This window comes from Tamandua tetradactyla, chromosome 9, assembly GCF_023851605.1.
Source record: "Tamandua tetradactyla isolate mTamTet1 chromosome 9, mTamTet1.pri, whole genome shotgun sequence".
Taxonomy (NCBI): domain Eukaryota; kingdom Metazoa; phylum Chordata; class Mammalia; order Pilosa; family Myrmecophagidae; genus Tamandua; species Tamandua tetradactyla.
The window spans coordinates 12,809,773-12,881,644 of record NC_135335.1 but is presented as its reverse complement, the minus strand read 5'-3'; the positions used below and the strand labels follow the sequence as shown (position 1 = coordinate 12,881,644).

General features: G+C 44.3%; 1 protein-coding gene across 1 annotated transcript; it reads left to right on the top strand.

The window, feature by feature from the left end:
* The first annotated feature begins 15,550 nt into the window (after positions 1-15,550).
* INCENP (inner centromere protein) lies at positions 15,551-54,021 on the top strand. Its single transcript, XM_077116002.1, has 19 exons — positions 15,551-15,890; positions 18,217-18,370; positions 19,249-19,362; positions 21,281-22,068; positions 28,421-28,472; positions 29,310-29,367; positions 29,495-29,606; positions 30,761-30,812; positions 31,240-31,363; positions 31,438-31,572; positions 32,101-32,112; positions 38,786-38,895; positions 38,977-39,097; positions 39,425-39,547; positions 40,443-40,630; positions 40,912-40,990; positions 41,182-41,286; positions 50,585-50,735; positions 51,962-54,021. The coding sequence occupies exons 2-19, from the start codon at positions 18,231-18,233 to the stop codon at positions 52,174-52,176; spliced, it is 2,679 nt and encodes an 892-aa protein (XP_076972117.1). The 5' UTR covers positions 15,551-15,890; positions 18,217-18,230; the 3' UTR covers positions 52,177-54,021.
* Positions 54,022-71,872: the final 17,851 nt, after the last annotated feature.

Below are 71,872 nucleotides of genomic sequence, written 5' to 3'. Positions count from 1 at the left end.
TTTAATTATTAGCCCACCATGGCCTGAGATGTATCCTGGTATTATATTAAACTATACAGAGTCACAAGGTCTCATTCTCGTTCTGGAATCTAGGAGTTTGGATTGTTTAAATGAGCTACCCAGAGAAGCTGATCAAGATTATATGTTACAGAAAATTTAGGTTCTAATCACAATAAACTTCTCTGTCTGTGGCCTCATACAGTAGCTGAAGGTCTAGAGAACATACACTGTCATATTTTACTCTACATTCTAATTTACCTTAGATCCAGCCAGATTGGTTTTGTTTTAAACTCTAATTAAAGCTTCATCTCTTTTTTGTTTACTTTAACTGTTATTATATATAGCCATGCTAATTTTCTGGGCTGCAGCACTCCATTTCTGGGTCTTAAGTGTCACAGAGTTATTCAAAGTTCAAGGAAAGTACCAGCTGATACACATATAGCTCAGTGTCTCAAAACCTGAAAATATATTTGCAACTTCAGACTAAATGTGGCTACTATAAGGGTCTACAATCTAGGCTCCCATTTTGTTATAAGGATTTTCTCAGACAGACCTTATCATATATGTTCTTTTTGTCTCTGACTTATGATTCACAACACATGTTCCCCAAGGTTTATTTGGTTTGCTGCATGTCTCTCGACATCCTTCCATTTTGTAGCTTCATCATATTCATCATATAAATGTATCACTATTCACCATTCTCATTCTCAGTCATTGTACCTTTTGGCTCCTCCATCTGTTGAGCATCATGGATGATGTCCAAAATAACCAAACCATATCTTACAGTGTCCTCACTTGTTGTACAATCAGAGCATTCTCAATTTTAGACAGTTTTCATTGGCCCATAACAACAAATAACTAATAAACACAGCGTTTTTATTTCCAAATCAAAACTATCTCTTATCACTTGTCCCTCCCTCTTCCAATTAGTTGCCTGTGGTGGTGCTGTGATGCTGTCGATGTCTTCCTTTTAACTACTGGCCATAGCATGCATTTTTAGTTTTCCTTCCTATATCCCTCTACTATGGACTATTGAACCATTGAAATAGTTCATGTAAGAACTTGTTTATATGCTCTTATGCAAACTTCAGGTAGACCTTGCTACCTAACGTAACCTGCCAACCCCCACCCAGGACCACTCCATCCAATCATAAAGAACACCTAGGGCAATTTATATGTGTCCACAAGGGCTCCAGGCACTAGAATAAGTTGCCAGAAACCTCCAACCTCCAGATGGGTCCCTGGTCCAGATAAGTCCTGAAACCTAGCCCAGCCTCTCCAGAATATCAGATAGTTCCATCTCACTACCCCATATTAGTGACAGACCTTTTTAATATAAAAAATGTAGAATTGGACGGGGGCGGGGCCAAGATGGCGGCTTAGTAAGGTACGTGCGTCTTAGTTCCTCCTCCAAAGCAACTACTAGGTGAACTGAAACAGTGCAGAACAGCTCTCGGGGCTACTGCAGGGAATGGACACACAGCGTACCCGAGTCTGCACTGGCTAGTCTGACTGCAAGACTTGGCTGCGTTGAGATCCCGAGCGGCGCGCGATTTCCCAAGCAGCGGCAGCTGTGGTGGCCAGAGCTACTCCCTCCCTCCTTCCCGGGTCGGCTGAGAGTCTCGGAGAGGCAAGTTTCCAAGCTGAGGCGGCCAGTACCCCTTTTTGCGGGCGGCTTCCTGGTCCGGCTACGATTCTCGGATCAGAGGGCTATCCAAGCCATGGTGGCCCTCCTCCGCGGGTGGCTTCCTGGTCCAGTGGGGAATTCCCCAGGCCCGCTGCGGCCAGCGACCAGCCACAGGGTCCCCTCAAGCCATGGCGGCTGACGCCCCCACCACGCGCGGCCCCCCCGAACCAACGGAGAGAATTGGATTGGAAATCCCCAAGCTGCGGAGATCAGTGACCAGGGGGATCCCTTCCAAACACATGAGACAAACGTGTGCCACGAGCGCCACCTATTGGGCAGGATAAGAAAAACAGAAACCAGAGATTTCACAGAAAAATCTTACAACCTTGTTGGGTCCGACACCCAGGGAAATCTGACTAAATGCCCAGACACCAGCAGCAGAAGATAATGGTCCACGCTCAGAAGATTGAGAATATGGCCCAGTCAAAGGAACAAACCAATAGTTCAAATGAGATACAAGAGCTGAGACAACTAATGCTAAATATACGAACAGAAATGGAAAACCTCTTCAAAAATGAAATCAATAAACTGAGGGAGGACATGGGCTGAACATAAAGAAGAAATAGAAAAACTGAAAAAACAAATCACAGAACTTATGGAAGTGAAGGATAAAGTAGAAAAGATGGAAAAAACAATGGATACCTACAATGATAGATTTAAAGAGACAGAAGATAGAATTAGTGATTTGGAGGATGGAACAGCTGAATTCCAAAAAGAAACAGAAACTATCCGGAAAAGAATGGAAAAATTCGAACAGGGTATCAGGGAACTCAAGGACAATATGAACCGCACAAATATACGTGTTGTGGGTGTCCCAGAAGGAGAAGAGAAGGGAAAAGGAGGAGAAAAACTAATGGAAGAAATTATCACTGAAAATTTCCCAACTCTTATGAAAGACCTAAAATTACAGATCCAAGAAGTGCAGCGCACCCCAAAGAGATTAGACCCAAATAGGCGTTCTCCAAGACACTTACTAGTTAGAATGTCAGAGGTCAAAGAGAAAGAGAGGATCTTGAAAGCAGCAAGAGAAAACCAATCCATCACATACAAGGGAAACCCAATAAGACTATGTGTAGATTTCTCAGCAGAAACCATGGAAGCTAGAAGACAGTGGGATGATATATTTAAGTTACTAAAAGAGAAAAACTGCCAACCAAGACTCCTATATCCAGCAAAATTGTCCTTCAAAAATGAGGGAGAAATTAAAACATTCTCAGACAAAAAGTCACTGAGAGAACTTGTGACCAAGAGACCAGCTCTGCAAGAAATACTAAAGGGAGCACTAGAGTCAGATACAAAAAGACAGAAGAGAGAGGTATGGAGAAGAGTGTAGAAAGAAGGAAAATCAGATATGATATATACAATACAAAAGGCAAAATGTTAGAGGAAAATATTATCCAAACAGTAATAACACTAAATGTTAATGGACTGAATTCCCTAATCAAAAGACATAGATTGGCAGAATGGATTAAAAAACAGGATCCTTCTATATGCTGTCTACAGGAAACACATCTCAGACCCAAAGATAAACATAGGTTGAAAGTGAAAGGTTGGGAAAAGATATTTCATGCAAATAACAACCAGAAAAGAGCAGGAGTGGCTATACTAATATCCAACAAATTAACTTCAAATGTAAAACAGTTAAAAGAGACAAAGAAGGACACTATCTACTAATAAAAGGAACAATTAAACAAGAAGACATAACAATCATAAATATTTATGCACCGAACCAGAATGCCCCAAAATACGTGAGGAATACACTGCAAACACTGAAAAGACAAATAGACTCATATACCATAATAGTTGGAGACTTCAATTCACCACTCTCATCAATGGGCAGAACATCTAGACAGAGGATCAATAAAGAAATAGAGAATCTGAATATTATTATAAATGAGCTAGACTTAACAGACATGTATAGGACATTACATCCCACAACAGCAGAATACACCTTTTCTCAAGTGCTCATGGATCATTCTCAAAGATAGACCATATGCAAAGCAAGTCTTAACAAATTTAAAAAGATTGAAATCATACACAACACTTTCTCGGATCATAAAGGAATGAAGTTGGAAATCAATAATAGGTGGAATGCCAGAAAATTCACAAATACGTGGAGGCTCAACAACACACTCCTAAACAACGAGTGGGTCAAAGAAGAAATTGCTAGAGAAATTAGCAAATACCTCGAGGCAAATGAAAATGAAAACACAACATATCAAAACTTATGGGGTGCAGCAAAGGCAGTGCTAAGAGGGAAATTTATTGCCCTAAATGCCTATATCAGAAAAGAAGAAAAGGCAAAAATGCAGGAATTAACTGTCCACTTGGAAGAACTGGAGAAAGAACAGCAAACTAATCCCAAAGCAAGCAAAAGGAAAGAAATAACAAAGATTAGAGCAGAAATAAATGAAATTGAAGACATGAAAACAATAGAGAAAATCAATAAGGCCAGAAGTTGGTTCTATGAGAAAATCAATAAGATTGATGGGCCCTTATCAAGATTGACAAAAAGAAGAAGAGAGAGGATGCAAATAAATAAGATCAGAAATGGAAGAGAAGACATAACTACTGACCTCACAGAAATAAAGGAGGTAATAACAGGATACTATGAACAACTTTACGCTAATAAATACAACAATTTAGAGGAAATGGACGGGTTCCTGGAAAGACATGAACAACCAACTTTGACTCAAGAAGAAATAGATGACCTCAACAAACCAATCACAAGTAAAGAAATTGAATTAGTCATTCAAAAGCTTCCTAAAAAGAAAAGTCCAGGACCAGACGGCTTCACATGTGAATTCTATCAAACATTCCAGAAAGAATTAGTACCAACTCTCCTCAAACTCTTCAAAAAAATCGAAGTGGAGGGAAAACAGCCTAATTCATTCTATGAAGCCAACATCACCCTCATACCAAAACCAGGCAAAGATATTACAAAAAAAGAAAACTACAGGCCAATCTCTCTAATGAATATAGATGCAAAAATCCTCAATAAAATTCTAGCAAATCATATCCAACAACACATTAAAAGAATTATACATCATGACCAAGTAGGATTCATCCCAGGTATGCAAGGATGGTTCAACATAAGAAAATCAATTAATGTAATACACCATATCAACAAATCAAAGCAGAAAAATCACATGATCATCTCAATTGATGCAGAGAAGGCATTTGACAAGATTCAACATCCTTTCCTGTTGAAAACACTTCAAAGGATAGGAATACAAGGGAACTTCCTTAAAATGATAGAGGGAATATATGAAAAACCCACAGCTAATATCATCCTCAATGGGGAAAAATTGAAAACTTTCCCCCTAAGATCAGGAACAAGACAAGGATGTCCACTATCACCACTATTATTCAACATTGTGTTGGAGGTTCTAGCCAGAGCAATTAGACAAGAAAAAGAAATACAAGGCATCAAAATTGGAAAAGAAGAAGTAAAACTATCACTGTTTGCAGACGATATGATACTATACGTCGAAAACCCGGAAAAATCCACAACAAAACTACTAGAGCTAATAAATGAGTACAGCAAAGTAGCAGGTTACAAGATCAACATTCAAAAATCTGTAGCATTTCTATACACTAGCAATGAACAAGTGGAGGGGGAAATCAAGAAACCAATCCCATTTACAATTGCAACTAAAAGAATAAAATACCTAGGAATAAATTTAACTAAGGAGACAAAAAACCTATATAAAGAAAACTACAGGGCGGGCCGCGGTGGCTCAGCGGGCAAAGTGCTTGCCTGCTATGCCGGAGGACCTCGGTTCGATTCCCGGCCCCAGCCCATGTAACAAAAACGGAGAAACAGAATACAATAAAACAAGAAAATGTTTAAAGATGTTTCCCTTTCTTCCTTCCTTCCTTCTCTCTGTCTTTAAAAAAAAAAAAAAAAAAAAAAAAAAAAAAAAAGAAAACTACAAAAAACTGCTAAAAGAAATCACAGAAGACCTAAATAGATGGAAGGGCATACCATGTTCATGGATTGGAAGACTAAATATAGTTAAGATGTCAATCCTACCTAAATTGATTTACAGATTCAATGCAATACCAATCAAAATCCCAACAACTTATTTTTCAGAAATAGAAAAACCAATAAGCAAATTTATCTGGAAGGGCAGGGTGCCCCGAATTGCTAAAAACATCTTGAGGAAAAAAAACGAAGCTGGAGGTCTCGTGCTGCCTGACTTTAAGGCATATTATGAAGCCACAGTGGTCAAAACAGCATGGTATTGGCATAAAGATAGATATATCGACCAATGGAATCGAATAGAGTGCTCAGATATAGACCCTCTCATCTATGGACATTTGATCTTTGATAAGGCAGTCAAGCCAACTCACCTGGGACAGAACAGTCTCTTCAATAAATGGTGCCTAGAGAACTGGATATCCATATGCAAAAGAATGAAAGAAGACCCATATCTCACACCCTACACAAAAGTTAACTCAAAATGGATCAAAGATCTAAACATTAGGTCTAAGACCATAAAACAGTTAGAGGAAAATGTAGGGAGATATCTTATGAATCTTACAATTGGAGGCAGTTTTATGGACCTTAAACCTAAAGCAAGAGCACCGAAGAAGGAAATAAATAAATGGGAACTCCTCAAAATTTAACACTTTTGTGCATCAAAGAACTTCATCAAGAAAGTAGAAAGACAGCTTACACAATAGGAAACAATATTTGGAAACGACATATCAGATAAAGGCCTAGTATCCAGAATTTATAATGAGATTGTTCAACTCAACAACAAAAAGACAGCCAACCCAATTACAAAATGGGGAAAAGACTTGAATAGACACCTCTCAGAGGAGGAAATACAAATGGCCAAAAGGCACATGAAGAGATGCTCAATGTCCCTGGCCATTAGAGAAATGCAAATCAAAACCACAATGAGATATCATCTCACACCCACCAGAATGGCCATTATCAACAAAACAGAAAATGACAAGTGCTGGAGAGGATGCGGAGAAAGAGGCACACTTATCCACTGTTGGTGGGAATGTCAAATGGTGCAACCACTGTGGAAGGCAGTTTGGCGGTTCCTCAAAAAGCTGAATATAGAATTGCCATACGACCCAGCAATACCATTGCTAGGTATCTACTCAAAGGACTTAAGGGCAAAGACACAAACGGACATTTGCACACCAATGTTTATAGCAGCGTTATTTACAATTGCAAAGAGATGGAAACAGCCAAAATGTCCATCAACAGACGAGTGGCTAAACAAACTGTGGTATATACATACGATGGAATATTATGCAGCTTTAAGACAGGATAAACTTATGAAGCATGTAATAACATGGATGGACCTAGAGAACATTATGCTGAATGAGTCTAGCCAAAAACTAAAAGACAAATACTGTATGGTCCCAATGATGTGAATCTGAATCGACATTCGAGAATAAACTTGGAATATGTCATTGGTAACAGAGTTCAGCAGGAGTTAGAAACAGGGTAAGATAATGGGTAATTGGAGCTGATGGGATACAGACTGTGCAACAGGACTAGATACAAAAACTCAAAAATGGACAGCACAATAATACCTAATTGTAAAGTAATCATGTTAAAACACTGAATGAAGCTGCATCCTAGCTATAGGTTTTTGTTTTGTTTTGTTTTGTTCTTACTATTATTACTTTTATTTTTTTTCTCTATATTAACATTCTATATCCTTTTCGGTTGTATTGCTAGTTCTTCTAAACCAATGCAAATGTACTAAGAAACGATGATCATGCATCTATGTGATGATGTTAAGAATTACTGATTGCATATGTAGAATGGTATGATTTCTAAATGTTGGGTTAATTTCTTTTTTTCCTTTAATTAATTAAAAAAAAATGTAGAATTGCCATAGCCCAAACAACCCCAATGAGAGGTATGGAAAGATCAAAGGTGATGGTAGAATTATACATAGAAGATAGGACTTAACAAATGAACATGAATGCTGAATCATTAAATTGATAACTCTTTTAGTCTCCAATATTTAATAGCAGCTAGAAGTAAAAACCTAAAATTGTGAAATTATAACCCACGTCAAAGTCTGAAATATGTTCTACAACTGATAGTGGTGCCATGCTTGGAAATTTATAGCTTTTTTGTATATATGTTATTGTTCAAAACAAACAAAAAAAAAAGAAGGAAAAACAAGTCAATTGTGATGGTAAAAAAGTATTTAAGCCCACTAGCCTCCTGTATTCTGGAGCAGCTAGAAGGAAAAATATGAGAGGATCATATGGTAGCCCATGACAAACTGTGGGATCTGTCCTGTAACCACTTTTGAAGAGTGCTTTGAAAACTATTGCTTTTCTATTTCTTTGCTTTGTACATATGTTATACTAGACAATAAAAAAGTTATAAAAAAAGAACTTATTTATAAAAGTAAATTTAATCAGTGGGATACATGGCACTATACATCCCTTTTCAATCATATTCACCTTCAAGATGGCAATGTTACTTATAAACCCACTAATTAGTTACTGTCACTTCTGTCCATTCCCTTGCATTTAGATACAGCCTCATTGTGTAGCCTTTCCTCCATCTCTAGCTTTTGTGTACCTCTAGGTCTGCTATATTCTACAGTGTAGCCTCTGAGATGACCTTTATCATAGTCATAATAGTTAAATCATAGAGTACCTGGCCATTTGTGTCTGACTTATTTCACTCAGCATTATGTCATCAAAGTTCATCCATGTTGTCATATACTTCAGGAACTCCTTTCGTCTTACTGCTGCATAATATTCCATTGGATGCTGTTCTAGTTTGCCAGCTGCTGGAATGCAATATACCAAAAATAGAATGGCTTTTAAAAAGGGGAATTTAATAAGTTGCTAGTTTACAGTCCTAAGGCCGAGAAAATGTCCTATTAAAACAAGTCTATAGAAATGTCCAATTAAAGGCATCCAGGAAAAGATACCTTGATTCAAAAAGGCTGACGCGATGTTCAACGTTTCTCTCTCAGCTGGAAGGGCACATGGCAAACATGGCAGCATCTGCTGGCTTTCATGTGGCTCTACCAAAAGGGACTTTCTCTAAAATGTTTCCTCTTTTAAAGGACTCCAGCAAGCAACACCACCTTCAGTGAGTGGAGACACACCTCCATGGAAATCATCTAATCAAAAGTTACCACCCACAATTGGGTGGGTCACATCTTCATGGAAACAACCAAAATGCTCCCACCCAGCAATATTGAATGAGGATCCAAGGGTGTGGCTTTTCTGGGGTCCACCACAGATTCAGACCAGCACAGACCCATACACAGAAAATGATAAGAGATTGCTAAAAGAGATCACAGAAGACCTAAATAAATGGAAGGGCATATAGTGTTCACGGATTGGAAGACTAAATATAGTTAAGATGTCGATTCTACCTAAATTGATTTATAGATTCAATGCAATACCAATTAAAATCCCAAAAACTTACTTTGCAGAAATAGAAAACCAATAACCAAATTTGTTTGGAAGGGCAGGTGTTCTAGTTTGCTAGTTGCTGGAATGCAATATAACCAGAAACAGAATGGCTTTTAAAAGCGGGAATTTAATGAGCTGCTAGTTTACAGTTCTAAGACCGAGATGATGTCAATTACAACAAGTCGATAGAAATGTCCAATCAAAGGCATCCAGGGAAAGATACCTCGGTTCAAGAAAGCCAATGAAGTTCAGGGTTTCTCTTAGTGAGAAGGCACATGGTGAACACAGTCACAGTTTCTCTTTCAGCTGGAAGGGCACATGGTGAACATGGCGTCATCTACTAGCTTTCTCTCTTGGCTTCCTGTTTCATGCAGCTCCCCGGGAGGCGTTTTCCTTCTTCATCTCCAAAGGTCGCTGGCCCATGAACTCTCTGCTTCTGTGGTGCTGCAGCATTCTCTGTTCTCTCTCAATCTCTTTCATTCTCCAAAATGTTTCCTATTTTATAGGACTTCAGCAACTAATCAAGACCCATTCAAATAGGTGGAGACATGTCGTCACCTAATCCAGTCTAACAACCACTCTTGATTGGGTTACATATCCAGGGAGATGATCTAATTACAGATTCAAACATACAATATTGAATAGGGATTATTCTGCCTTTATGAAATGGGATTTTGATTAAAGCATGGCTTTTCTAGGGGACATACATCCTTTCAAACCAGCACAGCATCTTTCTCTGGATGCTTTAATTTGAACATTTTTATGTCCTTAGAACTGGAAACTTATAACTTAATAAACTCCCTTTATAAAAGACAACCTATTTTGGGGAATAGAATAATGTAATTCTGAATAAAAACTTAGTAGGACTCCAACTTAGAAATACAAGCCTGAATTATTAGTCAATTCTACATTTTTAAATTAGAATCACAATGCTAAACTATTACTCAAACAGGCTGATTTCTCTTAGACATTTCTAATTTTTGTATTAATTATATACAATTTATTTTCAAACACATTAAGAATAATGTTATTGGGATGTTGACTGCATTCTTGTCTGTAAGGTTGATGAGTAAACCAAACCCGCAGGCTGTAAAAGCCACTCCCTAACCTAAGGAAGGAGTGGTTATGTAGTCCACATTCCTGAGACTCAGATTACAAATTACTCAATTTTTCCCTCTGGTCATGAAAGCCTGCAATTCCCTAGTCAAGTGACAAAAATGGTTTAAACAAGCCCAGGTGAACATGAATGCAATTCTAGCTTTGCCACTTTGCTGGAACTTGCACTCTTGCTCAGGGCTGTTCTTGGCTCAGCAGTTGGGGCGAAGCCTTAATGATGTCTGGAATCCTTCTGCGCTCAAAGTTGTACTTTGACTGCAGATTCTGTCCCAGAGGCACTCATAGTCATGATATTGCAAGCAGCCTTCATTTGGAGAAATACCTCCCTTACCAAGGGTAGAAGAAAAAAGACTTTCGAGAGATAAAAGGGGAAATGGAGAGCTTCAAGGGAGTCCATTTCATATCCTGCTGGATATGTGGCATCTTTCTTATGTTTGATCTTCTTAAGAATGTTCCATTTAATCAGCTACTTCTCTTTTCCCTGTGCCCCTTTTATAATTGTCCTTCTTCCTCTTAACTGAGAAAGGCAAACTTAATCTATCTGGAAATTTTCTAAAGTGTATTGCCCTGAGTGGAAAAATCTCTGGGGTGACAATCAAAGCAACAATTTTAAATATTGAGGTTGATGTTGATAAAGTGAATGACTAATGACAGGGCAATATATCCTTTTACTGTGTGATTATTTGATTTTTCCAAAGAATAACACAGAAGCCTTTAGTTATTTTGCTTACAAATTTTTTTTACCCAATCTTAGTCAATAGGTTGAGTCAAATGACAAAGGGAAAAACAGATTTGATAAGTGGGAGGGGAGGGAAGAAGAAAAATATGCAGCCAACCTAGTACCAGAGAATACTGTTTCCACATTTTTGAGTAAATGATTATCTGGTAGGTAGTAGAGAGGTTGGTTCTTGCACAGGCCACTGAATGTATCAAAGCAAACAGTTTCAGTCATTTTTGTATTCTCCAGAATCATGTAAAATAGTAATTGAAGTGATGACTCAATCCAGAAGAAAAATTCACATCTTAAAGCTTTATGGTCACAAGAAAAAAAAAAGTACAATTTATATACATATTTTTTAGCACAGAAAATTATGATAGGTTAATCAAAGTCAAAATTAAACATATTACATTAGGATAATTATGTGGGGAAGTTGGAATGTAAATATGAGTTCAAGGAGATAAAGGATGAATGTAAACAATGGTTTATTGTTCCAGAACAGCTTGTTCATGTTTTTATTTTTTTAATTGATGAAAGTGGGTATCAGATTGCTATGGTATTTTGATTCCATTGAATATGTTTAAAAGATGCAAAATTTTCTTTTAGGATGTCAAAACCTACAACACACTGAAAATTACCTCCTTTGCAATCACTTAAATGAGGAGAAAAATTTAGAGGCCAAATGAAAAAAAGTGTATCTAGGTGTATTAGTCAGGATTCTCTAGAAAAACAGAACCAACAAGATACGTTCGTAAATGAGAGATTTTTTTTAAGTGTCTTATGCAACCGTGAGGATGCAAAGGTCCAAAATTTGTAGGGAAGGCTGGGAGGGTGGCAACTTCGATGAAGGGTCTTGATGAACTCCACAGGAGAGGCTGGCTGGCTGAAAAAACTGAAAATTCTCTCTTTTCCCTTAGAAGTCTAAAACTGATGGATCAGATCCAACTGACTGGATTCTCTCATTTGTGAAAGGCACACCCTTAGTTGATCTGTAGACATGATCAGTCACAGATGCGCAAGCAATTGACCGATGATTTGATAAACCAGCCTTCTAGTTTATCAACCTGCCATGAAATATTCTTGCAGTAACAGTTGGGCCAGCACTTACCTGACCAGACAACTGAGTACCAGCAACTGGCCAAGTTGACACGTGAAGCCAACCATCACACTAGGCTTTACAATCTTCTTACTGGATGCTAGAGCAAAAATATTTGAAGGCTATTGGTGTAGATGTCTGGATTTCCTTCCTCTTTACTCCAGAGACCTACAGCTGCAAATTTCCTCCTTTGGGCACATATAAAGATGGTTCCCTGATCTTTTAGGAAATCCACATTTCAGGCCCACTCTTTAAATGACCTCTGGTACCAAAGGGTTGCAGCACCCCTCAAGAAGAGTGTGTCTTCAATATTTTCAGGTAGAAAATTCCATCACAGATTATCTCTGCTAATCTATACCCGTAGCAATTCTATCTCACTGTCGCAAATCCATCTCTAACATCCTAATGCTCTCTATAAACTTGTTATTATGATATATAACATATATATGAAAAAGCAATAAATTTCCAAGTACATTTTAACTTGTAGTTATAGAACAGATTTTAAAGTCTGGTATGGGTTACAGTTCCATGATTTTTCATTTTTTTCTTCTAGCAGCTCCAAGACACTGGAGACCAAAGAAATATCAATGTAATGATTCAGCAGTCCTACTCACTTGTTAAATCCATCTCTGTTATACCCTTTCTTCTCTTTAAATAACATATGTACATTATAGCAATAAATTTCAAAGTTGTAGAACAGATTTCAGAGTCTGGTATGGGTTACAATTTCAGTTTTAGGATTTTATTTCCAGTTGCTCTAAGGTACTGGAGGCTAATAGAAATATCAGTATAATGATTCAGCACTCATACTCATTTGTTAAACCCGACCTTCTCTGTATAACTCCACCATCACCTTTGATCTTTCTCTCTCTCTTTAGGGGTATTTGGGCTATGGCCATTCTATCTTTTTCATGTTGGAAGGGGCTGTTGATAACATAGGACAGGGGGATGGAACTAGTTGATGTTCTGGAGAGGCTGGCCCTCTTAGTTTAAGTACTTATCAGGTCCAGGGACCCATTTGGAGGTTGTCGGTTTTGGAGAGTTACCCTAGTGCATGGAACCTCTGTAGAATCTTGTATAATGCCCTAGGTGTCCTTTAGGATTGGTGGGAATGGTTTTGGTTGGGGTTTGGGAAGTTATGATAGGGAGCAATGTCTAACTAAAGCATGTGTAAGAGTGACCTCCAGTGTAGCCTCTAGACTCTATTTGAACTCTCTCAGCCGCTGATACCTAATTTGTTACAATTCTTTTCCCCTTTTTGGTCAGGATGGCACTGTTGATCCCACAGTGCCAGGGCCGGGGTCATCCTTGGGAGTCATCTCCCACACCGCCAGGAGACTTTCACCCCTGGATGTCATGTCCCAGGTAAAGGAGGGGGGACAATGGTTTCACTTGCAGAGTTGGGCTGAGAGACAGTGAGGCCACATCTGAGCAACAAAAGAGGTCTTCAGGATGTGACTCTTCAGCGTATCTATATGTAGGCTAAGCTTCTCCGCTATGTACATATGCTTCCCAAGAGCAAACCTCACTCAAGATGCAGGGCTTGGCCTATTGAATTGGCTGTCCTTAATGTTTGGTACAGTATCCAGGGTTTCCCCGCTTAATATCCTAATATTTTTATTTTTATTATTATTATTATTTGCATGAGCAGGCACTGGGAATTGAACCTGGATCTGCAGCATGGCAGGTGACAATTCTGTCTGCTGAGCCACCGTGGCCCACCCTATCCTAATGTTTTTTTTTTTTATCCTAATATTTTAATGCCATAAACATAGTCCACTAGACTGTAAACGGCATGAGGGCAGACTCACATCTGCTAGGCTCACTGCCACGTCCCCAGTCCAGTGTCCGGAACACAGTGGACACTCAAAAAGCTACTGAAAAAGAATTAAAAGCAACAGCTGATTTCGTAGGGGAAGCTGTCAGTTTTTGGACACTCAGAGTTGTCATGTGTGTCATTCAGGTAAAAACTAAGGGTTTAATCTAATAACCCATACTTTAGAGGATAGCCTTTCTGCTATTTGAAGTCAGCTAAATAATCTCTTTCCTCTACATATCCCGGTCCATTAAATAATTCTTCCTAAGGAATTGCGAGGAGCGCTGTTTTATGCACTGTAGGGTGTTTAGCAGCATCCCCGGTCTCTACTCATTAGATGCTAGCGCCCCATCCCACCAAAAATGCCCCCCAACAACCAAAGCTATAGGCTGAGCCCCCAGTCTTGGAGTTTGTTCATTTGAAACTTAACCCCACAAAGGATAGGTCAAGCCTACTTAAAATTTAGGCCTAAGAATCATCCCCAAGAGAGCCTCTTTTGTTGCTCTGATGTGGCCTCTCTCTTGAGCCAACACAATGAGCAATCTCACCACCCTTCCCCTCTCTGCGTGGGACATGACTCCCAGGGGTGTGGACCTTCCTGGCAACGTGGGACAGAGATCTTGGAATGAGCTGAGACTCAGCATCAAGGGATTGAGAAAAACCCTAGAATGAGCTGAGACTTAGCATCAAGGGATTGAGAAAACCTTCTTGACCAAAAGGGGGAAGAGGGAAATGAGACAAAGTGTCAATGGCTGAGAGATTCCAACTAGAGTCCAGAGGTTATCCTGGAGGTTATTCTTATGCATCAAGTAGATATCATCTTGTTATTCAAGATGTAATGGAGAGGCTGGAGGGAACTGCCTGAAAATGTAGAGCTGTGTTCCAGTAGCCATGTTTCTTGAGGATGATTGAATAATGATACAGCTGTCACAATGTGACTGTGTGATTGTGAAAACCCTGTGTCTGTTGCTCCTTTTATCTACCTTGTTAACAAACGAGTAGAACATACGGGATAAAAATAAATATTAGGGGGAACAAATGATAAAACAAATTTAGTTTGAAATGCTAGTGATCAGTGAAAGTGAGGGGTAAGGGGTATGGTAGGTATAATCTTTTTTTTTCTTTCTTTCCTGTGTTTGTTTTATTTTTTTCTATTGTCTTTGTATTCCTTTTTCTGAATTAATGCAAATGTTCTAAGAAATGATGAATATGCAACTAAGTGATGATATTGTGAATTACTGATTATGTATGTTGATAATTTATTTTGTTTTTTAATTTTTAAATTAATAAATAAATTTAAAAAAAATGCCCCCAAACAAACAAAATCACTCCCGGTGGATAATCCCTGCCATAAGGAAGGATCCGGGGCCCACGTAATTGTTGCCCAAGAGATGAAGGCTCAGCATAAATACAAAACCACAAACTCTGGTGCGATTTGCAGAGGGTTTTCTTTTTATTTCCTCTCAAAAGTAGCCGAGGTCGGAAGGATGTCACGTCGGATGCTGAAAGCTAGACCCGGGAGAAAAGAAGCACAGGCTGCCAAGGTGAGCGCTCCGAGCACCACTGAGACCTCCAGTGCGTCTCCGGCGTCGCGTGGAGCCTTCGCAGTGCATGCTGGGGCTTGTAGTTCTCGTCGTGCGAACCCTGCGCGCGCCTCCGCAAACGCGACTTCCTGTCGCGCGCGCCCGGCGGCGCTCCCGGAAGCCCGGGCAGATTAAAGTTTCAACGCTTCCTCTCCCCGCCTCTTGGTCCCGCAGATGGACAACCCAAACCTCCAATAGATGACCTCAATGACACTCCCTGCTTCATGATTGGCTTAGAGGTTTGTCGTCCCCTAGGCAAACCTGCTGGGGATTGGCCGAGCCCTCGGTTTGAAAATCGTAGATTTCGCCCGCGCTGCCCGGCCCCATTGCTTCCTCTGAGGCTTGAGTCCTGGAGGCCGATTGCCGAGCGGGTCTGGTCCGGCCGGGACTCGGCTAGGAGACCGCTGGACTTAGATCGAAGCAGCACTTCAAAGACACGGTGCAGTCCAGTGAGTGCGCGCGGCCGGCCGGCGGGGGTTGGGGGTAGGGAGGTGGGTTTGTTAATCCTCCCGCCAGCTCCGGGGGTCGGGGGCGTGACTCCCGGCCCCCGCCCCTTGCGGCCTGGGAACCTAGGGTCACCTCTTCCAAGGTGCGATGTGACTTGATTTGGTTCCTCGGCCTGAGCCGAACCCCACTCCTCCCCACCCCTTCCACCAAGTTCCGAGAGGATATCCCCGGCTTCCCCCCTCCTCCTCCACCGCGGCTGAGCAGGATTTTAAACTAGACCATTGTTTCCAGAGACTATTGCTGCTCTTTATCTTGTCAATCCCCATGCGCGTTCCTGGTCAGCGGTTCGGTTCCATCTAGCCACCGTGTCCTCCTCGTGGGGGTGCCGAGAGGCCAGACTTGGCGTCTGTCTTTCAGAAGCTGACATCTAGGAGGCGGTGTAGCCAATGGTTAAGATTAAGCACAATTTAAACCCAGGCTCCACCCCTGACTTGCCGGGTGATTTTGACTTAACTTCTCTTTGCCTCAGTTTCCCCATCTCTACGTGGGCATCCTCGAGATCGTCGAGAGCATTAAATGACGTGATGCCCGGCCTGGGCTTGGAATAGGACTAAGTAAATGGGAGAAGCTGTTATGACTTTAACAATTAGCTAGTTGTTGCCTTTTTGTAGCTCCTCTGCGAAACTTTCTTTGATTTTGGCCTCCTTAAACAGCTTTCTCTTTCCTGGATTTGAAATGGGATCCTGCATTTTGCCAGAGCTGTGCTCTGGGAGCAGGAGAGCTGAAGGGAACAGGAGGGTTGGCAGGGGAAAGGCCCTTGCCTATGACCATAGCTGGTTCAGAGGTGAAGTCTCTGCCCGAAGCATTTGTGATTCTGCCCATTACCAGACCCCCCTGCCCCCCCGATTTGTGCTTACCTTGGCACCTAGGAGCAGGGGCTTTGGACATGGAAAGTGCACCCTAACCTGTTCCAAATGAGCTCATTTGGTGTCTGTGTGTGTGTGTGTGTGTGTGTGTGTGTGTCAGGAGGTGGGGTTAATACTTGTTATTTCTAAGAGCAGAGCTGATAGATAAATTAATTCACTCAATAATCCTTTCCTGGGCTCTGGGCTTTCAGTGAGAGCAAGATAGAGAAGGGCTTTGCCCTTGAGAAGCAAGTGCTTAGTGGGCAGAGACAGGCAGTAAGCAAACAGATACATAGTATCCCAAGTGCCATGCAGAGAATTGAAATAGAGGGATGTGATCATAGCTGGGGCTACTTAAGATTGGTGGTCAGGTCCTCCAGTAGGTGCTAAGATCCATTCAAGGAACAAGAGCAAAGTAAATGAGGGGAGATGCCCCTGGGAGGTCATGCCGGAGGAAGTCTCATGATCATGAGCTGCAGCCGGCCTCCTGTTAAGCTTTGTGTAGGACCACGGCTCCTTCCAGGAGCTCCTGTCTTAGGTGGAAAGATGAGCTCTATATGGTTCTGCTCAGTTTTGAAAGACTCTATCAGGGTGGTAAGTCATTGTCATGGTGTGACATATGTAGCCCGTTATCATCTAATGACAGTTCACCCCTTTATTTGTTGTTTCATTCATTCACCCTCTTGGGGTATTTCTTGAGGCCCTGTTATGACTGTAATAGAATGCTTTTACCTTGCCTGGGGCTGCTGGGTGATACTTTTATAACCAAGTCGTATGAGGTTAAGAGAGAACTGTTTTCATCTTTCCCTTGCCCCATATTTGTAGGCAAGTTTTCTAGGGCATTTCAACTCAGGGGAAAGGGTTGTGGGGGGGTCTTTGGAGCGAGCATGCCTCTGAACCTACCTTTCTTCCTGACTCCTTTTTGAAATGCAGAACTCCTTCTGTTCACTGTTCTCATAAAGAGGCAGTTGGGTTTAATGTTCTTTGACCTCATGCCTGGGGTCGGGTTATGTGTTCATGCAGGATGGCTGTGCCTTAGCCCTTAGACCAGTGAGTTCATAGGAGAGTAAAGGCAGGCCTGTGTTTAGGCAGGTGGAGAGACCTCCTGTGGTAGCTGCTGTTTCCCCCTGGTCCGAGAAGGCAGTTGGCAGTGCCCTGTCACCGTAAAGCCCTAGAGAAGGCCATTTGTAAGAGGGCCTGTTGGTAGGAGAACTGGTAGAGAAGGGTGGACTTAAGGGGGACATCTGTGCTGTGGTTTGTGTGTCTGCGTGCGTATGGCAGCAATAGCTGAAAAGCGTGTGAGTCAAGAAGGACCCTTCTTTTTGCAAAAGTGAGGCTAGTGGATCACAGTTGGAATTCTGCATCTGAAGGAGGCTCCGGCTCCCCAGCTCTGAGCTCCTGTGCCTCTTGTCCCTGCCATCAGCAGACAGAGCCGCTATGGGGACGACAGCCCCAGGTCCCATCCACCTGCTGGAACTGTGTGACCAGAAGCTCATGGAGTTCCTCTGTAATGTGGACAACAAGGACTTGGTCTGGCTCCAGGAGATTGAAGAGGAGGCGGAACGCATGTTCACCAGGTGAGGCAGGTGGGCACCAAGGGCCGTCTGTGCTGCTACTGCCGTTGGGACCCCAGCAGCCTGCCAGAGTCCCTCCTGAGAGCCCAGTGGGCCAGGGGCCTGACCGGTATAAAGGGAAGAGGAAGGAGTGGTCAGGCCCCTTGCTTGGCGGACAGCGGTCTCTGAGGATGAGGACGTGAACTCCTCTCAGTGGAGGGCAAACAGGCGACTCTCCTTACCTAAGCCCCTGGCGGCCACGGGAAGGAGTACACGTGTCCTGTTTTTGCCTTCCTCCTGGCAACCTCCAACCCAGCCTCTTTGCTGGACTTTTCCTGCAGACTCCTACTATTGGCTTCTTCCTCTGGCTGGGGTCCCAGCTCTCACCTGAGGGGAGACTAGAGTGGGGACTGGAGTGAGTAGGATGTAAGTGGCGTGGAGGGAGATGAGGAGATTCTGAGTCTCTCTCTCCTCACTTCCTTTCTGCTACCATCAGCAGCACCTTGTATCCCCAAAAGGAATCCTGCCATTGCAGGCCTCTTATTGGGATCCACCTTCCCCTTTTGGGATTTCCCTCAGGCCCGCTGCCCTATCCCACCAGGTCCTCGGGAGAGGCTGTGTCCTGAGCTTTCTTGATCCTTTTGTTGTGGTTCTGTGGTTTGGGCTGGGCCCCAGGTATAGGGCTGGTGGAGGCTTGCCTGAGAACCTTGCTCCCCAGGTTTGACTTCAGGAGGATGCCCTGAATGCCAGGCAGATGACTTGTAATGTGCCTTCTGGGAGCTTGCTGGTTGCCCCAGTGTAGCTTGTCACTGCCAGGAAACTGGAATGGGGGAGGAGGGCAGACTGGATGGGAGAAGGGCCAGCAGTTCTATCAGCTGTGTCACTGTCCTTGTACCAAACAGAGAATTCAGCAAAGAGCCCGAATTGATGCCCAAAACGCCTTCGCAGAAGAACCGACGGAAGAAAAGACGGGTTTCTTATGCTCAGGATGAAAACAGAGACCCCGTCAGGAAAAGGTAGGTGGGGCCAAAGGCCATTACAAGCCAGGAGAGCCGGAGAGGTGTTGGTCAGCTCAGAGCAGGGAAGTGGTCTGTGAAGGCTCAGTGTCCACTGGGTGAGTTTGATTCTGCAGGTGTTAACTGGGAGTCTGCTATCAGGGAGTAGCCTCTTTCTGCAGATGTGGTGGTAATAGAGGTGGTGGTGGTGGAGGTCACAGTGGTAGAGGTGGTGGTGGTAGAGGTGGTGGTGGTGGAGGTCACAGTGGTAGAGGTGGTGGTGGTGGAGGTGATGGTGGTGGAGGTCACAGTGGTAGAGGTGGTGGTGGTGGAGGTGATGGTGGTGGAGGTCACAGTGGTAGAGGTGGTGGTGGAGGTGATGGTGGTGGAGGTCACAGTGGTAGAGGTGGTGGTGGTAGAGGTGGTGGTGGTGGAGGTCACAGTGGTAGAGGTGGTGGTGGTGGAGGTCACAGTGGTGGTGGAGATGGTGGTAGAGGTGGTAGTGGAGGTGATGGTGGTGGAGGTCACGGTGGTAGAGGTGGTGGTGGTGGAGGTGATGGTGGTGGAGGTCACAGTGGTAGAGGTGGTGGTGGTGGAGGTCACAGTGGTAGAGGTGGTGGTGGTGGAGGTGATGGTGGTGGAGGTCACAGTGGTAGAGGTGGTGGTGGTGGAGGTGATGGTGGTGGAGGTCACAGTGGTAGAGGTGGTGGTGGAGGTGATGGTGGTGGAGGTCACAGTGGTAGAGGTGGTGGTGGTAGAGGTGGTGGTGGTGGAGGTCACAGGGGTAGAGGTGGTGGTGGTGGAGGTCACAGTGGTGGTGGAGATGGTGGTAGAGGTGGTAGTGGAGGTGATGGTGGTGGAGGTCACGGTGGTAGAGGTGGTGGTGGTAGAGGTGATGGTGGTGGAGGTCACAGTGGTAGAGGTAGTAGTGGTGCTGGAGGTGGTGGTGGTAGAGGAGGTGGTGATGGTAGAGGTGGTGGTGGTAGTAGAGGCAGTGTTGAAGGTAGAGGTCAAGGTGATGGTAGAGGTGATGTGATGGTGATGGTAGAGATGGTAATGGTGGTGGTGGTAGAGGCAGTGATGGAGGTGATGGTGGAGGTGGTACTGGTGGTGGTGATATTATGTGAGTCACGATGAGGGGCAGGATGCTGGCTGGGAAATCAGAAGCATGACCCATGACCATGGAGTCCCAGTGTGGCTGTAGTGTTTGTGTGAGTGCCTGTTGGGGACAAGAGGGTATTTGATCTGGGCCTTGGATGATGGGAAGGATTTGAAGGATTCACTCAGAAGTGGGTGAAGAGAGAGAAGCTGACTTTCTACTTGGGCGAAAACGACCAGAGGTGTGGGCTAGGCAATTTCGTTCTCTAGGCCTCTAGATCCTTACAGGAAGGATTGTGGGCTGCGGAGTACTTGGGGAAGAGGTTGGCTCTTGGGCACAAGCAGTCCTGGGTGTCAACCCCAGCTCTGTCCCTTAGCAGCTGTATATCCTTGAGTTTCTTTTGTCCCTCCCCGAGTCTCAGTTCCTCATCACTAAGGTGAGGATAATATCACCTACCTCTCAGGGTCATCTTGTAGATTAAGCCAGGGCGTGTGTCCAGCCTCCGGCGGTGTCCATGGCACAGTGTGATCTCAGTAGGTGGGAGCTGTCTTGGGGACAGTGAGTGCCCTCATTGGTACGAATTTCTTCCTAGCAGATTTTTGAGGACTATTGTATTATCTCCAATTCACAGGTAGGGAGACTAAGACTCAGAGAGGAAGGACTCCCAGGGTCACATGGCTAGAGGTGACAGCTTGGACTAGAACCCAGGTCTTCTGCCTCCAAGTCCTTCCTCCCCAAGCTGGCGGTGCCGGGCAGACAGGTGCACCCCAGCCCCAGCTTCGGGCTGCCCTTCTGCCCTGCTGGCCATGGTTCCAACCTCTGCTCTGCTGCCTCCGACAGGTTATCCCGCAGAAAATCTCGGAGCAGTCAGCTGAGCTCCCGGCACCTCCGCAGCAGGGACAAGGGGGAGAAGCTGGCCACGGTAGTCGGGGAGAATGGCTCCGTACCCAGGCGTGTAACCCGTGCTGCGGCAGCGGCTGCCAGTACAGCCTTGGCTGCCCTTTCAGCCACCCCTGAGTCTCCCACGGCACTGACCAAGAAGCCCAAGAACAGCCCTGCTGGGGACAAGCTGGCCTTGGTGGAGATAGGTGTCAGTGAGCGCCAGAATGCTGAGCAGCAGCTCACCAAGTTCAGAGCCGCCCAGGCTCCACCGCAGGCTCCGTCCTCTACCCCGGCTCCTGCCTCCCAGGGCACCCTGACATCCGACGAGGAGTCCACACCCAAGAAGCCTGAGACTGGGAGACTCGAGCCTGTCACCTTGAGCTCCCTGATGGCGACACCCCAGGGCCCCAGGGGTGGAGGGGCCGGGGCAGGGCGGTCGGCCTCCAAGCTGAGGATTGCGCGGGTTTCACCAGGCTTGCAGGACTTGCCTGGCTCTTCGGACTCTCCGTGGCAGGAGCGGGTGCTGGCTCCCATCCAGCCCGAGAACTTCTCGACGCCGACAGGCTCCCACAGGGACCAGCAGTCTGTGCGGCGCAGCCTGATTGCCCCATCCTCCCCGGGTCCCCAGGCCTCGCTGGCCCAGAACTCTTCCCTTGTAGCCAAACCGGAGACCTACGTCCGCAGGTCGAGCAGAAACCTTGCCAAGAAGGCCCCTGCAGAGCCGGCCCCCTCCGCCCGCATCATCTGTGAGTGTGGGGGCTCAGTGTGGGGTGGGGGTGGGGTGGTCCCTGCTGCCCGGCTCACCCAGAGGGCCTCTGGGGCATCATCGAGCAAGGAGCTATCCACCAGAACTTTCTGCTGTGATGGAAATATCCCGTGTCTTTGCTGTCCTCTATGGTAACTGCTAGCCAGAGGTGGCAATTGAGCCCTCAGGATGTGGCTAATATGACTAAGAAACAGAATTGTAAATTTGGTTACATTTGACTTCAATTTAAACAGCCTTCTAGGGCAAGTGGCTACTGTTTGGGTTGGCATGCACCTAGTCCGGCACTCGTTTTGACAAATGGGGAAACTGAGTTCAGGGAGGTTGACTACAGAGCCCTGACAGATGGGGAAACTGAGGTCAGGGAGGTTGGCCCAAGCGCCCTGCACCAAATGGCCTCATGGAGCCGCGTTCGTCCTGCAGAGACTCACTGCCACTCCTATTGACAGCACTGTTTGGTCTGGGGGCCAGATAGGGATTTGGATTGCAGCAAGCTCCCTCGGGAGACAGTTGCCTGAATGTCGGGCGAGAGGCAGGTGGTGGAGAGTCACATGGTTGGAGCTAGATGGATCGGGTGTGAGTCCCAGCTCAGCCACCTTCTCGCTCTGTGACCTCGTGCGGGTTACGGAATCATCTTCGTGGGCCCCTGTATCTCATCTGCCATCTGGGGATATAAATGGTCCCTTCACGGGGCCATTGTAAGGTTTTCTTGGTTGGTTCATGGAGAATGCTTAGAGTGGGGCCTGGCCTGAAGTGGGAGGGCTTAGAGCTTTATCATTGTCAGATGCCAGTGCCGGGGCCACTGTCCCAGTGGGAGCAGAGCCACGGAGGAAAGGCAGCTCTGAGAGGCAGGGCTGGCAGCGGGAAGGAGGGGAGGTTTGAGCTGGGAGGGTTTTAAGGAGGCCTGAGCATGTGCCAGGTGGGAAAAATGGGGGAAAGGGTGTCCCTGGCAGAGGGACAGCTTGTGCAAAGACCCTCAGGCATGAAACAGTAGGCAGTGGCATGTCTGGGCCTCAGGTGCTCCATGAGGAACTTGGATGTGAGCTCCCTGAAGAGCCTGTGCTTGGAAATTCTTGGAAGGTTGCTGGCACTGTGTGGGAAATGGCCCAGGGAGGCGAGGGTAGGAGGCTGCTGTAAGAGTCCAGGCCAGGGGACCAGCAAAGGCAGTGAGACAGATGGAGAGGACAGGCCACATTTTATAGTAGCATGTATCATGGGACTGTTCAACATCTGCCTGGCCTTTTAATATTTATAAAGTAAAAGATGATCTCATTTGGTCATTGCAGCAGCACTGTTAACTTGTTAGGATTTTTCCCCTTGATAGAGGAGAAAACTGAGGCCTCGGGAGGCCACGGCGTCTGTAAATTGGGAAGCTGGGGCTTGAGCCTCACATATTTCTTCCTGTCACTTGCCTAGAGAAGGGCCTGCCCTGGGGCCCAGGAGCTTGGGAAGGCCGTCCGGGGCATATGCAGTCCTGCCATGGCACACTATCAGTGTTTGGATTCTTGAAAGGGCTTAGGAGGTTTACATGAGCCTTGGAGATTTCTTAAGGCTTGAATCTGTCTGATCCTGGGAAGTGGCCCCTTGAGGCGGGTGAGGCTGGTGTGTCAGGAGAGAGAATCTCTAGAGGCCCTTTCAGGCTGTGGAGCGGAATCCTAGATCTCCAGCTGTTGAGCTGTTCTCGTTGCCCTTCTCCTGAACCCTTCCCTGCTCTCGTGTCGGATCCGACTGCCACACGTTTACCCCAGCCTGCTGGACTCTGGGCCCAGTGTCCATCCCCTTTTGCAGCGGGAGAATGAGGGAAAGGAGGTGGTGAAGTGAGGAGATGAAGCCCTAGAATCCCACAGATCCTAGCTGGGTGGCTTGGGGCATGCCCCTCCTATGAACCTTGGTTTCCCCATCTGTGACTCCACCTGCCTTGAATGCAGGCAAAGCATCCATCCAACCTCGTGTTCGGGTACCTGCTCAGTAAATCTTTGTTAAGAAAACAAAGGCCGAAACCCAAGAGCAGCTGTGTCGTCGAAGGTCAGTGGCATTGGCCAGGCTCACCCTGCAAGGCTGTGGAGCAGGGAGGGGAGAGGAGGCTCCCTGGAGGCCTAACATACGGGCTCTGGGCTTGGCTGGGCGGATGAGTGTGAAGTGGCGTCTTAGTTTGGGGTCTCCAGAAATGGTCCTTGAAACAAGGACTCAGTGCAAGTTATTATTTTTTTTTAATTTTTTTTATTAATTTTTCAAAAAATATGACAAAGAAACACAAACATTCTTAATTTATGATCATTCCGTTCTATATATATAATCAGTAATTCACAGTATTATCACATAGTTGCATATTCGTCATCATGATCATTTCTTAGAACATTTGTATCAATTCAGAAAAGAAATAAAAAGACAACAGAAAAAGAAATAAAATGAAAACAGAAAAAAAAAAAGATTATACATACCATACCCCTTACCCCTCCCTTTCATTGATCACTAGCATTTCAAACTAAATTTATTTTAACATTTGTTCCCCCTATTATTTATTTTTATTCCATATGTTCTACTCATCTGTTGACAAGGTAGATAAAAGGAGCATCAGACACAAGGTTTTCACAATCACACAGTCACATTGTGAAAGCTTTATCGTTATACAATCGTCTTCAAGAAACGTGGCTACTGGAACACAGCTCTACATTTTCAGGCAGTTCCCTCCAGCCTCTCCATTACATCTTGACTAACAAAGTGATATCTACTTAATGCGTAAGAATAACCTCCAGGATAACCTCTTGACTCTGTTTGAAATCTCTCAGCCACTGACACTTTATTTTGTCTCATTTCACTCTTCCCCCTTTTGGTCGAGGTTTTCTCAATCCCTTGATGCTGAGTCTCAGCTCATTCTAGGATTTCAGTCCCGTGTTGTCAGGAAGATTCACGCCCCTGGGAGTCATGTCCCATGTAGACAGGGGGAGGGTGTGAGTTTGCTTGTGTTGGCTGGAGAGAGAGAGGCCAGATCTGTGCAACAAAAGAGATACTCTTGAAAATGACTCTTAGGCCTAACTTTAAGTAGGCCTGACCTATCCTTTGTGGGGTTAAGTTTCATATGAACAAACCCCAAGACTGTGAGCTTAGCCTACAGCTTTGGTTGTCCCCACTGCTTGTGAGAGTATCAAGAATTCAACTTGGGGAGGTTGAATTTTCCCCCGTTCTCACCATTCCCCTAGGAGGACTTAGTGCAAGTTAATTTTGGAGGATAAGGAAACCTTGCTGGGTGGATGTGGGGAAGAGAAGCAGGAAAGGGAATGATAGCCAGGAAGTCTTGGTGCAAGCAGAAGATCCCAAAAGCCAGTGTAGAGCATGACCTCAGGGCGAGGGAGCTGCCGTGTGGGGGTGTTACTCCCTGTGCTTCTGGCCTGGGAGGAGGTGAAGAAATGCAGGTGAAGCGTTTGTCCAACCAGGCAAGCTCTCAAGTAGTTAGGTACTGAAACCTGAATAGTACACAGGGGCCTGACACTCAGTATTTCAGAGAAGCCCTTGTTCTGGTGGGATAGTTTACTTTCACCTGGGCAGCGTCTTATTGCAGCATCACACAACTCCTCTTCTGCCCCCGGCAACAGCGAGCACCAGGGCGGGAGTCGGGGAGCATGGGGAGGTGATGGGACCTGTATCTTTAGACCCAGGCCCCTCAAATGACGCAGTCACCACCCACAGCCACCAGCCTGGCTGTTGCAGCTGCTCCTCTGCCGCTCCCGTGCCTGGCTGCTTCACACCTGGAGAAGGTCTGGCTTCACCACTCTCTGTGCCTAGCCCAGTTTGCTGCTCCTGCTCCTTCTCCAGCTTCCCTCTTCCTTTCGACCCATGGGCGCTGCCTGGTTTCCCCTTGACTGCCTCTCCAGTCTTCCCTCTGGCCACACTCACCCACGGCTCAGACTCCTCCGGTCCTGCCAGCCTTCTTTCAGTTCCCGGAAACAGCCACGCTCTTCCCTGCTGTTCCTTTGCAGTTGGTGATTCTCAGCTTTTTAAGTCTCAGTACTCGCTTCTACTCTTAAAAACTTGAGGACCCTCTGATTATGAGTGTTTTATCGACAGTATTGCTGTTTACTGTATTAGAAATTAAATCTGAGGAATCAAATTATTTACTGCTCAAAAATAAAAATAACCAGTCTATTCCCTGTTAAAATAAGATTTTTTTAATGAAAAAATTCACTATTTTCTAAAGCAAAAAATTAGCGAGGAGACTGGCATTATTCTCCATTTTTGCAAATCTCTTTAATATGAGTCTTGAAAGAAGACAGCTGGATTTTGCATCTAAAATGTTGCATTATGTTGTTTGAAGTATTTGAAGACAATCTGACTTCACACAGATATGGAGGAAAAGGAATATTTCAATACCCTTTTCCTATAGCTGTGCATATTGTTTGTTAATGAGGTCCAGCCCAGCAAGTGGTAGTCACTTAAAGGTTCATTGCAGTGTAGAATCTGGTTTATCTTGCCCTTTGAATGGATCTTTTAGTCATGTGCGATTTTGTAATGTCACGTGTTGGTTGTTGGGGAAATACTATGTCACTGATTTGTGCAGATCTCTCAAATGTTGATACACTTCATTATAAAATATAGAAAGCAAGTCACGTTTATTTTCTGATCTCACTGAGAAGCCTTTAGGTATTGGGAAGCTGTGACGCTTGTGGTAGTGGATGCATGTATTCCAAAATTCTGTTTTTTGAAGTGAATGCTCAACTTTTTTTTTATTGTTCGTTTCATTTATTCATTTCATTCATTAAGTAACATTTGTTGAGGACCTATTACGTGACAGGTCTAGTCGTGGGGGGACACTGTTAAACAGATATAATCCGTGTCTTCATGCATTTGACAGTCAGTAGCGGAGACCGAGAATAAACAAACACACAGGCTCAAACACATAAATTAGCATCCTGTATGATAACTACAGAATTGGTGCACTGAAGAAAAATGAGGATAAAACAAGAGAGTGTTATATTAGGTAGAAAAATCAAGGAAGTTATTAAAATGTGCTTTCATCTGTTGTAATAAATGATCCACAGCAAGGCAAGATTGTCAGGTAGGGTATTTCTCTAATAAAGAAAAAGAGAAAGAAAAACACAGATCAAGGAAAACTACCACAAGATAAACCTCCATGATAAAAGCCTATGGCTATTTAAGGAAGGTGAATGCTCAATTTTTAATTATTGGCAACAAATATTGCATAAGTGACAGCCTTAGGTCATTCATTTTTGAAAAAATGTTGCTAAATACACAAGACTGCTAAATACTAAGACTTGTCATAACCTGTCAGTTGTTCTTTCTGTTAGAAAGTGTTCTGTGAAAAAAGTTGCTAGTTCATCTGGCAGCTCAACTGACTTGTGAGTGGAGCCCAAACACTTCGGTATGCAACAGGGGGGCACTTTGGATACTTTTCATTTGATTTCACAGAATATTAAAAACATATGTATTTGAGTTTAAATTTAATAAAATTAATACTTTTTACCCATTCATCAAGGATATTCTTAAGCAGAATAGGGTGTTTTTCTTGTTGCATGTGTATGACGGGTGACTAATACAGTGACATCAAGTGTGGTTTAGTGTGAGTCTTGACTGGCATTAAGGTGCTGGCAATCTCAGCCACCTTTGATTTGGGCTGTCAGAGCAGATGTTGACCTGGTGAAATGGTTTGGGTTATGGTGAAAATAGTTTTGACCTCGTGGGTCCCCAAAAGGGTCTTGGGCATCCCAGTGGTCAGAGAATATACCAGATATTCTCTTTTCCACTCCTACCCTTTTGTCTGTGAACTCTTTATCTACTTTGTTTGATCCTCAGACCGGCTCAGTTTCTCTCATTGTAAGCCTTTAAACCCATCTGCTCTTCTCTGTCATCACATGTGTCACCCCACTGCTCTTAGGGTTCTTTGGTAATTGCTGTCTAGACAGGGTAGTGACTTCCCTGGGCCTGGCTCAGGACCCAGGCATTCATTAAATATTTTTTGAGTGAATAAACTGCTTAATGCTTGGTCCTGTGCTGGGAATTGGGGGTCTGGAGCTGTCAGACCTTGTCCCTTTTCCTGAGATAGAACACCTCCAGCCCAGTAGAGGAGCCAAGATGTGCCCTGCCAGGTAACAAGTGGCAGGAGATGCAAAGCTAAGAGCTCCATTTGGCTTAGGATGCAGGGAGCTGGTGGGGCCTCTGCATTCATTGAAGGGAGGGGCTATGAGGTGGAAAGGGTGTGGCCGTGGAAGAGAAGAGGCCAAGCCCCACCTGGAGCCAGATTCCCTGGACCTCTTGGCGCGACACTGGGGTGCTCCAGCCAGTATCTGATGGCCGATGGTGTTCTTTTGTTTCTCCCTCAGGTCACAGTTACCTGGAGAGGCTCCTGGATGTCGAGGTGCCCCAGAAAGTCTGGTGAGTTTAGTTCTGGGGCTTGGGGACCTTCAGGCCAGGGTGTCGAGGTCAGCACGGGGGTGTAGGCACCTCCTGTGACTAGCCTTCCTTCCTCAGCACTGGTCACCTCCTGCCCAGATCTAACCAGGCAGTGTGCAGCTCAGGTGTCAGGGCTGCCCACATTGCTTGCTGGCCCTAGCCCAGGCTCGACCCTCCAAGCCCTGGCATCCTTACCCTGGGGCCTATGCCTCATGAGGCTGTTGAATTCAAGGGCCTTTGGATGAGTTAGTACAGCTGTGAGGAGCCTCCTGTCAATTGGGGTGGGGAGGATGTGTGTGGTATGTGGGCTGGAGGTGTTCTGTGCCCCAGGATTATACCCCGTCACTGCTTTGGGCCAGCCAGTCCCCTGACTTCTTTTCCTTGCGGCCTCATCCCACTGTTACTAATTACCTGCCCCAGCCCCGGCTTTGGAGTAGAGGATCTTTGCCTGGGATGGGAAAACAAAGTGACTGGGCAGATCTGGCTGACTTGGCTGGCCCTGTGGTGGGTGGAGAGGTGGCTCCATCCTCTGGTAGACGGAGACATGGAGCTGGGAATTGGGCTCTGATCCCAAATCAAAGCTCTGATGAGTGTGAGAGGAAGCCAGATTTAACTGATGGTCCTAATCTTCCCAGGCACTAGATGGTTCCAGGAAGCCACTGGCCTTGGCTACTGTTCTCCCATCCTGCCTGGGGCCTGTGGGTTCAGGCTAGGGATATGGACTCTCTGGGTCCCCCTAACCTCCAGGGAGTGGGGGAGGGGTTTGGACTCATGGAGTGAGGGGGAGGGGGTTCCCACCCATCACTTCTCGCCTTTCAGCCCCGAGCAGAAGGAGCCCAGCAAGGAGGTTGAGCCTGTGGAGACAACTGAGCCGGAGGTGAGGTCGGCAGGCCATGGAGGGGAGGATTCTGGAAGACCTCAGGGGTTGTGCCCTGTACCACGGCCGTCCTGAGCCTGAAGACCTGGTTGGTTGGAGACCCCTAAAGCCTTAGTTCTTCCTGCAGGTTCCCAGGAACAAAGGGAGGGAGCCCCGCAGCGCCACCAAGATAACCATCAGCACGCCTGGCTCACGGCCTGCTGCTGGCGACCCCGCCACCCCCTCGGAAGGGCAGCGAGGTGAGCCTTCTTGAACCTGCTGCATGCAGATGCCCAGGGCCCTGGTGGGCCTTGGTGGCCTCAGCTCGAATTTCTCTTTGGGGCCAAGGGACTCCATTTTGGGGACTGATAGGCTGAAGTAAAAGAAGCCCAAGGGGGCCTAGACCTCCTTTGAGACTCCAGATTTCATCTCCCCACTTTTGGCTGGAACTGCTGCTGCGTGCCATCTGAGTGGTCCCACCTTGTTGGGGCAGGACGGAGGCAGGGGGACTGGCCTAAGTTGGGGCACTAACTGAATGGCCAGGTCATGGCCTGGAGCCACCCTTTAAGGGGCAGCAAGAAGAACCATGGCTGGGGTTTGAGACACTTGGCCTTTCTCACTGGTTGCCTTTGACCTTTGGGGTTCCTCTCCTCTCTAAAGAGTGCAGGGAAAAGCATGGCCCAGAGCTGGGCAGAAGCCCTACCTGACTTCCCAGGTTGCCAAATGATGTCCTGGACTCTACTCAGGTCTTCCTGGGTAGAGTGCTTCTCTGGTGGAAACAGCAGCTGTGAGATCTTGAACACAGCTTCCCCATCTTACAATGGGGTCAGGGACAATGGCCTTGCCTGTCCCACAGCCCTTAGGGTTGCTGCAGGGACCCTGTGTATGTAGTAAAGGATAGGAAAAGGCTGACGGGGAGAGATTGGTGCTTTCTCCTAGCAGTGGCCCTGCACCCCACCATGCTAGGAGGAGCCCTCTAGCTCCTCTTTCATGTCCTCATTGGCTGAAAGGGGCAAGAGTGGAATTTAGATGGCATTCAGGCAGCCTGTTAGAGCTCACAGCTTCCATAATGCTTCTGCACCTGAAATGCTCCACACAGCTCTCAGCATTAGAGGTAGGTGGGATATCAGTTGGGCAGCCTTGACAGGATTGTCCTGTCCTTACCACAGTGGTCAGGCCCTGGATTGGGAGGAAGGGGTCTACAGGCTGGAGCCCAGATAGCATGCTGGGCTCTGGACGCCCATGGATTTCTTGAGACCAGTTGGTACTGAGGCTGATGCTTCTGCCACTGGCCACTTGGGGTCTTCCAGGAAGACACCTTGTCCCCACTAGGGTGCTGTGCTGGGCATCCTCCCCTAACCCCTCCAACGCCACCATCAACCCATCAACCCCACTGAAGTTGCTCTCTTCACAGAGGCCAAGACCGACAAAACAGATGGGCCCAAGGAGCCACCCCAGAGTGTCAGGTTTGCATTTGGGAATGGGTGTGCAGGTGGGTGTCTAGGTTCCCAGGGGGCCAATTGTTGTGAGCCTTGTGTCCACATTGGGGAAGGATGGAAGTAGAGTCAGGGGCCTCTGCCACCTGTCAGCTGGGGTGTGGCCTTTGCTCTGGTTCACTGAGCAGGGGGCTTGATGCTGCAAGGTCAGCACCAGCCTGGGGGTGGGCTACCAGATCATGACCCTGACCTTCTGGCTGCATGACCTTGGACTGGTCACATTCCTTCCTTGCTCGGGCAGCAGAGGCTTGGCCAGAGAGACCCCACTTCTCTGACCTCTTTTAGCTCTGCCATCTGCAGCCCTTGGAACTGGTGGGCTTTTACGGGCACGGCTGGAGCCCCGGGAGGGAGCAGTGGGATCTGCTGTGTGATGCTGCTGCCTCCCGCACCTTGGCAGGAGGAAGCGCAGCTACAAGCAGGCGGTGAGCGAGCTGGATGAGGAGCAGCACCTGGAGGATGAGGACGAGGAGCTGCAGCCCCCTAGGAGCAAGACCCCGTCCCCGCCCTGTCCGGCCAACAAGGTGAGCTGGGTGTTCGCCCCACTCTGGGGGCCCTGCCCCGGCTTGCCGCACTCTGAGCCCCGGGCCTTCTGCAGGTGGTGCGGCCCCTGCGGACCTTCCTCCACACCGTGCAGCGGAACCAGATGCTCATGACTCCCACCTCCGGGCCCCGCAGCAGCGTCATGAAGTCTTTCATTAAGCGCAACACACCCCTGCGTGTGGATCCCAAGGTGAGGATACCCACCGTAGGCCGAGCCTGGCCTGAGTCAGGGCAGCGTGGCCCGAGCCCCCAGGCTGTCCCATAGGTTGCTGGGAGTAGCGTGGATGAGGCCTGGCGTCGGTCAAGGGCTAGTTTGAGCCTCTGCAGCCATAGGCTGCCTCCACGTTTGGGGACATTGTCTTGATGGTGTGGGCTCTGGATGGCAGCATGGAGGCACGGCCTGTTTAATCCTGGATTTTGGGTCCTGGACTGGGAAGTTACAGCATTGGCTCAGTAGCCGTTGACATTGCCCATCTGTTCCCAAACCTCCCAGTGGTTTGTGTGGTGAGGTGAGGGTCATCCCTGGAATCTTTTACTCTCTCTTACTCCCTGGGAGATGAGGGTTGGGTGAGATGAGAGGCTGTGGTGGTGCTGCTGGCATGAGCCTTGCAGATCTGAGCAGACTCTCCGGCACAGCCAGAAGTGTAGCCAGTTTTCTAGGACGTTCCCCAGCCTGGCACTAACTGTTGGCCTTTTCCTTGTCTCCTCTCTTCCACAGTGCAGCTTTGTCGTAAGTAGAGCCTTTTCATGTCCTTGTATCCTAGCTCCACCTTGCACTTATCTGCTGTGGCCCTTTCCCTGTGTAACTGACCATACCTGTAGACGCACTAACTTTGTCAGCAGGAGCGTTAAGAGAGATGGGGAAATGGGAGGTACTAGAGGTGCTGGGTAGCTGGTTGGAGGCACCCAGTTTTGGAGCTGGGCCTCCTCCCTCTGCAGAGCCTGCCTCCTAGGCCCTTGACTATGCTCCCAGGAGGACAAGTCACGGAGGCTCCTTGAGGCAGGGGGAAGCAGGTGGGAGGGTGACCAGCAGCTGTTTACCAAGGCCACCCTTCCCCTGCCCTCCAGCAATGGGCTTTTCCTCAGAGTCTGGGGCTGTGAAGAGAACAGACGAGTCCTTTCTGATCCCCAGAGCTACTGAGATTTATTAGTTTCACGGACCCATGCTACTTCCTTGGGGGCAAGAGTGAGAGGGGTAAGCAGAGGCCTGGATCAGAACCATAGTTGGAGGTGGGATCTTGCCAGGGACAGTGTAACTATCAGTGGCGGCCTCTGGAAACAAGGCCACAGGAGCTGTTCTCTTCTCAGGTACCTCAGAACTGAGCTGAATTGGGCTATTGGCCATGAGTGAGGAGCCATGGAGAGCTGGGACCTGCTCAGCCCACACTCCTGGCTCCCTGGGGTGGCCTGTGCTGATTGTCATGCAGCAGCCCATCCATTCCTTTAGTCGCTGCATATGCTCTGCAGTGACTCCCACGGGCTGCACGGAATTGTCCTATGGCAGCTGGGAGGGCTTCTGCCTCTAGCCAAGCGCCTATGCTGTGCTGTCCTGCAACTTGATGGGTGGGATGGCCTTCCCAGCTGCTAGACGGGTGGGACCAGAATTTGCCTCTCCTGCAAGACGGCTGGTCTCCTCTGGGTGGATGAGGCAACAGCATGGCTTCCAAGAACCAGCAAGTAGCTGCCATGGTCTTCCGGCACCTGTTTTCACAACTAGGTCTCTGCTAGGCCCATGGTGGTGACCAAAACTTGGATTATTCTTCAGAGAGAAACCCCACCTGTGCTCCCACCCAGGCTGATTAGATCATTGCAGGTCTCATGGTAAATGCCAAAGGGCCCATGAGCTGTGTTTTCCTGCTGTAGGGAGCCCAGGACCCTAGACAGGGCATCCTGTGGGTCTGTAACTGCCATCAGCTAGGAGGGCATGGAGGGAAGCAGCGGGTTCATTTCCCAGCTCTTGCTTCTGCATCTTGGACCTATTTCTTATCCCTTGGGCCCAAGTTTCCTCAGCTACAAAAAATGAGGAAGGTCTTAGAGAGTGATATGCATGAAGCTTGGTGTGAACTGGTCATCTGGTAAATGGCAGAGAGAATCTGCTCAGTTTTGGCCTCTGGAGGCAGACAGGGCTGCACCCGCTTTTGGTTTTCATTCTACTCTTGGTCTTAGGGTGACCTCTGGGGAGCAGGTACAACCTAGCATACTTTTGAGGATTGGTTGGCACAGAAAAGAAACGAATATGCTATGAAAAGAATGACTCTTAAGCACCAAGCTTCCTTCTCTGAAATTAAGAATGCAATAGGATTAGTTTTCCGACCTGTATTGGGAAGTTTTAGCACTCACGCTTTGGGATGAAAGCCTGGATTGCTGAGTCCTGTTGAGACTGGGAGTTCCAGTCAGTTGCCTCTTGGGGCAGGAAGAGAAGGTGGTGGGGACAGCAGGTTCTCCTGCAGCCTTTGCTTCCAAGGTGCTCTCCTCCTGGGAGAACAGACGGGTGCGGCTTGGTGGGGAAAAGTGTAATGGACCCCAGCCCTGAGCTGCTCTTCTTCTTGGCCACCCTGGGCAATTACAGAGCAAGGGGCTTCAGATGGGCACCCACTCCTGTTGACTTGGGGACCTCCCAAAGGCCAGCGTCCTTTTGGGCCCTTCCTGTACCCCCTTGGCCACTATGGCTTGTGGGTGTCTGTTTCCGTTCATTTCTCTTTTAAAAAAACTTTATATTAAAAAAGTTATATGGTACAATCGACAAGTTCTTTTGGGTACAGTTCTGTGGATTTAATATGTGTAAGTTTATATAGACGCTGCCACAATTGGTATCCAAAATGGTTCCATCACCCCCAAAACTCTTCTTATTCCTGTAGAGTCACACCCTCCCCTCATTTCAACCACAGAGCTGTTCTCCATTTCTAGGGTTTTGTCTTTTGGAGAATGTCATATAAATGGACTCATACAATATATAACCTTTTGATATCAGTTTCTTTCACTCGCACGATACCTTTGAACCTCTCTAGATCACTGTTTTTGAATTGAGTACCTTGTAGACAGCATGAAGTTAGGTCAGGGTTTTGTTTTGCTTTATTTTAGTCCATTCTGATAATCTCTTTTTTTTAGTGTATGCTCATTTAATGGCATCTACCATTTCATGCTTGTCCTCTTTGTTTTTCCTTTATCTGTTTCCTCTTTCATGTCTTTTTTTTGGAGGGGGTGTCTTTGAACATTTTTTAATATTCCATTTTAATTTCTCTGTTGTGATTTTGACTATTGTGTTATAGAGTTTTTTTTTTTTTTTAAGTGATTGCTCCAGGAATTACATACTTAACTTTTCAGTCTGTTTCAAATCAATATTCTACCAGTTTGGCTGGAATATAGAAACCTCACTACCACACAGGCCCCTTTACCCTCCCTATTGTGTGCTGTCATTGTCTTAGGTGCTACATCTACATACATTGAATATCTTATCGGACAGTGTCATAATTACTTTTGACTGCAAACATTTTGAAGAACTTAAGAAGAAGAAAAGAACAGTTGATTATGTTTTTCCAGATCTCTGTGGCTTTTCCTTTCTTTCTGATGTCCCACTTTTCCTTCTGGTATCATTCTCTGCTGTCTGGAGAACTTCCTTTAGCAATTCTTTTAGGTCAGGTCTGCTGGCAGGCCACAGAATCTCTAGTTTTCTTGTACTTGAGAATGTCTATTTTACCTTCATTTCTGAAGGATAGTTTCATAGGATATAGACTGCTTTTCTTTCAGCACTTTAAATTAACTTCCTGCCAGACTCTGTGATTTCTGATGAGAAATTCCTGTCATTTGAACCATTGTTCCCCTCAGGTCATGTGTCCTTTTTCTGTGGCTGCTCTGGAGGTTTTCTCCTTTGTCTTTAGCATCAGCAGTTTGATTATGTGTCTGGAGTTTACTGACCTTGAATCTGTAGGTTTATGTCTTTTACCAATTTTGAGCCATTACCTCCTCAAAAATTTTCACCATCATAGTCTTTTTCCTTGTGGTATACCAATGACATGAATAATAGACCTTTTGGTATTATCTTCCGATTTCCTGAGGGTCTGTTAATTTTTTCTTCTCTCTGCATTCAGATTGTATATCTATTGATTTATCTTTATGTTTATTGACTTCTGTTTTTTCCATTCTGCTATTGAGTCCATCCATTGCATTTTTTTAAATGTGGTTTAATTTTTGTTTCTCTTTTTTTTAAACTTTTTTTTTGTATAGTATAACATATATTACAAAGTAAAGAAATAAAACAGCAAGTTTTCAAAGCACTCTTCAACAAGTAGTTACAGAACAGGTCCTCGAGTTTGTCATGGGCTACGATACAATCCTCCCAGATTATTTTCCTTCTAGCTGCTCCAGAATATAGGAGGCTAGAAAGCGTAAACATTTTTTTAATCATCCCAATCGACTTTTTTCCCCCTTTTTTTTTTGTGAAAAATAACATATGTACAAAACTGTAAATTTCAAAGCGCAGCACCACAATTAGTTGTAGAACATATTTCAGAGTTTGACACGGGTTACAGTTCCCCAATTTTAGGTTTTTACTTCGAGCTGCTCTAAAATACTGGAGACTAAAAGAGATATCAATTTAATGATTCAGCATTCATATTCATTTGTAAATCCTGTCTTCACTGTATAACTCCACCATCACCTTTGATCTTTCCATCCCTCTCTTTAGGGGTGTTTGGGCTATGGCCATTCTAAATTATTCATATTGAATGGGTATGCCACTAATATGGGGTAGGGAGATGGAACTACCTGATGGCCCTCTAGGTGTCAGGACTTATCTGGACCAGGGAACCATCTGGAGGCTGTAGGTTTCTGAAAAGTTACTCTAGTGCATGGAACCCTTGTGGAATCTTGTATATTGCCTTAGATGTTCTTTAGGATTGGCTTGAATGGTTCCAGTTGGGGTTTGGCAGGTTATGATAGGTAGCAGTGTCCTATTGATTGCATTTAAAATTTAGGTATTATAGTTTTGGTTGTAAGATTTCCATTTGATTCTTTTGTTTATCTTCTATTTGCTATTCTGTGTTTTCTTTCTATTTTCTTTATATCTTCTATTTTGCAGTTTTCCGGTTGTCTCAGGAATATTGGTGATTACTTGTTGAGACATTTTTATAAGAGCTGCTTTAAAGTCTTTGTCAGGTAATTTCAGTACTGTGTCATCTTGACCTTGGCTTCTGTTGATTGTCTATTCCCACGTGACAGATTTTCTAATCAAGAAACCAGCCTAATCAAGATGGTTAGGCTCAGGCTACAAGTTCAAACCAATGTAACTTTCCTGCAGGATGTGCTTCTAATCTTTGCTGGATTTCAGAGCCTTTGCAGTCATGTTTGGATCAGTTCCCCCTCTGTGTCAGTCACTGATCAGTCTGGGACCTGGGAAGTGGTCTGTTAATTTAGTTCTTCAAGTCTTTGGTCTGCTCCCTGCACTTGGAAAAGAGCTCAGGACTTTGTAATAAACTTAAGGCCTCATTTTCCTGATTTCTCTAATATTTTCTAGTTCTTTGGAGCTTCCCTTTGCTGTCCTCCTGCCAAGACATTGGGTTTTAGATACCCGCTTGGCTGCTTGCTTTCATGACTGTGTCAAGGGCCACCTGGGTGGGGGAGTGGGGTGCAGAGAAAGAAATAAGCAACATGGTTTTGGCCCAAGCTTTTGAGATCCCAGCTTCGTAGGTTAGAGAGGAATGTTCTTCCCCAGAGTTTTGATTCTGTGGGTTCCTGTAACTCCTGCTGCCACAGTTGCCATGGGATTGCTTGTGGGCTGGGGCATGAGAGAAATGAGAAAAGAGAAATGCCCCAAAATAGGAGTATTAGAAGTTCCCTTTCTGCTCCTTGAGCCAGACAAGAGGGCTTTTCCTGGACTCGTCTCTGTCTTCGCCTTGATGATTCCTTATGAGTTCCAGCCTGCATTGAGTTTAGACGGGGGGGAAAATGGGTAAACTGTCTGTCAGTTTGGTGGTGCTTTGAATTCTCATCTTCTTCTCCAATCCACCTGCTGTTATTTACTTTACAGAGCCCTTAAATAGCTGCTCCGGGCATTCTAACCGGGTTTTATAGCCATATTCAGTGGGAGAGACAGGGTGCGGTCTAGTCATGCCATTTTACCCATAACCAGAACCTTAGGGAAAAGTACCACATGTAATTTATCTTTTGCCAGCCTGTTGCAACTTCTGGAAATACTTGGTTATATTTTCTTTTATTCTCCTTTATTTGTTTTTCAGTTGTTAACAAAATAGTTGATATAGACAGAAGAACATGTGTATGCATCTGCACATGCACATAGTTACACGCATGGTATATAAATTATAAAGCAGGAATAACATAATAAATTAACACTTGTGTACACATCACCCACCCCCTTAAAAGGAACATTTACCCCACTTTCAGATCTACCTTTCTGATCACAATAATTCTTCATTTGCTTTTTTTATTGTCTTTTTTATTTTTTTAATTAAAAAAAAATGACAGACACAAACATTATTTTTTTAATTTATTAATTAAAAAAATTTAACAAACCAAATAAGACACCAACATATATAATCAGTAATTCACAATATCATCACTTAGTTGCATATTCATCATTTCTTAGAACATTTGTGTCAATTCAGAAAAAAGAAGTAAAAAGACAATAGAAAAAAAATAAAATGAAAACAGAAAAGAAAAAAAAGATTATACCTACCATACCCCTTACCCCTTGCTTTCATTGATCACTGGCATTTCAAATTAAATTTATTTTAGCATTTGTTCCCCCTATTATTTATTTTTATTCCATATGTTCTACTCATTTGTTGACAAGGTAGATAAAAGGAGCATCAGACACAAGGTTTTCACAATCACACAGTCACATTGTGAAAGCTATATCATTATTCAATCATCTTCAAGAAACATGGCTACTGGAACACAGCTCTACATATTCAGGCAGTTCCCTCCAGCCTCTCCATTACATCTTGACTAATGAGGTGATATCTATTTAATGCGTAAGAATAACCTCCAGGATAACCTCTTGACTGTGTTTGGAATCTCTCAGTCATTCGTTTGCTCTTAAAATGCGGTTTTTGACATATTCATAATCAGAGCATGCATCTGAATATGAGCCCTGAGTTTTGGTCTGCCCATGGCTTGTCAGGGCTCAGTTAAGGGCATTCATGACTCAGGACATTGAGGGGTCCTGGGGTCTCCCCAACAGGAAAAATGGAAACCACCATCCTTGGGCTGGGTGGGATAGAGGCAGCTTTGGGTGGTGACTGCTTCTTTGAACAAACAGTCTGATGTGCTGCCCATGTGGCAGATGGTTGCTGGGGGACCACTAGGTGGCTGGGGTAGGGGTGGTTCTGGGCCAGCTATATCCCCAGCCCTGTGCTGCCATCTTGCGCACATCCCACCTTCCCCAGGAGAAGGAGCGGCAGCGCCTGGAGAACCTGCGGCGGAAGGAGGAGGCAGAGCAGCTCCGCAGGCAGAAGGTGGAGGAGGACAAGCGGCGGCGGCTGGAGGAGGTGAAGCTGTAAGTGGCCTGGCTCCTGAGTCTGGCTGCCACCCTGCCCCAGTCTCGGCCACCCATCCGTGACTTCTTTGTGCCCTGCAGGAAGCGTGAGGAGCGTCTCCGCAAAGTGCTCCAGGCCCGGGAGCGGGTGGAGCAGATGAAAGAGGAGAAGAAGAAGCAGATCGAGCAGAAATTTGCCCAGATAGACGAGAAGACTGAGAAGGTATGAGCCCCGGGCTGGTGGGTGGCTACGCTTTGGGGTGCACGCTACCTGGTAGGAGGACCCAAGCGGTTTGGACTTTGTGGCCTAAGGGTTAGGGCTGGACCCCTAGAAATGTAGGAGTTTGATATCCCATACCTCTCCTGCCCCATGGGTCCTGGAGTCTTTTCCAAGCCAACCTGTGGGTTGGTGTTCTCAGCTTTGGGTCTTCCCAGAAACTCTTTGCCAGTGGGTAGCCTGACACTTCTGCGCAGGTTGGCTTTCGGGCACCTCTTTGCGGGGTTAAGCGAGCAAGGCTGCTCCAGTGGGCACATGTGTGGGGCTCTGCAGGCTAAGGAGGAGCGGTTGGCAGAGGAGAAGGCGAAGAAAAAGGCAGCAGCCAAGAAGATGGAGGAGGTGGAGGCACGCAGGAGGCAGGAGGAAGAGGCTCGGAGGTTCAGGTGGCAGCAGCAGGTATGAGTGCAGGTGGGCAGAGGGGTGGTGGCAAGAGGTGCTGTGAGGACCCGTCTGGCTCCAGTGTGGACCCTGCTGGGACCCACCTCCCAGAAAGAAATTCAGTAACTACCTCGGGGATAGTGACAGTGACCTCCTTCCTGTTTTCTGTAGTGGCAGCAAAGGGTAAAATGCATGGACTCTGGAGCCAGAGTTTTCAGAATTCAAATCTCAATTCTGCCCTTTATTAGTTGTGTGACCCTGGGGAGGTTACTTGACCTCTCTGTGCTTCAGCTACTTTCAGTTACGGTGTTGTCTCCTTGATGGGGTTGTTGTGAAGAGTTGGTGTGTTAACGTACGTAAAGTGCTCAGATCAGTGCCTGGTGTGTGGTCAGTGTCATCATCCACTCCCTGAGTTCTCCACATGTACCAGCAGGGGCCTAGCTCTTCCTGAGAGCTCAGAACTCTCAGTGTTGTGACTCAGGAATGCAAATCTGTCATTAGGGGGTTATAATGCCAGTAGCAGCAGTGGATTGTTCTAGGCGTGTTGTCTGTATAAACCCAGCAACTCTGCGAGGTGTAGGTATTGCTGTGGTCTGCATTATATAAATGAGGAAGGCCAGAGAGGTTAAGCGACAATCCCAGTGTCACACAGCTAGGGAGTCTGGCTCCAGAGTTTATACTCTTCGGTGTGAAATCTGCTGCTGAAGCAAAGGAATTTTTTCCTTGATGCCTTTTTCTGGCTGGTCGTGAGGATTCCTCCAGAGCCTGGCTTGCCCGGTACTCCCCAGCCCAGACTCTGCTTTCCCTCTGATGCTGGCACTCTGTGGGAGTGGCACTCTGTCCCTCCCTCCCTGCCTCTCCCACCCAGGCCTAGCCAGAGGGCCCTGATCTTGCCTTCTTTTCCCAATCCCAGGAGGAGGAGGAGCGGCAACACCAAGAGGTGCTGCAGAAGAAAAAGGAGGAGGAACAGGAACGGCTGAGAAAGGCGGCCGAGGCCAAGAGGCTGGTGGAGCAGCGTGAGCAGGAGCGGCAGTTGGTGGAGCAGGAGCGGAAGAGGGAACAGGAGCGGAAGAGGGAGCTCGAGCGGCTCCAGGCTGAGAGGTGAGGGAGGCTCCGGTGGACCTGGAGAAGTGCTCTGGCCCCCATTCTAAGGAAAAGTGTGGCTCAGAGATCTGAGTCTGTGGGAGAGGGGTCCCAGACTCTGGTGGTCTCCAAAGCTATGCGCCAACTCCTGCTCCCTGCACCCTTGGGTGTGCACACTTCCAGCCCTTGCGGCCCAAAGCATGGCTCTGGGCTTCAAGCTGGGGTGCCCGTTCTGCTGTCCCATCTTCTGAGGCATGTCCTGTGGGCCAGCCCTGAGGGGCTCTTGATTTGCTCCTCAGGGAACAGCAGGAGAAGGAGAAGGCCCTGCGGCTGCAGAAGGAGCGACTGCAGAGGGAACTGGAGGAGAAGAAAAGAAAGGTAAGGGGGCCTGGTGTGGGGGTTTCATGAGGTGTGGGTAGAGCTGTGCACCAGGGGCAGTGCAGGCCAGGGACAGACCTTGGCGTCCCTGGTGCAGCAGCGGCCTCACTTGCCACGCTGGGTGGGCCAGCCTTGGGGAGCAGAGGGCCTATTCCCGCTCCCTAAGGCTGCGCCTGGTGCCTGGGCCCCAGGAGGAGCAGCAGCGCCTGGCTGAGCGGCGGTTACAGGAGGAGCAGGAGAAGAAAGCCAAGGAGGCTGCGGCCTGCAAAAGCCTGAACGTGACCGTGGATGTGCAGGTGAGGCCCCGGCCCCGGGGTGGAGAAGGCCCCGCTGGGATTGTTCTCTTCCAGGAGCCGGGAGGCACGGGCTATACTAAGACCCCAGGGGAGCAAGGGGTGGAATTGTTTTTTTAATTATTTAATTTTTAATGTGTCTATTTCTTATTCTAAAAATAGAAGTGGTTTTTGAAAAGGAAGTAAAGTGAAAATAAAAAGGCGGGAGGGGAATGTGTATCCTGAGAGTTAAACTCTATTAAGCCTGGTATCTGTCCTTCCAGGTCTTTACATGTATGGCCAGTTAACACACACATACATACATTTTTTAATCACATAAGAAATTAGCAATTATTTAATGTCATCAAATACCCAGTTGTCAGATTTCCAATTGTACCATAAAAGTCGTATTTTTTGCAGGTTTTTTAAAAAATATTTTTATTGAGATAGCTTTTACACACCATACAGTTCATACATGGTATATAATTAATGGCTTACAGTATCATCACATAGTTGTGTATTTGTCACCATGATCATTTTTAGAACATTTGCATCACTCCAGAAAAAAGAAATAACAAATAAAAGCCTGTACATCCAGTACTGCTTACCTCTCCCTCTCATTGACCGCTAGTATTGCAATCTACTCAATGTTTTTATCCTTTACCCACCCCTCCATTATTTATTTATTTATTTATTACTCATCTGTCCATATCCTGGATAAAGAGAGTGTCAGACACAAGGAAGGTTTTCCATAATCATGCAGTCATATTGTAAAAGCTGTTAGTCATATAATCATCTTCAAGAATCAAGGCTACTGGATTACAGTTCCAGGTACCTCCCCTCTAGCCACTCCAATACACCATAAACTAAAAAGAGATATCTATAAGCATAAGAATAAGCTGCAGGGTAACCTTTTGACTCTGTTTGAAATCTCTCAGCCACTGAAACTTTATTTTTTCTCATTTCTCTTTCCCTTTTTGGTCAAGAAGACTTTCTCAATCCCATGAAGCCAGGTCCCGGCTCGTTCCTGGGAGTCATGTCCCATGTTGCCAGGGAGATTTACACCTCTGGAAGTCATGTCTCATGTACTGGGGAGGCCAGTGAGTTCACCTGCCAAGTTGGCTTAGTGAGAAAGGCCATAACTGAGCAACAAAAGAGGTTGTCTTGAGACTAAGGTGTCACACAAATACCTGAAGTTCCAGGGTACAACCAGGTTATATACAAATAGCTCAGCATCTCAGAATTTACAAATAACAGTTACAACTCTGGAATAGATGTGACTTCTGTAAGGTTTACAATAAACCTTAACCTGATAAATCGTATGCTCAAGATTTCAGTTCTCCGAGTCTGTACATTATGGTTAGTCCATATGAGTGAGGCATGATAATATTTGTCTTTTTGTTCCTGACATTTTATTCAGCATACTGTCCTCAAGATTCATCACCTAATTACATGCTTCAAAACTTCATTCCTTAATGAAGTTTTTTTTTTTCACTTGAAAATTTTTTTTTTATTGTAGTAAAATATACATAAAAGTTTTATCTCTGTAACCATTTTAAGTGTTCAGTTCATTGGCATCAGGTACATTCATAGTGTTGGCAACCATCACCACTATTTCCAGAACTTTTTCATCATCCCAAACAGAAACTGTAGCCATTAAGCAAGAGTTCCTTACCCATTCCCTACAGTCCATTAACTTTATACTACTCTCTGTCTATTCTAGATATTTTATATAAGTGGAATTATGCAATATTTAATTTGAGTTCACTTTTGTATGTGTTGAATTTTAGAGGTCTGTGACATAGTCTCATTTTTCCTTTTTTTCAATTTTGACCACTAAATATTTTTTTAATTGTGAAAAATAACATATATACAAAAAAGCAATAAATTTCAATGCACACCACAATAATTAGTTATAAAACAGATTTCAGAATTTGGTATGGGTTACAGTTCCACAGTTTTAGGATTTTTCCTTCTAGCTGGTCCAAGATACTGGAGGCTAAAAGAAATATAAATGTAATGATTCAGCAGTCATACTTATTTGTTAAACCCTACCTTCTCTGTATAACTCCACCATCACCTTTGATCTTTCTCCCACTCTTTAGGGGTATTTAGGCTATGCCCATTCTAACTTTTTCATGTTGGAAGGGGCTGTCGATAATATGGGAGGGGGGATGAAACTGGTTGATGTTCTGGAGAGACTGGTCCCTCTGGGTTTCAGGACTTATTTGGCCTAAGAACCCATGTGGAGGTTTTAGGTTTCTGGAAAGTCATCAGTGCATGGAACCTTTGTAGAATCTCAGATAAAGCCCTAGTGTTCTGTACAGTTGGCAGAAATGGTTTTGGTTGGTGTTTGGCAAACCATGATAAATAGCAATATCTAGCTGAAGCTTGCGTAAGAGTCACCTCCAGAGTAGCCTCTCGACTCTATTTGATCTCTCTCAGCCACTGAAACCTTGTTTGTTATATTTCTTTTTCCCTTTATCATGAAGGTATTGTCGATTCTATGGTGCTAGGGCCAGGATCATCTCTGGAAGTCATGCCCCACACTGCCAGGGAGACTTACACCCCTGGATGTCATGTCCCATGTAGTGGGGAGGGCAATGGTTTCACTTGCAGAGTTGGACTTAGATAGAGAGAAGCTGCATCTGAGCAACAAAAGATGTTCTCTGGAAATAACTCTAAGGCATAACTATAGGTAGGCTTAGCTTCTCCACTATGTAGATAAACTTCATAAGAGCAGGCCTCACGATCAAGAGCTTGACCTATTGATTTGGGAGTTCTAATCTTTGACACAGTATCAGGAGTTTACCTGGTGGTGAAGTTTAATAGTTTCATATTTCCTCCCATCCCTCAAGGGACTTTGCCAATACTTTAAAATTTATCTGCTCAACATTCTCTGGGATGTATTTAGGCTTTACATTAAGCTGTACAGAATTACAAGCCCTCATTCCATTCTGGGTACCAGGTGATTGGGTTATTTAAATGATCTATCCAGACAGGTTGTCAATTTTATGTGCTACATAAAATTTAGGTTTTCGGCAAAATAAACCTCTCTTCCTTTGGTCTCATAGAGCAGGTTAAGTTCTAAAATACAGACAATATCCTCCTTCCTGAATTCTGAATTTACCTTAGTCTTGGCCCAACCAACTTCATTCTTTTTTTTTTTTATGTGTTTTATTGTTAAATATAACATACATACAAAGAAAAGAAAGAAAAAGCAATGTTTTTCAAAGTATTCTTCAACAGGTAGTTACAGAACAGATTTCAGTTTGTTATGGGTTAGCATTCCACTATTTCAGATATTTCCTTCTGGTTATGACTCCAAATACTGGAGGCTAAAAGAAACATTTTTTTCTCTTTTTTTGAGAAAAATACCATATATACAAAAAAGCAATAAATTTCAAAGCACATTGCAACAATCAGTTGTAGAACAGATTTCAGAGCCTGGTATGGGTTACAATTCCACAATTTTAGGTTTTTACTTCTAGCTGCTCTAAGATACTGAAGACTAAAAGAAATATCGATGTAATGATTCATCAATCATACTTGTTTGCTAAACCCTACCTTCTCTGTATAACTCCACCATCACCTTTGATCTTTCTCCCACTATTTAGGGGTATTTGGGCTAAGGCCATTCTAACTTTTTCATGTTGAAAGGGGCTGTCAATAACATGGGATAAGGGGATAGAACTAGTTCTGGAGAGGCTGGTACCTCTGCATTTCAGGACTTATCTGGTCTAGGGACCCATCTAGAGGTGTAGCTTTCTGGAAAGTAATCATAGTGCTGGAACCTTTGTAGAATCTTGTATAATGCCTTAGGTGTTCTATTGGACTGGGTGGAATGGGTTTGGTTGGGATTTGGCAAGTTGTGGTAGGTAACAATGTCTAACTGAGGCTTGCATGAAAGTGCCTCCATGGTAGCCTCTTGACTCTATTTGAACTCTCTCAGCCACTGATACCTTATTTGTTGCACTTCTTTTCCCACTTTTGGTCACGATGGCATTGTTGATTTCATGGTGCCAGGGCTAGACTCATCTCTGGAAGTCATCTCCCACGCCACTAGGGAGACTTTCACCCTTGGGTGTCATGTCCAACGTAGTAAGGAGGTCATGATTTCACTTGCAGAGCTGGCTTAGTGAGAAAGAGGCCACAACTGAACAACAAAAGAGGGCCTCTGGAAGTAATTCTGAGACATACGTATAGGTAGAGTGGTAGCCCATGAAAAACTCTGATGATCTGTTCTGTAACTACTTGTTGAAATGTGCTTTGAAAATTATTGCTTTTTCTTTCTTTGCTTTGTATATGTGTTATATTTTACAATAAAAAAACATTTTAAAAATCCATTGATCATAGAGGTAAGGGTCTATTTCTGAACTCTCAATTAGAATCTTTTGGTCAATATGTCCATCTTTATGTCAATACCATGCTGTTTTTATCACTGTAGCTTTGTAATGTGCTTTAGAGTCAAGAAGTGAGAGTCCTCCAACTTCATTTTTCTTTATGAAGATATTTTTGGCTATTTGGGGCCCTCTAACCTTCCAAATAAATTTTTTAATTGGCTTTTCCAATTCTGTAAGGTTAGGCTGTTGAAATTTTGATTGGAATTGCATTGACTTTGCAAATCATTTTGGGTAGAATTTACAATTTAACAATATTAAGTCTTCTAATCTGCGAGCATAGAATGTCTTTCCAACTGTTTAGATCTTTGATTTCTTTTAGAAATGCTTCATAGTTTTCTAAATATGGGTCTTTTATATCCTTAGTTAAGTTTGATTATTTTAGTTGCTTTTGTTAAGTGAACTTTTCTCATTTCCTCCTTAGATTGCTCGTTACCAGTGTATAGAAACACTACTGATTTTGTGCATTGTTCTTAAATCCTGCCACTTTGCTGAACTCATTTATTAGGTCTAGTAGATTTATTGTAGATCTTTGGGAACTTTCTAGGTATAGGATCATATCCTCTGCAAATAGTGAAAGTTTTACATCTTCCTTTTCGATTTGGATGCCTTTTATTTCTTTCTTTTTGCCTAATTGTTCTAGCTAGAACTTCCTGTACAGTGGGCATCCCTGTCCCTGATCTCAATGGGAAAGCTTCCAGTCTTTCACTGTTGAGTATGATGTTTCCTGTGGGTTTTTCATATATGTCCTTTATCATGTTAAGTTTCTTTCTTTTCCTATCTTTCAAAGTGTTTCTATCTGGTAGGGATGCTGGATTTGTTAAATGTCTTTTCTGCACCAATTGAGATAATCGTGTGGTTCTCCTTTTTTGATTTGTTAATGTGTGTGTATTACATTAATGGATTGTCTTGTGTCGAACCACCCTTGTAGTCCTGGGATAAGTCTCACTTGATCATGGTGTATAATTCTTGTGCAGGTGGATTTGATTTGCAAGTATTTTGTTAAGAATCTTTACATATCATTAGAGAGATTGGTCTGTAATTTTCCTTTCTTGTAGTATTTTTGTCTGGTTTTGGTATTAGAGTGATGTTGGCTTCCTAGAGTGAATTAGTAGTGTTTAAGAGTTTGAGCAGGATTGGTATTAATTCTTCTTGCAATAATAGGTAGAATTCATCTGTGAATTCATCTCATTCTGAGATTTTATTTTTTGGGGGGCTTTTGATGACTATTTCAAGCTCTACTTGTGATTGGTTTATTCAGATCTTCTAGGCCTCTTGGAGTCAGTTTGAGCGTGTGTTTCTTGACAATTGTCCATTCCATCTAAGTTGTCTGTTTTGTTGGCATACAATTGTTCCTATAATCCTCTTGATGTTTTTTATTTCTGTGAGTCAGTAGTAATGTCATCCCATTTTTAATTCTGTTCATTTGTATCATCTCTCTTTTTTTATTTGTTGTTCTAACTAAGGGCTTGTCAGTTTTGTTGATCTTCTCAAAGAACCAACTTTTGGTTTTGTTGATTTTTCTCTATTGTTTGTTCTCAACTCCATTTATTTCTTCTCTAATCTTTGTTTTTTCTGTTTGCTTTCAGATTAGTTTGTTGTTCCTTTTCTGGTGTGTAGTTAGGTCTTTGTTTTAGCTCTTTCTTCCTTTTTAATGTAGGCATATAGGGCTAAAATTTCCCTCACAGCTCTGTGTTTGCTGCATTCCATAAGCTTTGGCAAATTGTGTTCTTGTTTTTATTAGTCTCGAGATGCTTACTGATTTCTCTTGTGATTTCTTCTTTGACCCATTGATTGTTTACGAGCATGTTGTTTAACCTGTATTGTGGCCAACCCAACATGTGATCAATCTATCCTGGAGAATGATCCATGAGCACTTGAGAGAAATGTATGTCCTTCTGTTTTGGGGTGTGTTGTTCTGTATATGTCTGTTAGGTCTAGTTCATTTATCTAATTGTTTAAGTTCTCTATTTCCTTATCAATCCTCTGTCCTGATAGTCTGTCTTTCATTTGAGATGAAAGGTGTATTGAAATCTCCAACTATTATGGTAGGTACATCTATTTCTCCCATCAGTTTTGTTAGTGTTTGCCTCACTGGTTAGGTGCGTATATATTTATCATTATTCTTTCTTCATGGCGGATTGCCCCTTTTCTTAATATATAATGTCCTTCTTTGTCTCTTATACTAGCTTTGTGTTTAAAGGCTATTTTGTCTGCAATTAGCTACACTGGCCCCCTTTTTTTTGGTACTTTTTGCACACAGTATCTTTTTCCAGCCTTTCACTTTCAACCTATTTGTAAACTTAGGTCTGCTGTGAGTCTCTTTTATAGAACGCATATACCAACCAACCATGTGGATGGTTCATATTTCTTTTTACCCATTCTGCCAGTCTGTCTTTTGATTGGGGAGTTTAATCCATTAATATTCAGTGTTATTACTGTAAATGAAGTACTTCAACCATTTCATTCTTTGGCTTTGTATGTTGTGTCTTATTTTTATTTCTCTTTTAGTTACCTTTACTGTTACTCTACATTCCTACATTCTTTTCCAAGCCTCTCTCTTCTGTCCATTCTTTTCAGCCTTTCTTATAAGAACTCTCTCAGCTTCTGCTTATTTGTGACTATCTTAAACTCCCACTCTTTTCTTTTTTTTTTTAACATGGGCAGGCACGGGGAATCGAACCTGGGTCCTCTGGCATCGCAGGCAAGCATTCCTGCGTGCTGAGCCACCGTGGCCCACCCATAAATTTTTATTTATTTTTATTTTTATTTTTTTAACATGGACAGGCACCAGGAACCGAACCTGGGTCTCCAGCATGGCAGGTAAGAACTCTGCCACTGAGCCACCACTGCCTGCCCATAACTCCCACTCATTTTGAAGGATGGAACTTTGGTGGAGAGAGAATTCTTGGCTGTCAGTTGTTCTCTTCAAGTGTCTTGAATATTTCGTACCACTGCTTCTTGCCTCCATGGTTGCTTATGAGAAATTGGCATGCTTAGTCTTATCAGGCATCCCGTATATGTAGTGAATTGATTTTCTCTTCCTGGTTTCAGAATTCTTTTTTTATCCTTGGTATTTGACATTCTGATTTGTATGTGTCTTGGAGAGGCCCTATTCAGATTTATTTGGTTTGATTGGAGTGTGTTGTGGTCCTTGGAACTGGTTATCAATGTCTTTCATGAGAATTGAGACATTCTTGGCCATTATTTTCTCAAATATTCCTTCTGCCCTTTTCCCTTCTTTTCACCTTCTGGGACACCCATGATGCGCATGTTTGTGTGCTTTGTGTTATCACTCAGTTCCCAAAGACCCTGATCAATTTTTCTCATTGTTTTCTCTGTTTTTTTTTCTCCTGTCGTTTTCATATGCTGCCTCTAGTGTATTTTTAATTTCATCTGTTGTGCTTTTCGTCCCATTACAATCTGGTTTTTCCCTTTGCATGCTTTCAGCTTCTTCTTAATGCTCACCCAGTGTCTTTTTCTTAATGTCCTTAATCTCTTTGGCCATCCCCTTGAATTGGTTTAGGATTATTTGTTCTAGAATCTGTATCTCCTCTGACTTTCTGAGTTGCTGCTTTAACTGGGCCATATCTTTCTGCTTCTTAATATGATAAAAAATTTTTTTTTGCTGATATCCGGGCATTGGCTTATATTGGGGGTTTACTCTGAAGGTTAGAGTCTCACTCTTGTCAAATAAATTGTTGTTGATTGGGTTTGTGTTAATGCTCTTTGAAAGTTGGTTCGCCAGTGTTACCCAACCAGGGCTGGGCAAGGGACCCAGGAAAGGGCACACAAAGGGCCCAGGGAGATGGTTAGGTAAAGACACCAAAAAGCCTTTTTATTCATCTACCCAAGAGTACGCTTTCCTGGGCTGCCCGACATGTAGCCCTCCTTGCCCAGAAGCCTTGGAGACTCCCCAGAGTTGCACTCTCTGCACCTGCCAGCAGATGGCGCTCTTGGGCACCCTGGTCCCCTCAGCCCTCAGAAGGCTGAGAAGGTCCCTGCAGATCCTAAGCAATGGCTTGGCCATACGCTGCGTGGAGGCGTGGGGTGGGGTTGAAACTGCCAGTCCCAGCAGTAGAAAATCACCAGCCAAAAGCTAGAACAGCACTACATGTCCCGCCCTGTTTTTGGGAAGGTGGACCACTACTGCTCCTTTCAGCTGACGCCTACCAGGGACTGGGGAACTGGACGTTTTCTGCCCCCAAGAGTGTGGGATGAGGACAAGTAGCCGGGCTGGGGGAGTTACTCATGAGCTCTCCCTGCAGCTTCCTGCACTTTCCTGGGTGTCGCACAGCACCCTGCCCATCTCCAGCGCCCAGACCACTATTCTGCAGGGTTTCTGCCAGACCCCTGGCTGTTTAGCTGGGATTGAAGTGAGACCAGCCTCTCCCTGTCACCCATCTTGGATCATTTCTATATGTCTTTTTAAAGTTCTCTCAACCTCTTGTTTTAAATGGCTGTGCAGTATTTCTTACTTGGACATATGAGAATTTCTTTAGTCAGCCCCTATGGATGAGCGCTTAGGTTATTTCCAGCTGTTGCCAAACAAGATATAACATATAAGGAGGGATTTTCACTGTAGCACAGGTTAGGCTGAAAACGTGGAAATTAGCGAAGCATTCCTCCTGAATTGTGGCGCATTCAGGGCAGGGACCTGGAGCAGTCAAAGGGCAAAGGTGGGTCTGGATGCGCTGAACTGGAGGATGGTCCCTCCACTCAGGAACCTGAAGAAGGAGGACGCAACGTAGGGCATGTGGGCCAGCTTAAAATTAGAAGGTGGCCTGTGAATGTTTTATCTTTCCTGTGAATTCGGGAGTGACTAGAGACCCGGCACCCTCCTGGCCCCCCATCCTGACTGTCGGTGCTGAGAGCAGCAGGTTTGCAGGGGAGGGTGCTGACGACCATGCCGTCTCTTCCAGTCTCCCGCTTGCACCTCTTACCAAATGACTCCACAAGGACCCAAGGGGCCCCCCAAGATCAACCCGGATAACTACGGGATGGACCTCAACAGTGATGACTCCACTGATGACGAGGCCCATCCCCGGAAGCCCATCCCCACCTGGGCCAGCGGTAAGGCCTGTCCTCACTGGTCCCTCGAGCACCTGTGCCCTGCATGTCGGGAGGCTGCCCTGCCCGTGGGGGGCACCTTGAGGCGGTGACCTGACAAGCCTTCGCAGGGCCTGGGGCTGCGCCTGGGAAGGGTGGGGCATCCTGCAACCCGCAGGCTCAGCTGAGGACCAGCCCTGCAGCGCTGGCTTCCTTGTTCTCCCAACCAAACAGACAAATCTGCAGCTGGACCTGCTGCAGGCCCCGTGCCAGGTGTTCTGGCTCTGACAGTAGACCCCTTCTCTGAATCCCAGTCAGCAGGGAAGCTGAGACATGGGACCCCTGAGCAACCTGGGGGTGATGCTAAGAGTGGGGATTGTGTGCTGGCAAAGTGCTAAGAGCTGGAGGCCCCGGGGGGTTCCAGCCAACTCGGGAAAGGCAGGTCAGGTCCTGACGTGGGGCGTGGGGGCGCATGAACGGGACTTGACCCCGGAGGTGACAGGCCTGTGAGTGAGTGCGGCTGTATAGTCTGGGTGCCAGGTCTGCCAGGAGTGGAGCAGGGACCAGCATGTATGGTGGAAGCTGCATTTTGCTCAGCTGGGGGGTCTGTGGTTTCATTCCCCAGAGAGCAGGGCCAGGAATCCCGTGGGGGGTCAGCACTCTGCAGAACGCAACTCACTTTTCTTAATTTCACCTCATTTGAACCGCACGGTAACTGGAGTCTGACTCAGTCACCTTAACTCCTGGTGTCAAGTCATTGCGGGAGGGTGTGCTGACCCACCTAATTATAGTTGATCTTAGACTGCCAACTTAAGCACTCTCAGTCTCCTTATCAGAGAAATGGGGGTGATCAGGTCCACTGGGGGCAGTTTACTGAGGACTCAATGAGCAAGTGCATGAAAGTGTTTGGAGGGGTACCTGGTACTAAGCAGGGGCTCCATGCACGTTTCCTCCTCTGACTCCTGGGACCCTCGCTGGTCTTTCTGCCAGGGCAGTGCACCTCCTAAACAGGGAGAGGAGAAGTATCTCCCTCCCAGGTGGTCGTTGGGACAGTGAGCCAGTGTCCAGCTTAGGCTGCCAGAGGCCAGCAGTAAGGGCATGTAGAGAGAGTTCCCAGTGTGTGGTGGCCAGAAGGCAGGAGGAGGGCTCTGAGCGGGCTGGGGTGGAGAGGGCGAGGAGGAACCTGCGACAGGGCTGGGGAGAGGCAGAGGGAGCCACAAGGTCATGACCTCCCCTCCATGTTCCCCCAGGCACCCAGCTCAGCCAGGCCATCATCCACCAGTACTACCACCCCCCAAACCTTCTGGAGCTCTTTGGAACCATCCTCCCGCTGGATTTGGAGGACATCTTCAAGAAGAGCAAGCCCCGCTACCACAAGCGAACCAGCTCTGCCGTCTGGAACTCGCCACCCTTGCAGGGCACCAGGGTCCCCGGCAGCTTGGTCTACAGCCTGAAGAAGCACTGAGGCAGGCCCAGGGTCCGCCTTGGGCAGCGTCTGCCCCTGTGTGTCTGTCTGTCCGTCTCTGTTGGTCTTGTGCCCTCCCCCTGGTATGCAGCCCTGAGGGTTTGGGCAGTGGTGTATATCATTGTCTTCTGTGTGCTGGTGTTTCTGCTGCAGGTGGGAGGGGAGCCCCAACCTGTCTGAAGGCGGGGCATGGTGGGTGGGTGGGAGAACCAGGCCCAGCCTCCCCTGCCCGCAGGCGCTCTGTAAATAGATTCTTAGAATTCAGCAGAATTTTAGCCTCTAGTGTTTGCGAGCTGGACTAATAAAGTATATTCCTTCAAGCCTGCTGTGGGTATCATGAAGATAGGGGTCCTGGACATGGTGCTGAGTCTCGGGCCACTGGGGGACTGATGGCCTGAGGCCCCGTCCCTTCCACTGGAGTGTGTGCTGTGACCACTGGGCCCCACCCCCAGATCTGACTTGCTACGCGAGTTCTGACTTCCCTGGTGATTCTGACAGTCCCTGGATGATCCCTCCTGAGAAGCACGGGTCTCCTACATTTACTCTCACAAAGGAGCAGGTGAACATGCATCTCATTTTTTCTGGGGAGCTCCCTCTTTGTAAAGGGGGGGCTTGGTCAGTGGGAAGGACCCGGGGCTGAGGTCAGGAGACCTGGGGTCATGGCCCAGTTCTGAGTGTGGACAGTCCTTCCACCCCTCAGCCTCAGGTGCTAGCTCACTGCATGGATGGGAAAAGGTCTCAAGGCCTTGTGTGCGCTATTGAAGGGTGAGATCTGATGAGAAGGAGGATGTCTCCTGAAACCACCTTGGGACCAGAGCTGGCCAGCAGCAAGATGTTTCTCCAACAAAAAACCAGGCAGCCACTAAATACATGCTTAGTGTCGGTAGAAACGGATCCTGATCCTGCCTGCTTGCTGCCTGCTGTGTTCTAAACGTGTGCCCTTTGGCCCTTCCCACCTGCAACTTCAGCCTCGTGAACAGAGTTATCAGACTAGGGCCCCTGAACCAAATCAAGCTCCAGTCAGTTTTTGCAGAGTTTAGTTGCGACATAACCATGCCCATTTGTTTACTCATTGACTACAGCTGCTGTACTGTAGGGCACTGTTAGGTAGTTGAGATAGCGGCCTCTGGCCTGCAAGGTCCAAAATACTCACTGTCTGACCCTTTGCAGAAAAAGTTCGCTGATCCCTGCATTAGGACAAAATAAAGGCTCAGTACAAGAGTGCTTAAAAAAAATGAAGAAATAGTGAGCATACAATAGACCAAATTCTAGAAGATTTGGACCATGCAAAGAAAAATGTTTTATGGTTTATTCAAATAGAGTACACAATTTCCATTTGTTCCATGTGTTCTCTAACTGAAGACTGCCCTGTTGAGTAAACTGGCAAGTGTGTCTGCCTCAAGCCACAATGTCAAAATGTCACTGCTTGTAGTGAATGTATTTATTTAGTGTGTTTGTGAAAAAGTTGTTAAAAAAATAGTTTTGTTTGCTTGGCATCTTCATCAGCATTTGGCACTGTCAGTTTTATTTTAGCTGTCGTAATAGAAGCATAGTGATAGCGCGTTATGATTTTAATTTGTTTCCCTAATAGTTATGGTGAGCAGCTTTTCATGTGTTTATTTGCCATCTGTAAATCCTTTGGTGAAGTCTTTTCAAGACTTGCCTATTTTTACATTGGGTTGTTTACTTACTGTTAAACTTTAAGATTTCTTTATATATTATGAATGCAAATCCTCTTGTCAGTTATTTGCTTTGCAGTATTTTCTCCCAAACCATAGCCTTTTTAGTCACATCAAAAATTGTAAATTTTGATGCAGTCCAGTTTATTAAACATTTTTTTCTTTTCTGGATTGTTCTTTTGGTGTCATGTCTAGGAAATCTTTGCCTTGCCCTCGGTTTTGAAGATTTTATCCTGTTTTCTTCTAAATATTTTATAGTTTTATATACTACATTTAGATCTATGCTCTATTTTGGGTTAACTTTTTATGAGATGTGAGGTTTATGTTATTCTTTTTTTTTTTCATATGGATGGATGATGAATTGTCCAGCATAATTTGTGAAAATATATCCCTTTTCCACCGAATTTCTTTTTGCATCTTTGTAAAAAATCAATTGACCCTATTTGTGTGGGTCTATTTCTGGACTTCCTTTTCCATTCTTTTGATCTGTGTATCTGTCTTTTTGCCAAATATATCATGGTCATGACTAGGAGCTTTCTCATATGTCAGAATCTGGTGTATGCTCTCTCCAGTTTCATTCTTTATCAAAATTACTTGGACTGTCTGTCTACTTTGCCTTTCAGTATAAATTTTAGAATCAGTTGAATGTACAAAAAAAATCCTGTGATCAGTTTGACTGCAATCGCATCAAATCTAGAGATATATTTTGGAAGAATAATGTATTTATTATAATGAGTCTTCTAATTCATAAACCTGACGTCTGTCTATTTTTTATGCCTTTATTTTCTTTCGTCAGAGCTTTGTAGTTTTCACCATACAAATCCTATGCATTCTGTGGACTTTTTATATCTTAAATATTTCTTTAGGGGGGAGCTGTTGTAATCGGCATTGTTTTTTCCATTTTGGTTCCTACTTGTTCATTGCTGGACTACAGAAGTACAATTTAGGTTTGTACGTTGCTCTTGCATCCTGAGATGCAACTAAGACATCATTTAGAGAGAAATTTACAACCCCAAGTGTCTATGTTAGAAAAAAAAAAAGAAAGGTCTCAAATCAATGACCTCAGCTTCCACTTTAAGAAACTAGAAAAGAAGAGTGTAATTGAACTGAGAGTAAGCAAAAGGAAAATAAAGATATGACCCAAAGTCAGTAAGAGAAAAAATAATAGAGAAGAGTGTTGAGACCAAAAGCTGGCTCTTGGAGACCAATAAAATTGAAAAACCTCTATTCAGATTGGTCAGGAGGAAAATGACCTATTTAAGAAATTAGTAAAATGACAAAATTACGGATTCTACAGACATTAGGATAATAATAAGAATATTATGACTTAATGGCAAAACATTTGACAATTTAGATGAAGTTGGGTATTATTTCAGTTCATCCAAGAGGAAATCGAAAACCATTCGCCTGTATCTCCTAAATAAATTGGACTTGTAGATAAAAATCTCACACACAGAAATAGTATAGGCCCGGATAAATTCAGTGGTAAATTTTACCACTTCCATATTTAAGGAAGAAATAATAACAATTTGCCACAATTCTAACCTTTTCCAGAAAATTAAAGAGGAAAGACTATTTCCCAACTCAGTCTGTGAGGCCAGCGTTGACTTCATATTGAAACCAGAGACATTATGTGTTACCCCATATATCAATGTGAAAATTCTTAAAAGTTTTAGTAAATCACATCTAGCAATACATACAGAAAGGGTGCTGCATCCTGACCAACGGGTTTATCCCAGGCATGCAAGGTATGCTTAACTTTGAAAATTAATGTAATTCACTGTATAAATAGATTATAGGAGATAAACTATGATTAAATCAAGAGGTGCAAGCGGGAGACTTGAAGAGACAGCATAGTCGTCAGCATTCTCCCCTGCAACCCCACTCCTTGCTGCATCCTCCTTTTTCCTATTCCAATGTGGAGAGAACATCCTCCAGGTCAGCACATCCAGACCCACCTCTACCCTTTGCTCCAGGTTCCTGTATTAAATGATCTGTGACTCGGAGCGTAATCTTCCCTTACAGAGGAGCATTTCGCAAATTTCCACGTTTTCAACATTGTAACCTGTGCTCCAGTGAAAATCCCTCCTCATGTTACATGTTGTTGGCAACAGCTGGAAATAGCCTAAGTGCCCACCCATAGGGGCTGACTAAAGAAATTCTCATACATTCAACTAAGAAATACTATACAACCACCCCAAACAAGAAAGGCTTAGATTTTGAAAAAGATACATAGAAAGGATCCAAGATTGGTGATAGGGAGAGGGTGGGCTCACTTCTTTCCAAGAAAAACATCCAGGGGGCAGGCACAAACTGTCTGGAATAACGGACATGGGACTTTAGAGATGGGCAGAGTGCTATGCAACACCCAGGAAAGTGCAGCATGAGGACCCAGGAGCTGCGGGGAGAGGTTGTGGGTAACTCCCCCAGCCCGGGTCCTGCCGCCCACCCCCCACTATCGGAAGAGAAAGTGCTGGCAGGCAGTTCCATACTGAAAGGCCAGCGGTGTTCCAATTTCCCAAGAACAGGGCCCGACACGGTTTAACACTGTTTCAGCTGTTTGCGGGTGAATTTGGACTGCTGGGACCGGTGGTTTGAATCTGCTGGAGACTTCTCAGCCTTCCTAGGGCTACGAGGACGAAGTTGCCCAAGCTCGCCATCTGCTGGCAGGTGCAGAAAATGCAGTTCTGGGAAGACGACTAAAAGGGTTTGGGGAGAAAAGGGTCATAGCTGGGCAGACCAGGAAAGCGCACCTTTGAGGAGCAGAATTGAAAGTTATATATGAAAACCCACGGCTAACAACATACTCAATGGTGAAAGATTGAAAGCTTTCCTGTTGAGATTGGGGACAAGGCAAGGATACCTACTGTTGCCATTGTTATTCAACATTGCACTAGAAATTCCAGCTAGAGCAATTAAGAACAAGAAATACAAGGCATCCAAATTGGGAAGGAATTAAAATTTTCCCTAATTGCAGATGATATGGTCCTATACCTAGAAAGTCCTGAAATTCTGCAATAAAGCTACTAGATCTAATAAGTTCAGTAAAGTGACAGGATACATGATTAACACCAAAGATGAGTTAATGCACTGGTAATGAGAAGGAAGTCAGGAAAAAATTCCATTTACAATAGCAACTAAAAGAATCAAATAACTGGAAATAAACTTAACTGAGACTTTAAAGGACCTATATTCAGAAAAGTACAAAGCATTGCTAAAAGCAATCAAAGAAGACATGAATAACTGGAAGGGCAATCCATGTACATGGATTGGAAGACTGAATATCAATATAGCTCATGTAGATAGTCTGATTGAATGTCGTAAGTACTTGGAATCTCAGGCAGCACATGAGATTTTGTTGGTTTGTCCAGAGTGATCCCCCAATGAATCCCAGAATGATTTGATCAGTGACTGGAAAAGTATTTGCAAGCCCCCTTCGGGGAATGGTGAGAGTGGGGAGAAATTCAACCTCCCCAAGTTGAATTCTTGATATTCTCACAAGCGGTGTGGACAACCAAAGCTATAGGCTGAGCCCCCAGTCTTGGGGTTTGTTCACATGAAACTTAACCCCACAAAGGATAGGTCAAGTCTACTTAAAATTTAGGCCTAAGAGTCACCCCCAAGAGAGCCTCTTTTGTTGCTCAGATGTGGCCTCTCTCTCCAGCCAACATGACAAACAGTCTCACCACCCTCCCCCTCTCTGCGTGGGACATGACTCCCAGGGGTGTGGACCTTCCTGGCAATGTGGGACAAAGATCCTGGAATGAGCTGAGACTCAGCATCAAAGGACTGAGAAAAACCCTAGAATGAGCTGAGAATTAACATCAAGGGATTGAGAGAACCTTCTCGGCCAAAAGGGGGAAGAGCAAAATGAGACAAAATAAAGTGTCCATGGCTGAGAGATTCCAAACAGAGTCGAGAGGTTATCCTGGAGGTTATTCTTACGCATTAAGTAGATATCACCTTGTTGTTCAAGATGTAGTGGAGAGGCTGGAGGGAATTGCCTGAAAGTGTAGTGCTGTGTTCCAGTAGCCATGTTTCTTGATGATGATTGAACAATGATATAGCTTTCACAATGAGACTCTGTGAATGTGAAAACCTTATGTCTGATGCTCCTTTTAGCTACTATATTAACAGAAGAGTAGAACATATGGAATAAAAATAAATAATAGGGGGAACAAATGTTAAAATAAATTCAGTTTGAAATAATGGTAAATGAAAGCAAGGGGTAAGGGGTATGGTACATATAGTTTTTTTCTCTATTATCATTTTATTTCTTTTTCTAAATTGATGCAAATGTACTAAGAAATGATGAATATGCAACTATGTGATGATATTAAGAATTACTGATTGTATATGTAGAATGGAATGACATCTAAATGTTTTGTTTGTTAATTTTTTTTAATTAATAAAAAAAGGTTAAAAAAAAAACCACTCCTGTTTACCAAGCTGAATTAGCTAGGGTTCTCTAAAAAAAAAAAAAAAAAAGATGTCAATTCTACCCAAATTGATATACAGGTTCAATGCAATCACAATCAAAACTCAAATAGCCTACTTGCCAAATTTATTTGAAAGGGTTAGGGGCTCTGAATAGCCAAAAACATCTTGGAAAAGAAAAATGAAGTTGGAGAACTCTCACTTCCTAGCTTTAAAGCATATTACAAATCTACAGTGATGAAAACAGCATGCTATTGGCATAAAGATAAGACAGTTTGACCAATGGAAGTGATGGAAAGTTCAGAAAAAGACTCATATGTAATGGTCAATGGATTTTTGAAAAGCAGGCTAAGTTCAACCAATTGGGGTAGAGTAGATTCTTCAATAAATCGTGCTGAGAAAACTGGATACCCATATCCAAAAGAATGAAAGAGGACCCCTATCTTACACCTTATATAAAAAATTACCCAAAATGAATCAAAGACTTAAATACAAAATCCAGAACCATAAAACTCCTAGAAGAAAATAAAGGGAAGAATCTTCAAGATCTTTTGGTAGGAGGTGGTTTCTTAAATTTTACACCCAAAGCACAAACAATGAAAGAAAATAGATAAATGGGACCTCCTCAAAACAGAACACTTCTGCGCTTCAAAGGACTTGTCAAGAGTGTGAAAAGGCAGCCTACTTAGTGGGAGAAAATATTGGGAAACTACGTATCTGATAAGGGTTTAATATCCAGGATCGATAAAGAGATATTATGATTCAATGATAGAAAGACAAACAACCTGTAATGCTGTTAATGCTGCTGGAAAGCAATATACCAGAAATGGAACAGCTTTTCAAAAGGGAATTTAATAAGTTACAAGTTGACAGTTCTAGGGCCGAGAAAATGTCCTAACTAAGGCATCCAGAGAAAGATTTCTTGGCTCAAGGAAAGCATCTGGGAAGGCACCTGGGCTGGCATCTGCTGGTCCCTTGGCCCTTGGCTTTGCTACTTTCAGCCTGTTTCCTGTGGGGATTCCTCAGTTGTCATCTCTGGGCCTTCACTTAGCTACTCCGGGACACAACTCTGGGTTCTGGATTGCTTCGCATCTCATGGGATGCTGGGTGCAGCGTCTCCAAACATCTGGGTCTCCTGTTGTCTCTGTCAGCTCTGAAGCAACTGTTCTCCAAGTGTCTACATCTGCTCTCTCTCTAAATGTCTGTGTCTGCACTGGGTCTTAGCTTTCTCCAAAATGCTTCCTCTTAAAAAAGACTGAAGAAAACTAATCAAGACCCATCTTGAATGGGTGGAGCCACATCTCCATCTAAACAAAAGACCAAACTCACAACTGAGAACACTACATCTCCACGGAAATAATCTAATCAAAAGGGTTCCTACCGACTTCCAGGTCAAGATGGTGGCTTAACAATGTGCTCGTTTAAGTTCGTCCTCCAGAACAACTACTAAATAACCAGAAACAGTACAGAACAGCTCCCGGGGCCACATCAGTGACCGGACACACAGTGTACTCCAGTCTGGACCAGCTGGACCGGCTGCAAGCCCCCACAGAACCGTGAGTTCCCAAAGCTGAGGCAGCTGGCACCCTTCCCCAAAGGCTGATTCCCAGAGGGGAAAGGAAAGGAAATTTACCAGCAGCAGGGACTGAGCACAATTAAACACCAATGGTGGGATTAATTAACAAATTCTGACTACTAAAAATAGGATCTCAGCTTAGATGAACCTGGTCAAAGTGGAGGCTGTTCATTTTTGCCCCGGTGCCAAGGGGGCAGGGCTGACGGAAAACGGGGGAAAAAAAAGAAGGAAACAGAAGTTTTTGTGTTTCTACAAAGGCTTGACTGCCTTTGGATATAGCAGCAGGACTTCTCAGGCTGCAACTGTCACAGGCATAGGCAGAAGTGAGCTCTTTTGGGGGCTTGTTTCAAGCCTGTGCCTTCCCCAGGAGAGGGGTAAAGCCCAACTCAGGTGGAATCCCTCCCTCAAGGAATTTAGACACAAGGGCTTGGTAATTTGAAGCCATTAAAACCAGCCTACAAACTCTCCTCTGTCTCCACCATGCCCCCAGCGGGGAGAGTCTGCCAAAGTTAAAGGTACCGCATCATCTTATGCTGGTGGGACCTACAGGCAGACAAGCACCATATACTGGGCAAGATAAGAAAAACAGAGCCCAGAGACTTCACAGGAAAGTCTTTTAACCTGTTGGGTCTCACCCTCATGGAAAACCGAAGCAGATGACTCTTTCCTCCTGATAGGAGGCCAGTTTGGTCTGGGAAAATCGGGCTGGGGTCTATAATATCTAAGTAGACCCTCCTAAGGGTCGGGGCGAGAGGCACCATACAAGCAGGGCAAGAAACAAGGAAACAAGAACTGAAAAAATTCTCCTCTATTAAGCAAAACCTAAACTAGAGGTTCAGATAAAGCTGAACTGAATGTCAAAGAATAGATAGACAACAAATTCATCCAGCAAGAAAACCCTAGGTAAAAGAAGTGAAAGCAATCTCCATTTAATTAAGGTAATTAAATGTCTAGACACCTGCAAAAAATAACAAATCACACTAGGAAAATTGAAGATATGGCCCAGTCAAAGGAACAAACCAACAATTCAATTGAGACACAGGAGATGAAATAGTTAATTCAAAATGTACGAACAGACATGGAAAACCTCATCAAAAACCAAATCAATGAATTGAGGGAGGATATAAAGAAGGCAAGGAATGAACAAAAGAAGAAATTGAAAGTCTGAAAAAACAAATCACAGAACTTATGGGAATGAAAGTCACGGTAGAAGAGATGAAAAAAACAATGGAAACCTACAGTGGTAGATATCGAGAGACAGAACATAGGATTTCTGAACTGGAGGACGGAACATCTGAAATCTGACAAGAAACAGAAACTGTAGGAAAAAATGGAAAAATATGAGCAGGGACTCAGAGAATTGAAAGACAATATGAAGCACATGAATATACGTGTTGTGGGTATCCCAGAAGGAGAACAGAAGGGAAAAGGAGGAGAAAAACTAATGGAGCAAATTATCACTGAAAATTTCCCAACTCTTATGAAAGACTTAAAATTATAGATCCAAGAAGTGCAGCATACCCCAAAGCAATAGATCCAAATAGACGTACTCCAAGACATTTACTAATCAGAATGCCAGAGGTCAAAGAGAAAGAGAGGATCTTGAAAGCAGCAAGAGAAAAGCAATCCATCACATACAAGGGAAGCCCAATAAGACTATGTGCAGATCTCTCAGCAGAAACCATGGAGGCAAGAAGACAGTGGGATGATATATTTAAACTATTAAAAGATAAAAACTGCCAACCAAGAACTCTATACCCAGCAAAATTGTCCTTCAAAAATGAGGGAGAAATTAAAACATTTTCAGACAAAAAATAACTGAGAGAATTTGTGACCAAGAGACCAGTCTTCAAGAAATACTAAAGGGAGCACTAGAGACAGATACAAAGACAGAAGAGAGAGGTGTGGAGAAGAGTGTAGAAAGGAAGATTGTGAGTAAAGGTAAAAAGAAGGAAAATTAGATATGACATATAAAATTCAGAATGCAAAATAGTGGAAGAAAGTACTACCCATGCAGTAATAACACTGAATGTTAATGGATTAAACTCACCAATCAGACATAGTCTGACAGAATGGATTAAAAAACAGGACCCATCTATATGCTGTCTCTACTCAAAGGACACGAGGCCAAGGACACAAATGGACATTTACACACCAATGTTTATAGCAGCATTATTTACAATTACCAAGAGATGGAAGCAACCAAAATGTCCATCAACAGGCGGTTGGCTAAACATACTGTAGCATTTACATAAGATGAAATATTATGCAGCTGTAAGACAGAATAAAGTTATGAAGTATGTAACATCATGAATGTACCTTAAGGACATTATGCTGAATGTGATTAGCCAGAAATAAAAGGACAAATACTGTATGGTCTCACTGATATGAACTGACATTAGTGAATAAACTTGGAATATTTCATTGGTAACAGAGACCATCAGGAGATAGAAATAGGGTGAGATATTGGGTAATTGGAGCTGAAGGGATACAGATTGTGCAACAGGACTGAATATAAAAACTCAGAAATGGACAGCACAATATTACCTAACTGTAATACAATTATGCTGAAACACTGAATGAAGATGCATATGAGAATGATAGAGGGAGGAGGGCTGGGGCATAAATGAAATCACAAAGAAAGGTAGATAATAAAGATTGAGATGGTATAATCTAGGAATGCCTAGAATGTATAATGATAGTGACTAAATGTACAAATTAAAGAAATGTTTTTGCATGAAGAAGAACAAAAGAATGTCATTACTGCAGTGTGCTGAAAATAGATGGTAATTAATATTTTAGAATTTCAACTTATGTGTGAGACTAAAGCAAAAAATGTTTATTTGGTACAAATTTATACTTTGACTAGTGCATCTCCTAATATAACTTATGTAGATAGTTGGTTGAACACCTTAAGTACATGGAACTTTGTATAGGACATGAGATTTTGTTGGTTTGTCCAGGTGATGCCCTGATGAATCCCAGAGTGATTTGATCAGTGAGTGGAAAAGTATTTTCAAAGTCCCCTTTGGGGAATGGTGAGAACGGTGGAAAACTCAACTTCCCTAAGTTGAATTCTTGATATTCTCACAAGCAGTGTGGACAACCAAAGCTATAGGCTGAGCCCCCAGTCTTGGGGTTTGTTCACATGAAACTTAGCCCCACAGGGGACAGGTCAAGCCTACTTAAAATTAGGCCTAAGAGTCACCCCCAGGAGAACCTCTTTTGTTGCTGAGATGTGGCCTCTCTCTCCAGCCAACACAGCAAGCAAACTCACCACCCTCCCCCTGTCTACATGGCACTTGACTCCCAGGGGTGTGGATCTTCCTGGCAACGTGGAACAGAAATCCCAGAATGAGCTGAGATTCAGCATCAAGGGGTTGAGAAAAATTCTAGAATGAGCTGAGACCCAGCATCAAGGGATTGAGAAAACCTTCTCGACCAAAAGGGGGAAATGAGACAAAGTGTCAATGGCTGAGAGATTCCAAACAGAGACGAGAGGTTATCATGGAGGTTATTCTTATGCATTAAGTAGATATCACCTCGTTAACCAAGATGTAATGGAGAGGCTGGAGGGAACTGCCTGGAAACGTAGAGCTGTGTTCCAGTAGCCATGTTTCTTGATGATGACTGAATAGTGATATAGCTTTCACAATGTGACTGTGTGATTGTGAAAACCTTGTATCTGATGCTCCTTTTATTTATGTTGTCAATAGATGAGTAGAACATATGGAATAAAAATAAATAATAGGGGGAATAAATGTTAAAATAAATTTAGTTTGAAATGGTAGTGATAAATGAAAGCGAGGGGTAAGGGATATAGTATGTATAATCTTTTTTTCTCTGTTATCATTTTATTTATTTTTCTGTTGTATTTTTATTTCTTTTTCTGAATTGATGCAAACATTCTAAGAAATGATGAATAGCCAACTATGTGATGATATTGAGAATTACTGATTATATATGTCGAATGGAATCATATGCTAATGTTTTTGTTTGTTTGTTCTTAATTTTTTTTAATTAATAAATAAATAAATTAAACAAAAAGTGTTCCTACCCTACAATATTAAATCAGAATTAAAGAACATGGCTTTTCTGGGGTACACAACACCTTCAAGCCAGCATACAACCCAATAAAAAAAATGAGCAAAAGACATGAATAGGCATTTGTTCTAGTTTGCTAGCTTCTGGAATGCAATATACCAGAAATGGAATGGCTTTTAAAAAGGGGAATAATAAGTTGCTAGTTTACAGTTCTAAGGCTGAGAAAATGTCCCAATTAACGCAAGTCTATAGAAATGTCCAATCAAAGGCATCCAGGGAAAGATATCTTGGTTCAAGAAGACCGATGAAGTTCAGGGTTTCTCTCTCAAGTGAGAAGGCACATGGTGAACATGGTCAGGGTTTCTCCCTTGGTTAGAAGGGAACATGGTGAACACGGTGTCATCTGCTATCTTTCTCTCCTGGCTTCCTGTTTCATGAAGCTCCCTGGGAAGTGTTTTCTTTCTTCATCTCCAAAGGTCACTGGCTGGTGGACTCTCTGCTTCATGGTTCTGCAGCATTCTCTGCTCTTTCTGAATCTTCTGCTTTCTCCAAAATGTTTCCTCTTTTATAGGATTCCAGTAAACTAATCAAGACTCACCCGAATGGGTGGAGACACGTCTCCACCTAATTCATTTTAACAACCACTCTTGATCACTCAGGATCACATCAAGATCACATCAAGATGTGACTCCCTAAGTCACATCTCCAGGCAGAAGATCTAATTACAGTTTCATACATACAATACTGAATGGGGATTAGAAGAAATGGCTGCCTTTACAAAATGGGATTAGGATTAAAACATGGCTTTTCTAGGGTACATACATCCTTTCAGACCAGCACAACATTTTACAAAGCAGCTATACAAATGTCTAAAAAATACATAAAAAGATATTGAATGTCTCTAGCTATTAGGAAAGTTCAAATCAAAACCACAGTGATATCATTTCATACCTACTAGAATGGCCACTCTTAAATAAAGAGAAAACTGAAAATGTTAGGGGAAATAAGAACATTTAATTCACTGCTTGTGGGAATGTAAAATGTCACAGCTACAGAGGAAGGCAGGCTGGCAGTTCCTCAGAAAGCTAAGTACAGACTTACCATATGACCCAGCAATCTCATTATTAGGTAATGTGCTGGTTTGAAAGAATATATGTACCCTAGAAAAGCCATGTTTTAATCAAAATCCCATTTCATAAAGGTAGAATAATCCCTATTCAATACTATATGTTTGAAACTAATCAGAACATCTCCTTGGAGATGTGATTTAATCAAGAGTGGTTATTAAATGGACTAGGTGATGACATGTCTCCACCCATTTGGGTGGGTCTTGATAAGTTTCTAGAATGATATAAAAGAAGAAACATTTTGGAGAATAAAAGAGATTCAGAGAGAGCAGAGCAGAATGACATAGCGATTAGAGGCAGAGTTCACCAGCCAGCGACCTTTGCAGATGAAGAAGGAAAATGCCTCCCAGGGAGTCATGAAACAGGAAGCCAGGAGAGGAAGCTAGTAGCTGACACATGTTCGCCATGTGCCCTTCCAGCTGAGAGAGAGAAACTCTGACTGTGTTTGCCATGTGCCCTTCCACTTGTGAGAGAAATCCAGAACTCCATTGGCCTTCTTGAACCAAGGTATCTTTCCCTGGATGCCTTTGATTGGACATTTCTATAGATTTATTTTAATTGGGACATTTTCTTGATCTTAGAACTGTAAACTAACAACTTCTTAAATTCCCCTTTTAAGAGCCATTCCATTTGTGGTATATTGCATTCTGACAGCTAGCAAACTAGAACACGTATGTATTCAGAGGAACTGAAATAAGGGATGCAAACAGACGTTTGCACATTGATGTTCATAGAGGCATTATTCACTATTGCCAAAAGATGGAAAAAACCCAAGTGTCCATCCACAGATGAATGGATAAACCAAATGTGGTATTACATACGATGGAATATTATTCAGTAGTAAGAAGGAATGAAGCCCTAAAGCATGGGACAACATGCATGAACCTTGAGGATGTTATGCTTAGTGAAACAAGGCTGACACAAAAGGACAAAAATTGTATGACCTCAGTGATATGAACTAATTATAATATGTAAACTCAGAGACAGAAAATCTAGATTATAGGTTCCCAGGACTAAGAATGAGTCTAGGGGATGAGGAGTGGTTGCTTAATATGTGCCAAATGTTTCAACTGGGTTGAACATATGTGTGTGGGGATGGACAGAGGTGACGGGAGTATGTTACTGTCACTATAATAAATAGTGCTGAATTTTGAGTGAATGTGGTTGAAAGGGCAGTTTAGAGTCATGTGTGTCACCAGAAGGAAAGCTGGAGGTGAAGACATGGGAACATATAACACAATGTATATTCTGATGGACAATGACTGTGATTAACAGTGCAAACATTAAAAAGTTCTTTTATGAAGTAGAACAAATGTACGACACTATTACAAAGAGTTAATAATAGAGGGTGTATTAGTTAGGGTTCTCTAGAGAAACAGAATCAACAGGGAACACTCGCAAATATAAAATTTATAAAAGTGTCTCATGTGACCACGGGAATGCAGAGTCCAAAATCTGCAGGGTAGGCTGTGAAGCTCACGATTCCAATGGAGGGTTTGGACAAAGTCCAGAAGAGAAGCTTACCAGCCGAAACAGGAAGAGCCTGTCTCTTCTGAATCCTCCTTATAAGGCTTTCAGTGATTATATTAAGCATCACTCATTGCAGAAGACACACCCCCTTGACTGATTACAAACAGAATCAGCTGTGGATGCAGCTGACATGATCATGATTTAATTCTATGAAATGTCCTCATCGCAACAGACAAGCCAGCACTTGCCGAACCACCATTAGGCCAAGTTAACACATCAACCTGACCATGACAGTCCACCCCTTGTCAACTTGGCAACTATATATATCACCTTAAACCATACCTAATTTCTACATAAAAAACAATAAAACACACATTTTTTCTTTCACCTAACAATACTCAACTGTCCTGCATATAACTGGAAACACATTAAATCTCTCCAGAATAAGGTGCAAATCATTGGGTAATATTCATTCTTAAATTTGATATCTTACAACTTAAATAGTATAACATGAACAAAACAGCATTACAGTCCTCGTTTCTGTAACTGATCACGTGGTCATAGCTCATATTTATCACTACCTTCTTCCACTACCCATTCCATGTTTCCTTTACCCTCAGCAAGCACTTCAGCTGGCCATGGTTCTTTGCCTGATAGGGTGACCCAAACCTTCATTCTTGAAGTTTTGGAGCCATTGGTAGTCCTGCCTGGATTGGTTTGTTGCAGTTTTCCATCGATTTTAATCACAGGGCATGGTAGCATTAAAAGACGCCCTAGGGGATCTCCTATATCCCAGGAAAACTCTTCTTTTCTTCCATTATGTAGTTGCAGTTCTACTTCTTCCTGATAGTCAGGGTCAGTTACCCCAGGCAATAATGTAATCCTCTTTTTGGTTTGTTGATCCAGTGGCATAAGTAACTCAAAGTGGCCAGGTGGCAGTTTTAGATTCCAGTTCAGAGGAATCATTGTTTCTCCTGGAGGAAGCACTCCCTGTTTTGGCACTAAAACCTGTAGACCAGCAGAATTCAGGGTCACAGGGACAGGAAGCAAAAATTTTCCTAGTGGATCACTATGGGTAATAGCGAGTGGTACCACTCCCATTTCCACCCCTTGGTTCCTGGACCCATGAATCCTGGCTATGGGAGAAACAGCACCATACAGCAGATGCTGATTCAGAGCATATACAGCTTCCTGGAGAACATTACCCCAGCCTTTCAAGGTATTGCCACCTACTTGGCACCATAATTGAGTTTTCAAAAGGCCATTCCACCGTTCTATAAATTGAGCTGTTTCTGGATGATGGGGAACATGATAAGACCAGAGAATTCCATGAGCATGCAACAATTCCCACACTTCATTTGCTATGAAGTGTGTTCCTTGATCAGAAGCAATGCTCTGTGGAATACCATGACGATGGATAAGGCATTCTGTAAGCCCATGGATGGTAGTTTTGGCAGAAGCATGAGTGCAGGGAAAGCCAACCTGTATCCAGAGTATGTGTCTTTTCCAATTAGAACAAATCACTGCCCCTTCCATGAAGGGAGTGGTCCAATGTAATCAACCTGCCACCATGTAGCTGGTTGGTCACCTTGGGAAGGTGCCATATCGGGGGCTGAGTGTGGGTCTCTGCTGCTGGCAGATTGGGCACTCAGCAGTGGCTGTAGCCAGGTCAGCCTCAGTAAGTGGAAGTCCATGTTACTGAGCCCATGCATAACCTCCATCCCTACCACCATGACCACTTTGTTCATGAGCCCATTGGGCAGTGACAGGAGTTGCTGGGGAAAGAGGCTGACTGGTGTCCACAGAACGGGCCATCTTATCCACTAGATTATTAAAATCTTCCTCTGCTGAAGTCACCCTCTGGTGTACATTCACATGGGACACGAATATCTTCATGCTTTTAGCCCACTCAGAAAGGTCTATCCACATACTTCTTCCCCAGACCTCTTTGTCACCAATTTTCTAATTATGGTCTTTCCAAGTCTCTGACCATCCAGCCAAACCATTAGCAACAGCCCATGAGTCAGTATACAAACACACCTCTGGCCAGTTTTCTTTCCAAGCAAAATGAACAACCAGGTGCACTGCTCGAAGTTCTGCCCACTGGGAGGATTTCCCCTCACCACTGTCCTTCAAGGACACCCCAAAAAGGGGTTGTAATGCTGCAGCTGTCCACTTCCAAGTGGAACCTGTATATCGTGCTGAATCATCTGTAAACCAGGTCCGAGTTTTCTCTGCCTCAGTCAATTCAGTGTAAGGAACTCTTCAAGAGGCCATAGCTCTGGCCTGGGAAAGAGAAGGTAATGTGCAGGAGTGGAAACCATGGGCATTTGGGCCACTTCTTCATGTAACTTACTTGTGCCTTCAGGACACGCTCTGGCTCTATCTCATATATACCATTTCCATTTTACAATAGAGTGCTGCTGTGCACGCCCAACTTTATGGCTTGGTGGGTCAGACAACACCCAGCTCATGATAGGCAACTCAAGTCTCATGGTAACTTGGTGACCTACGGTTAAGCGTTCAGTCTCTACTAATGCCCAGTAGCAGCCCAAAAGCTGTTTCTCAAAAGGAGAGCAGTTATCTGCAGCAGATGGTAAGGCTTTGCTCCAAAATCCTAAGGGTCTGCATTGTGATTCTCCTATAGGGGCCTGCCAAAGGCTCCAGACAGCATCTCTATTTGCCACTGACACTTCCATCACCATTGGATCTGCTGGATCATATGGCCCAAGTGGCAGAGCAGCTGTACAGCAGCCTGGACCTGTCTCAGAGACTCCTCTTGTTCAGGTCCCCATGCAGAATTAGCAGCTTTTCTGGCCACTTGATAAATGGGCCAGAGTAGCACACTCAAATGAAGAATATGTTGTTACCAAAATCCAAAAAGACCAACTAGGTGTTGTGCCTCTTTTTTGGTCATAGGAGGATCCAGATGTAGTAACTTCTCCTTCACCTTAGAAAGGATATCTTGACATGCCCCACGCCACTGGACACCTAGAAATTTCACTGAGGTGGGAAGCCTCTGTATTTTTGTTGTATTTATCTCCCATCCTCTGACACGCAAATGCCTTACCAGTAAATCCAGAGTAGTTGCTACTTCTTGCTCACTAGGTCCAATCAACATGATATCATCAACATAATGGACAGCGTGATGTCTTGTGGGAAGCAGAAATGATCGAGGTCCCTGTGGACAAGATTATGACATAAGGATGGAGAGTTGATATACTCCTGAGGTAGGACAGTGAAAGTATATTTGGGACCTTGTCAGCTGAAAGCAAACTGTTTCTGGTGGTCCTTACTAATAGCTATTGAGAAAAAAGCATTTTCCAGATCAATAGCTGCATACCAGGTACCAGGGGATGTATTGATTTGCTCAAGCAATGATACCACATCTGGAACAGCAGCTGCAACTGGAGTTACCACCTGGTTGAGCTTATGATAATCCACAGTCATCCTCCAAGACCCATCTGTTTTCTGCACAGGCCAAATAGGAGAGTTGAACGGGGATGTGGTGGGAATCACCACCCCTGCATCCTTCAAGTCCTTAAGAGTGGCAGTAATCTCTGAAATCCCTCCAGAAATCTGGTATTTCTTCTGATTTACTATTTTGCTAGGTAGGGGTAGTTTTAGTGGCTTCCACTTGGTCTTTCCCACCATAATAGCCCTCACTGCACGAGTTGGAGAGCCAACGTGGGGATTCTGCCAGTTGCTCAGTATGTCTATACCAATTATACATTCTGGAACTGGGGAAATAACTACAGAATGGGTCCGGGGGCCCACTGGACCCACTGTGAGATGGATCTGAGCTAAAACTGCATTGATCACCTGGCCTCCATAAGCCCCCACACTGACTGGTGGCCCAGAGTGACGTTTTGGGTCCCCTGGAATTAATATCACTTCTGAACCAGTGTCTAATAATCCCTGAAATATCTGATCATTTCCTTCTCCCCAATGCACAGTTACACTGGTAAAAGGCCGTTGGTCTCCTTGGGGAAGGCTTGGAGGAAGATTAACAGTATAAATTTGAGGCAGTGTAACAGGGTTCTCCCCCAAAGGGACCTGGCCTCCCCTTCATTTAAGGGGCTCTGGGTATGTAAACTGTTTCAGGTCTGGAAATTGATTAAGGGGCCAAGACTCTGTGTTTTTGTATTTCAGATTAGACTTCTGTTCACTTGACCTAGAACTGTTTTGTTTATACAGCTCCAACAAGAATTTAGTAGACTGCCCTTCTATTGTATTTCTAGGTACCCCATGATTTACTAGCCATTGCAACAAATCTCTGTGAGTCATATAATTTTGATGCCTGCGTTGAGTTTGCTGTCTGTTATAATAGCCACGTCTACCCTGTCTTTGGCTATTAAGTGCTGCCACCTGGCTTCTGCCAACTCAGGATCCCATCATCCCCACTGTGTTTAAGGATTCCAGCTCAGTGACAGCAGTTCCTATAGTAATACCTGACCTACAGAGAAGTGCAACCACAGAGCTCTTTTGGGATGATGGTGCTAGTCTCACAAATTTATTTCTCACTGTTCTGGTAAAAGGTGCATCCTCTGTACATTCCTGGGGTGTAAGAGCAGGCTTTGTGTGATAATGCCACTCTAACATTCCAATCTTTCTAAGCCTCTGGATCCCCTCATCTACGTTATACCGTGGCAGTTCTGGCATTTCAACCTCAGGTAATGTTGGCCACCTTTTGATCCATGTTTCAACCAACTATCCAAACTAACTGTTAATACCTTTTTTAACTGCTCAAGCTATAACATTGAATGCAGATTTCTACTTAGTGGTCCTATATCAATAAATTCAGCTTGATCCAGCCTTATATTCCTCCCACCATTATCCTACACCCTTAAAATCCATTACCATACATATTCTTCTGATTTTTGTCTCTATAAATTGGAAAACTCACACAGTTCTTTTGAAGTATAACGTACCTCCTCATGTGTGATACTCTGTACCTCATCTTTAGGGGTCTGTTGGGACTTTCATCTAGTTATAGGTCTGGAAGAAATGAGGGGTGGTGGGGGTGGTTCATGAAAAGAATTAGAAATATCTTCCAAGCCATTTGCTTCAGGGCCTTCGTTTGCTGTTTCATCTGGTGAAACAGGATTAATCACTCTAGGGCTAATCCCTTCAGGAGGAGGTTGGGTGGCCAACTCCTCAAGGCAGGCTGGAGGTGGAGTGGTTATGTCCTCAGGGCAAACCATTACAGGGTTATCTAGAGAAGGCTCAGCATGACCTTGGGTTTCAACCTCACCCCTGACATCATTATCAATCCATATGTCGCCATCCCATTTTTCAGGGTCCCACTCCTTTCCAATCAATGGCCTCACACCATTCAAGATTGAGATTTCAGTTTATGTTGT

Excerpts from the sequence above, each read along its gene's own strand:
- INCENP (XM_077116002.1), top strand. The coding sequence starts at position 18,231 with ATGGGGACGACAGCCCCAGGTCCCATCCACCTGCTGGAACTGTGTGAC. Across the intron at positions 18,371-19,248 it reads GCGGAACGCATGTTCACCAG|AGAATTCAGCAAAGAGCCCG; the intron begins GTGAGGCAGGTG and ends TGTACCAAACAG. Across the intron at positions 22,069-28,420 it reads CCCCTCCGCCCGCATCATCT|GTCACAGTTACCTGGAGAGG; the intron begins GTGAGTGTGGGG and ends TTTCTCCCTCAG.